A 72,089-nucleotide genomic window follows, 5' to 3' on the forward strand; every position below is an offset into this window, starting at 1 on the left:
TAGCTGGGATTACAGGCATGCACCACTACGCCTGACTAATTTTGTATTTTAAGTAGAGATGGGGTTTCTCCATGTTGTCAGGCTGGTCTCGAATTCCCGACCTCAGGTGATCTGCCTGACTTGGCCTCCCAAAGTGCTGGGATTACAGGTGTTAGCCACTGCGCCCGGCCTATTATTATTATTTTTATTATTTTCGAGACAGTGTCTTGCTCTGTCACCAGGCTGGAGTACTCTGGTGCGACCTTGGCTCACTGCAACCTCCACCTCCCAGGATCAAGCAATTCTCATGCTTCAGCCTCTCGAGTAGTAGCTGGGACTACAGGTGTGCACCACCAAGCCAGGCTAATTTTTGTATTTTTAAAAGAGATGGGGTTTCGCCATGTTGGCCAGGCTAGTCTTGAACTCCTGACCTCAGGTGATCCACCCACCTCAGCCTCCCAAAATGCTGGAATTATAGGCATGAACCACTGCGCCTGGCCATAATATTTTATTATTATTTGGTTCTCATGGATTTCCTAGGTGTATAATCACTTACAAATAAAAGTAATTTTGGCATTTCTTTAAATATTATAACTTATTTTTCTTACGTAATTGGATTGGCCACCTGTTCTAAAACACTGTAAAATAAGATAGATAGTAATCAGGTCTTTTCATGTTTAGTAGGAATGCTTCTGTTTCTTCATCATTAGGTATATATTAGTTTTTGTTTACATGTATATAAAATTATGGCCAAATAACATCTGTCTATCCTATTTTAGTAATTAATTTAATAATTAAGAATGGATGTTGTACATTTTTGTTCTAGCCCAGTTGCCTAAGAGTTCCAGGAATATACCTGTAGTCTAATAAAATTAGGTTTATTGATCCATTGCAATGAGACAGACTGCATTCCAGGGGAACCATGGGGTATCTCATCAAACAAAGGGAAAGGCAGAGTTATAGGATTTGGGGTAAGTTTACGTTAATATTAAATAAGGCAGAGTGTTGATAGGCTCAGAGGAAAGCAGGGCTATGTGTAACAAGGTCCATATCAGGTCTGGACTGCAAAGTAGACCCAGAGCCCTATTTTCTTGAATACTAGACAGTTGAGAGAGGTGTGGAATGTTGTGTCCAGATACGTCTTACCTGCAGTTCTGCATTTGAGTATGAGTTGAGGCTGTGTTAGAAGTCAGGAAAAGAAAGGAGCCAACTGAAGTTATTTATAAAGCAAAATCAACAGAACTTGGAGACACTGGATATAGTATGAGGGAAAATGGCAAACTGAAATTTCACCCCTCTATTATGGCTTATGTGACTGGGTAGATGACCATGTCTTCAGCTGATATGGAATAGACTATAACAACAGTTGGTTTAGGGAAGCAAGAGAGAGAACAGGATGATCACCTCAATTTTTGATTTGTTGGGTTTCTGACTGCTGCAAGACTCGAGTATAGACCCACAGGTAGGTAGTAGGACATGTAAGTGCAGGGATACTGCTGCAGGCTGGGGTCACAGCTATAGATATAGATACCCAGGAGTCATGAGCATCGCTGAAGGAGGGCCTGCAAGGTGAGAGGAACACTGACTGGATCAAGAGAAAACCTCAGAAAGATTTCCCCAAAGTTTCCAGGCTAGTAGGATGAGCCCACAGTGAAGACTACAAATGAACAGAGAGAGGTGGGAATCAAAGTGGAGACCCGCCATGTCAAAGAAACTGAGGAAAAGAGTTCCAAGGAAGAGGGAGTGGTCAACTCTATCAACTGCAGGAAACGGGCTCAGGAATGGAAGACCTGAATTGGTTTAACAGTTGCCAGGTAGATGGTGACTTTTGCCAGGGTACATTCAGGTAAGTTGGTGAAGCAGAAGACAAAATTCTATGTGTTCAGCCAATAATAAGAAGTGAGACAGAAGAGTGAGCCTCCACCTTACAGGAAGCTGGGCTAAGAAGGGCAGGAGACAGGGCAGTAATTGCTGTGGCATCAGGCTCAGGGAATGCTTTTCAGCAAAAAAGGTGTCAGTGTTTCACTTTTTTCAACTACTTAGAATCAGGACCTCAGCTCTGCCTGATGGAATTCATTTAAAATACCAAAATAAAGGTAAGTCTTCTGTAGTCTTTCTGTACTCACTCGAGCACTTGATCTCTGTAACTTACTCTGCATCCTCCTTCCTGCCCCTTCCCTGGCAAGACACACATGCATATGCACGCCGCGTGCACACATACACCAATATACATTTGATTATATTTTAATGATCATGCAGACCCTATTAGAAAAGATTTCCCCTTGAACTGTACCCAGGAGGTGTGGCCATGGCACACACAAAGCCATAGGGAAAGACCAGACAAATCTTGAGCTGAGAAGGAAGGGCTCAGTTGCATAGATATATAGGCAGAACGCATAAAGAAATCCTTCTGTTGAAAATATTCAGGAAAGAATGGAGTTTTTGAAACATAAAATCAATAATAATTTTTATTTTTTGTTCAGCACACATGGCAACACAGAGCTGTGAAGACAGACGTGGTTAGCACAAACCACTCGGGCCACTGAAACCAGGGCAAACTCATGGATCATCTGCGCTCCCATCTTCACCTTGGTGGCAGCCCCACCTCTCAGATTTTAAGCTCTATGGAAAGTGCAGGCTTCCAGGAGTGCTGTGGAGCAGAGCAGAAAGGTAGGATTTTCAAAATCTTCCTATATTTATTTCTGAACTGTCAAGTGAAGGAACAATTTCAGCATAGTACAAAGGGCGCAGACTTGCTGCCTCCTCTTCTGTGAATTGGGCCGTTCTCCCAGTGCTCTTTTCTACTTGCCTGCACAGCTCCTGTGCCTATCCTGAGGAGTGCCCCACGCCAAAGCTGTAACATGATTTTCCTGCCCTACAGGGTTCCCCACCTTGTTTCCTATGGGTGAGGCTCACACATCTGAGTTTGTGAGGCCGGGAGTCGCCCAGGAAGACTGTCCCCCCTGACCTCTTTAAGCAGGTGAGGAACTGACATAACAAAAAGCACCTGCAATGTGCCAGTTTCTGTGCTGTGGGCTAAGGATGGAGGAAAGAACAGCAGAGCCAGACTGTCTCCTTTTGTGGAGGATATAGGTTAGGTAAATATCAACTTGATTCTCACAATAGCAAACGTAGACAAGCACATTGCTGCTTCCATCAAAATTACATGGGGGCAGCTTTTAAAATGTGGATGCCTGACCTAGCACAGACTTTCTAAATCAGTATCTCAAGGCTCTGAGAATCAGCATTTTAATAAGGATCAAGACTCCCTTATCTGCATACTCCTGTGGAAAGACTAACTGCGCTATACCACCATGTGTTATTTCCCAACTTCCAAACTCTTTCAGGTGACTCAGTTACACCCAACATAGTTATACGGCAAAGGTGTGTTTTATTCTATTTCAGTTCTCAGAAACTGGTGTTGCAAGTGAGTAGTACGCATGGCAACTTTATGGTTACCAGAACCTATCATCGTTGAGGCTCTCTAGAGCAGCACTGTCTGAAAGAGCTTTCTGTGATGATGCAAACATTCTCTTTGCTGACCAGGATGGAGCCACATGTGGCTGTTGAGCACTTGCAATGTGGCTGGGTGGGATTGAAGAAATACATCTTTTATTTAGTTTAATTTTAATTAACTTAAATTTAAATAGTCACATCTTGCTGGTGGCTACCATACTGGACAAGGCAACTCTAATCAAAAGTTTACCGCAGAGCAATGACATGTACACATAAACCTGGTCCTTTTCATAGAAATAAGATGGAATTCTCTATGCCCAGTAAGTTCGCTACCTTAGAGCTCTGAGCCTGTGTCCCCTTACTATCTGCCCATACAGCCTAGCCTGTCATACATGTTAGGCTTAGATTGCTCACTCACCATTTCATTTTGTCCATGTTGTCCTGTCCCGAGGGCCACAGTCTGCCCCTCCTGTACCCACCACCCCGGCACTCACCACCGTGTTTGGTTGCCACTTCCCCATGCTGTTCCTCTTACTTACGTGAGGTGGAGCATTTTCTCAGGTTAGTGACAGCCTTGACATATTCTTCTCCTAAGTATTTTTCATATGTGTTTCTGTCATGAAGTTTGGCCAAACATACTGTGTCATCTCTGAACAGAAGGTCCTTGGTTTTGGACTCGAACAAACAAAAGTTGCTCGAGCAGTTGTTTGGAGTAGTTACACTACTTCCAAACATGCGCTGTCAAGTGAACAGAAAGTCCGTGAGGACCTGTGGTCTTTAGCAGCTGGGAACACATGGATGAGAAGAGTCTGAAAGCTCTGAACCAGCCCTGGGGAAAAATGGAAGCTACAGGGTACGCCTTGGGAATTTTCCACCTCCCTTATCTGCCATTTACCCACTTAGGGACCCCTGCTCCATGCTTTCATGATGCCCCCAAAATCATCTATAGGGTCCCTGGTCCCACCTTCCTCTGAGAAGTCCCTCCCACCCACCACCCATGCTTGCCTAATCTGACCTCTCTTCCCCACTTCATTGCCCTGCATTGGGGGCTGCTTGTAGAAAATGAGAGGACAATAACATGTCCCTTCAGACGTTATTGTCAAAGAAGATGTTAAATGTGAACCCTCCCAGAGGACTGGCAGAGGTAGTTGTTAAAAGTTCACGTTTGACTGCATTTTGAATCCTTTCTTGGGCAAGCCACTCAACTTCTCCAGATCTCCAAAGGTTGTAAGTGAAATGATGACTGCAAAATGTTTAACCTTCCATATAGCATCTAGGAAATGTATGTTAAATGCTCATTATTGTCATGTACCTTAAAAGGACTTCTAAATATACACTATCTTATTTAAAAAACAAAACAAAACAAAACAAAAAACGTAATGGTGAATCAACAGCAGGCAGCTATGCCCAAAAGGAAGGTGATGTGTGTGTGTGGAGGGGCCTTTAGGATTAGAATACTCAGGCAGCCCCTCTCTTCAACAAGGCTGGCCCTGAGTGGTTGTTCCCCCAGAGGACAAGCTCTCTGAGGGCAGGGGTCCTGTGTTTTTTTTCAGACTATTGAGAACAGTGCTGAGTCTGCCTAGGCAAAAGGAACAGAAATCTACTCTTCATGACTCGTATCAACAAACGCTGGGAAATAGGAGCTGTCTTCTTCGTTTTCGGGAAGGATGGGAGTAGGGAAATGAGAGTACCACTGAACAAGGTTGGGGGAGCAGAAAGGCAGATTCCTGGTCCCAAGGGCACATGGATCAGATAGGGACTAATCACCAGTGACCAGGAGCTAGAAGCAGAGCTGGGCCTGAGAGGTCTCGTTCCATAATCACACAGTAACATGTTTTGAGCATGTCCTATAGGAAATGGCATTTTCCTATGCCGTTTGGGTGCATGTCTTCACTTAATACTCATGTTAACCAAGAAGTAGGTAAAAGTATTATTATTACAATTTTATATATGAGGAAGCCGAGCCATAGAGAGGTTATGTAATATACCCAAGATGGCACAGCTAGGAAGCTGTGGAGCTGAGATTTGAACCCTGATACTCTTGTCCACAATGCATGGCATGAAATGCACAATGCATGAAATTCTAGTTTTCAAAAAGAAAGTGCTGGAGTCATGGCTGCACTTTGTTGTAAACTCCCCCCAAATAGCCTATAGCCATCTAGGAAGAAAAGGTGGGAGGCCCTGGCTGGTCCATACCTGCTGGTTAAGTAACAGCGTTTGGACACAATCTGCCTTATCTTTCCGTGCAACAACAGCATGATTCGGGGCTCTGGCCAGGTGGCAGTTGGCAAACTCCTGCACAGATTTCCTGGAACCATCAAGGCACAGCAACTCATAGTCTTTTTCCTTCAGATTCTTAGCCCATGCATCAGGGTTTTTTCCTAGGGAGAGAAAGAAGATGGTTCAGCTGACGATTTTGGTCAAGGTGCCCCACTGGGGAGATGGGACTGACTCAGTGGTGTGTACAGAACCTGGGCCTTCTGGCCAGAAGTGCCCACACTGGGGTTACAGTTATGTGGACAGGAAGAGACACCCATGTGGTCTACAAGGGGATACCAGACTCACAGTCACCAGGAATGATTATTGACCATCCCCTTCCAACCTTCCCTACCCAGCCAGGTGAGAATGAACTACATTCTGCAGATGCTGTTCAAAAAGATCTTCAGTTCCACTAAATTCCAATTCCATCTGTACCTCTTGCTCCAGCAGAGGAAGCATGTGACGCCCTAAGCCAGGTTGATCAATTTATGTGCTGTAACACATGGCATCTCCAAACAAAAGAACTTTTCCGCAGAGGACACCTTTGGAATCTGCACCAGAATTTAAAATCTGACTCCCTTGTTCTAGTTCTAAATGAGAATGTGCACACGCCTGTGTGATACAGGTCTGTATCCCATCTCGGCCCCTTTGCCTCTTCTTTACTGTGTTGTCTCTGAAAAAAAAATCTCACCCATTCTTAGGGTTTCAGCTCCTTCCTCCTGAGGCACTTCGCAAATATGTTTTGCTAATTTTTATTTCTCTCCCATAATTCAGGATTGCAACCTTTTTAAAAGTGAATTTTTCATTTAATTTTCTTTCTTTAACCGAATAACTAATACATGAGATCACACTCATAAATTTTTGAATATCACTCTATATTAACTAAAAGTCTCCTTTCCTATACTCTCCAAGTCTCACTCAGTTTTATAGTGCTAGTCCTTAATATCACATTTGTGAGTTTCCATCCACAACTCATTATATGTGTTGTTTTACATGTGTATATGGATGTCACATATTTCTAATTTTGTTTAGTGTTAGATCTTGACAAATGTAAAACTCTGTAGCTTTTTTCCAACTGTTTACATACCTTATAGATTCTTCTTGTCAGTACATATAAATCAAGCTCATTCTTCTTAACTACTGTATTATATTTCATAGTGTGGCTATAATAGTATCTTTAAACCATTCCTCTTTTAATAGGCATTTGAGGTGTTTACAAATTTTTGCCACTACAGTAGTGTTAAAATGAGTGTTACTGGCATATAATTGTGCTTACGTAGAAGTGGAATAGTTAGTTCAAAGGGTATATGCATTTTTATTTTATTTTATGTTATTTTATTTATCTATGATAGTATGTTCTCAGCCCTCTCCAAGGCACAATCTTTTCGGAGGGAAAAATAACACACATACCGAAACCAAAAATTCAGGGCAGGGATAATAATATTTTATATTTTGTGAAACACTCTAGATGCTGTGTGAGCTCAAACCAGGGCTTTGAGAACAAATGAATTAAGAAGCTGGCTGGAGGAGGCAAGATTTCAGTTGTCTCTTATAGCGTGTGTGGATGAGAGGAGGAGAAAGGAATGCCTCTCTGTGGGAGGAAAGGAGAGTGCAGGCTAGACGGGGGGCAGGTGTGTACCTGGTGTTTCTAATGGAGAGAGGAGATCTGCCTCTGGAACCATCTCAGACAGTAGGGTCTGTGAGGCACTCAGGCAAGAGAAAAGTGGGTTTGTGAAGACTTATGAATGGAAATTGATGTTAATGAATGAGCCAGAACCTGAAGGTAGAAAATTAAGAAAAATCAGATGGGAGGTGATTCAATCTGGCTAGGAGGGCATCTAGAAGGGCATGTTAAACATGTGCTTTTTCCATAAAAATAATACACGTTTATTGATGGGAATTTGTAAAATGCCATGTAAGTATTGGGAAGAAATTTTGAAACATTTGTAATTTCATAGTCTACGCCTTCAAAATTGGTACATTTCTAACATTCTTTTTCCTACACGCACCTATAATATGCGCGCACACACACACACGCACACACAAATTGAGATAAAAGAGCCCATGTGGGCTGGGCGCAGTGGCTCACGCCTGTAATCCCACCACTTTGAGAGGCCGATGCGGGCAGATCATGAGGTCAAGAGATTGAGACCATCCTGGCCAACAAGGTGAAACCCCATCTCTACTAAAAGTACAAAAATTAGCTGGTCGTGGTGGTGCACGCCTGTAGTCCCAGCTACTTGGGAGGTTGAGGCAGGAGAGTCACATGAATCTGGGAGGCAGAGGTTGCAGTGAGCTGAGATCGCACCACTGTACTCCAGCCTGGTGACAAAGTGAGACTCCATCAAAAAAAAAAAAAAAAGCCCACGTGTTTTTGTGTCTTCCTTCTTGTATATACCATAGCACTTAAGACAGACTTTGGAGGAGGGAGAGAGGGGGCAAGAGTTGAAAAACTACCTATTGGGTGCTATGCTCACTACCTGGGTGACAGGTTCAGTCATACTGCAAACCTCAGCATCATGCAGTACACCATGTAACAAACCTGCATATGTACCCTCAATCTAAAATATAAGTTGTAAAAGCAATAAATTAATAACAGAAGAAGGTAAGAAGGTGCAAAATATAAGTATGATGAATCAGACATGATGTGACCTATGTTTACTAATATTTATCAGGAATGTGATATTAAATCAGGGGTATTAGACCAGTAGTTCCCAAATTTACAATACATCAAAATTACTTTGACTCTTAAAAATCATGTTGTCTACCTTAAATGCACACAATAAAATTTAGCTTAAAAAAAGACACACTGAAGAAATAAGATATTGACTGACAGACTTAATCTAGGCCTGATGGGCAGGGAGTATAGCAGGATTCTCTACAGGGATAGAGGCTGGGAGAAGAAGAGGGAACGTTGACAGAAAGATGAGGACAGTTGAGTTGTATATGAACTGTATATATACAACTACAATATATGAGGACATCCATATACATGCGTAAAAAAGTACAATTGCAATGCCAATGTACTCTCTACATAAAAGTGACACCTTAGGAAATAGACTGGAATGGAATTGAGATGGGAGATCAGGCCTCCTATCTTAATTCTATTCAGGAGATAAGAATGTTTGAGTCATTGCAAAGAGTAGAGAGTCAAAGCTTAGAGAAGGGAGCTCTACTCAGAAGTGTACCAAAAGAAATCAAGGGTGGCAAAGAGCCAAGCTTAGGGTAACAGTCCCTTAAAGGAAAAAGCAACAATATGAGGGAAGAAAGGAAATAGTCAACCCAATATTTCTTCAAACAAATTCTTAGCAACTACTGGGTACTATGTGCTACACTAGGTGCTGGGAATATAAGAGGAAGAAAAAGAGCTCGAAGAGTTTCTGTAGCCAAAGTGTATTGCAGAGTGTGGTGAATTCAATAATAATGGCAACATGAACAGAGGTGTCTTCTTGGAGGATGGGGTATGCTACCTGGGAAGGCTTCCTGGAGGGACTGGTGCCAAGCTGGTTCATTCTGAATGAGTTGCCCAGGAAAGGTGAGGAGTTGGGGGAATAAACATGAAAGAAAGCAGGGAAGTATTCACAACCTGAATTCCAGTGGGCTCTGCTAGCACTTAGTGATACTGAGGGGTCAGGTGTGGAGCGCTTATTCTGGTCAATGTTTGTTTTGCTTTGTTTTGTTTGTTTTTAATGTCATGGCTGTCCAACTTTCACCCACAAGTTGACACGCATTGATGATTCTTGCTTGAATCAGTTATCAATATATTGATTGCCAAGTGATAGTTTTCTAACTCTGTCATTCCTTCCACATTCATTAGTTTTCCCTTCTTCATTTGTTTAATCAGTATTGCCTCATGCATTCTTATTTCTTTCAATGAACTATTATCCCTTACTGCTATCATTATTTATTTTAATGCTCAAAATTCTCGGACTTAGCAACAGGAGATCCTGCCAATTGGCTCTTGTATGCTTTGAGTGTCCCATCACTGTTTGAGCACTTCAGTGTGTTGTTCTAGGCTCAGCATGTATTTTTCCTGCCCCAGCCCTGAAGTCAGCTATTTTTCCAAGGAGTTCTGGTTCCTCTTAGCAAAGAAGCGTACTTACAAGCCAGTATCTTGGTACTTACTCTTGCTGGTGTGCCATTGCCTCTAGGCCTTCTCAATGGACACAACCCGGAAATACAGAAAATAGCTATAAAAGGCATTACTGGGATAACTGACAACATTTAAATGGGGACTATAGATGTGACGAGTATTATATCCACATAAAGTAAAATATCCTGATCTTGGTAATCGTACTGTGGGTATGCAAGAGATTGTCTTATTCTTAGGAAATGGGCACTGAAGTATTTAGGGGAAAGGAGCACAAGGCTTGCAGCTGTGGGAGTGAGTGTTGGGGAGGATTTAGGGCCATTGGGGGCCCCATGATCCTGATCATTCTGTGCACCCAGGTGAACATGTCTCTCTTCACCAAGCAGACAGATTGAGAATCAGAGCTTTGAAGTCTGGCAGTGTACATAATACTTCCACAGAGGCATCCCTGAATACAAGTGAATACCAGTGACTAGGATCTAGTGATCCAGGGAGACAGAGGAGCAGGTGCACGTACCCCCAGTGTTCTGTAGGACAGTCTGGTGTTTCACAAAGGCCACATCTCCCTTCTCAACCAGACACCTGCAGAGGTCCAGAGAGTGGGAGAGAAAAAGGAGGCGGTCAGAGTGACTTATCTGTCATTCAAGGGGCTACCTTATAGATTCAGGACAGCATCTGAAAACAGCAATCATAACTTCCATTCTAACAGTAAGCAATGTAAGGAATAAAGAGAACAAAAACAAAACACTTTGAATTGATTATACTTATACAATCTCAGTTCCACATACTAAATCTTAATTTTTTTGTACAGTTTCTCTGAGAGATGACATCATTTCCCTGACATCAACAAGGATAGTAGGGAACTGATTTTCAGTGGGGTGATGCCTCCCCCAGCATATGAATGAAAAACTCAGTTCCTTCAGGTTCTTGTACAAGGCAAATGTCTAGGCAACATTTGTGAGAGACTGAAACTCCATCACAAATTGCAATTTGTGCTGTCCTTCATTCCTTTGAAAAAGAATTTTAACATTTATGGAGCATTTGCTATGTTGTGGGGTTTTTTGTTTTTGTTTTTGAAAGATGCAGAGAATATGGCAAAACCTGGCATAAAGGCACCCGACTCTACTAACTCCCAGATCACATATCTCTGGGTGTGGTATTGGGGGCTGTAACACAGCTCTGAGCTACAAATCCCCAAGAAGTTTCCGAAAAGAAAGAATAACAAAATAAACTCTGGTTAGTAGGGTTCTAATTTTAATTTTGACTGTCTTCCAGTCCTTTGAAAAGGCATACCACACAGATGATCAACTAGTGTGTACTTCAAAGTCTACACAAGGCCCTCCTCGATGAGCCAGGTGGGTTGGACCTTTGGACAATGGACCCAACCCTGCTCTCCATGTACTTTAATCCCCTTGCTTTGAGGAAAAGAACCTGCCTCTTCCTGCATCGGTTCAAGAGTTTTGGGGGTAGCTAGCTGAGAAGACAGGGTACCTATTGTGCCACATATCGATTTAATTTTATTTTCTATGGAGTTTGGAGTCTTTTTATCAGTCTGGTATGTTTTACTTCATAGCTAAGTTTTATAAGACATGTTTAGAAAAAGAAGCTTTTATACGCGTTTATTTTAAGCATGTTTATACATACATGTTATTTGAGCCTTTCTCATGACCTATAATTCTCAAACATATGTTACCACCAGAAAAAGACAAGGTATAAAAATGCAAAGGGGAACTCTATTTTAAGTCTCCCAAACTCTTCAATCTTTGTGAAAACAACACGCTCTACTTTGTGAAATTAGAAACTTGGGGAATGTGAATTGTACTTAATGTAACTTACAAAGTTGCTCTAACTGGAAAATAGGAATGACCTTTGTTTTTTACATCACTACTGGGAAGCTCAGTTATAATACCATCATCATTGTGCAGTTTATGGATTCATGAACCGCCAGATAACAGAAGGCCTAAAGCAGAATGGGTAGTTAGAAAGTAATAAGGTAGGGCCAGACATGGCCCACGCCTGTGAGTGCCAGCACTTTGGGAGGCCAAGACGGGAGGATTGCTTGAGCTCATGAGTTTAAGACCAGCCTAGGCCACATGGCAAAACCCTGTCTCTACAAAAAAAAAAAAAAAAAAAAGAAAAAAAAATAGCAAGGTACACAGGTGTCTCTATGAAAATGAATGATAGGCACTCCATAAAGTACAACTGTAGTTAGAAATTTAGGAATCATGTACTATTCTGTATTTCCAGATGAGTATTGTTCTAGATTATCCAGAGGAGCATGGAAAAACTCTCCTCAGTGTTTATTCAACTACAGTAGGGTATCATTGCCAAGGCACTAGTGACACTTGGGGCTGGATAATTCTTTGTTGTACCGTGCTATCCTGTGCATTGTTGGATGTTTAGCAGCTTCTATGTGTTAGATGCTAGTAGCACTTCCTCCCCCACCCCAACATTGTCACAATAAAAAAAATCTGCAAACATTGCCAAATGTCCCTTGGGGGTCAAATCATTACCAGTTGAAAGCTGCTAAACTGTACCAAACACAAGTCTCTGCTGTCTTTGACAGCCATGTCAGCATCCTGGGGGAATCTGGCTGCCCTGCCCCATGTGGCTCTATACCTGATTGTGAAATCTACTCTCTTAATACATACAGCACTAACGGAATAGGAACCTAAGAATCTTACCTTCGTTCCTAAAAGAAATCTGGCCAAGGCTTGTATATTATTCTGTTTGTGTCAGGGTTAAAAGACTCACCTGAAAGCCCCTGTGTAGCCGTAGTATCCCTCTTTGTTGTTGGGTTCACACAGGTTTGGGCTTGGGCCCATACACAGCTTACAGAGACTGGAGTTCTTCTCAGACCCAGGGGCACAACCTTCACTGAAAAATTCATCTGCACAGAAGGACAAGAGAAAGTCAGCCTGAGTCAATGCAAGCAGCTTTTATCTAAGACATAACAGGGCTGCATGGCCCAGAATAAGTAGAACATATTCATTAATTCTGTGACCAGCCACCAGCAACCCAGGACTTGCCAGGCTATATGCTTTAAAGGGGAACCTATTGAGATTGGGAAAAGGAGTTAATGACCATTACAATTTAGGGCAGAGGGGATTTATTCGAGCACAATAATGATGTCATCACTACGCTAAAGAAAGAAGAAATGAAAAATGTCATGAAAGGGAACAGAAAAAGGATGAAGACGGAAGGTCTTGCTTCCTGAGCATGTGCCACCTGTTTTCAGATGTTCCCATTCCCTGCCATTCATTAGAAGAGTGTTTGCTACATCTCCAACCTCAGGAAAGGGATGGGGAACTTTCTTTGCAGCTCAGCTGCTCCCCTGTGGCCATAAAAGTGCTAGGAGGTTCAGGAGAGCAGAGGTAGTGCCTTTGTCAGTGGGGATCCTGAGTTTTCTGAATGTCACCCCGGCTGCGCTTTGCTTCATGTCTAAGTGGCGTCACAAAGCACCCTGGTACAGAGACATACTCTCATCACCACTTCCCCGACCCCACAGGGTTTTCTGGGTTAATAACCGATTTAGAGGCCTTTGTGTTTTTAAAGAGTTGCCCAAATTTGGAGGTGGCAGGGACAAAGTACTTAGGAAGCTAATGTAAATCAGAACCACTGGAAAACATCTGTCTGTGGGAGAACTTACACTTAAAAGTTTAAGCGGGGTAGAAATGAGCTCATACTTGGTGATATTCAGAGGACATAGAAAATAAGGTGATTTCTACTGCTTAGAAGGGTCCTAGGAGCTGGGCAGGGACTTGGTGAGATTGCCAACACCATAAAGAGACCCAGGATCACCCACACTCACACATCCTACAAAACCTTGTGGCAGGGATTGCTACCTGTCTACCCAATATCTGTTTCTCCTTGTACTTTGTAACAAAAATCTGGTTTTATCTGGGGTAGGGACATTCCCAAATGAAATATTACATTTCTTTTTTACAGCGAGGTATGGTTATGTACCTAAGTTCTGGGCAATGAGAAGTTTGCTGAAATAACTGGTTAGACTTCCTAGAGAGCGCCTTTAAAAAGGTGGCATAAACTTCCATTTGCTGTAACCCCTTGGTGATTGGGGCTGCCTGGATCATGGATGCGATGGCAACCATGGGGTGACCTTGAAGATGGAAGTCTCATGCTCAGAATGGAGGAGCAGAAAGTGTGAAGGAGCCTGGGTTTCTCATGACCATACCAGCCATGCACTGCTCACCTCTGGTCTTTCCCATGGGAGATAAATGTATATTCACTCATGCCATTATGTGCAACTGAAATGAACCGTCCCAACTCAGCAACCCAGTTCCAGCCCTCCCAGCCCTGGTTGCAATGTCCTTGAGGACAGCAAATTCTACTGTTCTTTGACCAAATTCTACTTCTCTAGAACCAGAGCCCACGGCGTCTTATGCCACACTCCTCTTCCCTAAGGCAGGACCCTGCTTTCTGGCACAGCCCTCACCAGCCCTCCTTCCCAATATTCACTCACCAAATCTGCAATGGTTGATCTTACTGTAGAGCAGGCCCATGGGGATGTTCCAGCCAGCAGTTCTGCCAACTGCCGTATGGCAGGACTTCTTGCCTTTCAGATTGTCCCAGGTGAGGTCAGAAGATGATTTCACCACTGCTACAGCAAAATATCCTGCAAGAAAGACACCAGAAAAGGATGTATTAACACCTCTGGGGCTTCCAGAGCGTCTGCTTCCAATCAGTTTCCCTAGGGAAGCAAAGATATCCTCAATCAGTCATTGTGTCTTGAGGGGATCTTCCTGGTAACTGACTGAGGGGAAGTACAAGGAACTTTGTCAGGAGGAGATCAATTTGAACTTTAAAAACAAAATATTGTGAAAACATCATCATCAGAGCAATGGCTGGGTGTTTAACCCTTCCCTAAATGCATAAAGTCACTGAAGTTATAAACCAGCCATTCACTCTCCAATGTGTCCTATCAGAGGAATGGATACTGAAACAGCTAATGTAACCACAAACTTTCATAAATTAACGTGTGTTGAGATATAGCAGTAAAAGATCAATAAGCAAATGAGAAAAATTGGGCCAAACATTTTCTGATAAGGAGAACATAGTTTTATACCAAAATAAATATGCAAAATAGAAAATGTCAGTATCAAGTCAGCTGCCATTTTCAGCAGCAAATATATACTGGTCCTTAAAATGGGAAATAGAACATTAACCTACGATTTCGGTTTGCCAGTTTAATTAATTCAGATTACAAAACAGAATCTTTATTTTCCATAGAATAAGAATGGCTTTTTCTATATCTGCCGAAGGGCTTAGCTCCCCAAGTGATGGGGAGAGGCTGCGAGGTTGTAATGAGTGGAAGTGGCAAGGACAGACTTGTACAGTAATGGCTGCCTGGAATGTGACCTGTAGGGGCCTGAGCAGAGGGGGGCAGTGCCCGCCTTGGTGTACGACTTCCTGACTTGCTCCTACTCTGTTTCTTCGTATGTACCCTTAGCCAGAGCCCTGGGTGACAGCCAGGTGTGCCTGGGTTCCTGGACCCAGCCCTGGCTGGAAGGTCAGATAATTTTATGTTCCTTGATATCTGCCTGTGTGAAGCTCTCTACTGAGCCCTATAAGGAACAAATAAGCAAAGTTCCTTAGTTGGTGCTCACTCTTATCTGAAAATGTGCAGGCCTCATGTCATGTAAGTTGAGGATCAGTGGGAAAGACCTGGATTTCCCTTCCTAGATATATAATCCTAGATGATCTGTCTGTAAACTCCCTGAGCTTAGGGTCCACTTGTGTATCCTTAGACGATGCCAAAACCTACCTTATAACATTAAATGAAAAATCCTATATGCAAGCCATGGCAAGTGTAAAGGGATAATCATCATGATCAATTACTATCCTTCCATGATTTGCTCACATTGTAAAAATTGGTCTCTTACAGTGCCTTATATACTTGAATTTTAAATCAAGCCAATTCCCCAAAACAATGGGAATTTATCTTTTACCTCCAGAGGTTATCAATTCCAACTCACCTTCCTCTGCTGTATTCTCACAATTAGGGCTGGGTGCTGGAGAAAAGAAAATGAAGAAGGCATTAAACCCTTATGTATAGATTGGGAAACCATGCCTTTTTTTATACTGCAGCTAAGAATAAAGAAAGTCAGAGAAAACTATGCATGTTACCAATTCCCAACAAGTCCAGACTCTCTGGCTCATGCAAGTCCATTTCACCTCCTGGCCTCTGGAATTTATCCACAAACTGTGAATGTCAAGTTTCCTGCCCTGTCTGCATTGAGCCCACAGAGGAGTGCTGGCCAACTATATTTAGATCCTAGCAACAGGGCATTGAGAGAAGTGTGAGTTTTGGAACCTGGAAGACTGCCAGGAATCCCAGCTGTCCTTTGCAATGGGGTCGTCTTTAGTGAGGACTTCCCAGTGCAGAACTTTCATTTCCTATTTCTGGAATGTACTATAACTCCCAACCTTCAAGATAAATGTGGGGATTTGAGATGATGGAGCCCAGAGCTTGCAAAGTAGGAGGTGCTCAGAGAGGGAAAGCTTTGTGGCAGCTGTGGTATGAATCAGGCTGTGATTTTTCCATCTCCTCTCTCCATGGCCCAGAGGGAAGAAAACACAGAGAGGTGCTCCCCAACACTTACTGTTGTAGTTTTCTGCCAAGACAGGCACCAGACCACACATGCCCGCTACGTAGACAAACCCTCCATCCAAGCTCATAGCATCGGCTTCTCCATTCTGCAAAAACACAGTAAATCACAGCAGATGAAAAGAGGCTGTTTCCTGTGCCACCCACCTTTCCAGCTGTTTCCCTGAAGCAGCCTTACCAGCACATGAGTGCCAGGGAGACAGTAGGTGCTGATACTGAATCCCCAAAGGATCAACCAGGCACACTCAGCAGAGAAAATCAAATGTACTCTCATTTTTCACCCAACCATCATGAACTGATCATCAACTCCAGGTGCCTAGTTCTAGAGCAAAGACCCACATTCAGTCTTCTTGCCCTCTCATAGGACACACTGTCCCAGAGACACTCCTACAACACATTTCTGACACCAAGAATTCTCATGTGCAGATGGATGAGTGGAGTCAGGGACTCGTGGCTGTGGCTGTGGAACACAGCACCTTCTGAAGGGGGCTCTAGCCTCTAATGTAAGCCTCCTTGGCTGAGTGCTATTTCCGTGTTTGGTGCATACAACGTGTTTAATGAATGAGTCAAATATTTTCAAATGATCTAAATCTCAGCTCTAATAAGTCCTAAATTTCAGAAATGCTTAGATTCAATGAGGTTTGTAAGATTTCCCTTTGACCTGGCAATATACTTTCTAGTAATAAACCATAAAAGAACAATCAGACTGGTGGGCAACTATTTAGACAAAGTGTGTAAGTGGGCAAAAATAACAGGTGTGATTTATAATAGCAAAAAGAAAATTAAACTAAATCCTCAATGACAGAGAATAGCTAAATAAATGGAAGCATATCCATACTATGGAACAGATATCAACATTAAAATATCATCTGTTTTTCCTTTAAAACATAAGTTGGCTATATTTATTTCTCTCAATTTATGCAAGATAATTATTACACATCAGCAAATATTATCTTCAATAATGATTTGATTCATAAGTATTTGAAATGTATGTAATTTCACATCAACAGCCTTGCATTTTTTTAATACTGTAAGTTAAAAAGCACCCCCCAACGGCCACTTTATATACTTTCAATATCTCCCTCTACACATCCAAACTTTAAAAAGTCATAAATCGAACATATAGGTCATGTTTAGAAACTTGAGGTTTTAGAAATCTGCTTCCTCAATATGATTCAGAAAACTCCTTATACTGACAATACAGTCACAGGTGGTAAAGGTAGTTGTAGGAGGGAAAAGGAAAAAAGAGACAGACACAAGTTTGCTCTCCTACTATTTTACTAATCCTGTCCATTGAAGATGGTGATGTCTTAAGAAGTAAAAGTCTAGGTTGAATATGAGGAATGGAGTTTGCCTCACGGTTTGAAACATGCATTTCAAATAATTTCCTATTTGATTTGAGCTCACTGTAGCAAACTGATGCCAAAAGAGAAAAATCATTTCTTCCACACATTCGCTCAGAGTCTGCCTGGTAATGTGTATTAAACTCTTTGTGTTTTAGCTTGAAGGCACCTGTCGCCAGACCAGTTTCAGGATCCATAGGTCAGGGCTCAAACCAATTTTTAATGGATTTTCAAACTTTTTCAGACATGCTCAAATAGCAGCTTCAGAAAGTACTTTAAGTATGGTAGTCCCCTCTTATCCTCAAGAGATATGTTCCAAGACCCTCAGTCTTGGAACCTGAAATCCTATACAATGTTTATTTCCTATACATACAAGCCTATGATAAAGTTTATAAATTAGGCACAGTAAGAGATTAACAACAATAATAAAACAGAACAATTATTACATACTATAATAAAAGTTATATTAATGTGCTCGCTCTCTCTCTCAAAGTATCTTAACATTTTTGGACCACAGTTGACTGTAGGTATAACCCAGGAAAGCAAAACCTCACATAAAGGGGGACTACTGCACCTCATCTTCTGTTTCACAGCTGTTAAACAGCTCCTTCCAAGTTCCTGGAAGTCCTTTCTTTCAAATTAGTTCTGTTCCTTTTGATTTGGCATAACAAATCCAATGATATAAGAAGGATTAACTGTTTGCAAATGCACAAACGTCATCTATTACTGGGAGATTCTTCAGAGTTGGCTGTACTTTCCCAAGGGAAACACAGTCTCCTGCCTGTAGTTTTACAAGGTCGTTTTTATGATCAATCATCTGTAAACAACCATCAAACTCTCCAGTATCTCCAGAACATAACCACTTCTGCCCATTTCCATCTTCAAAGAAATCAGCTTTTGTTTCTGCTTCATTTCTGTAGCATCCCATTGTCACATTTTAGCCACTGATAAGAATTCCACCTCTGGGATGTGGTTTTTCAGTATTAAAGTATCCACCTTCCTCCCAGTTCTTTAATCTCACAGCAAACTAATGGGACTCCCACTTCTGCCAGCATTGTAATCCACACATCTGTAATTGTTCCAGGCCCTGCAGGTTCAGTGAGTCTGTATCCCTGACCACAACAAAAACATACTCATGAACTTGCTGCGTGTTGCAGAAAGTGGAGCACTTTCGTACAATAAAAACTGAGTATTTCCACCTAGCAAAGCTGAATATTTTCACAATTTCCAGAAAACAAAGCTGCCACACAATCCAGTACTATGCTCTTTTGAAATGTGTTCCATTTTATAATTATAGGCCAGAATAAACAGATTGTGTTGAAGACTACTCATTTCATACACTTTATTCATGACATTTTGGTAGATCTGATCCATGATTTCCAGAACAGCTGCCATCAGTGTTGGTTTCAACCTGGAAGGAAGTAGACCCTTTGCTTCCGTTTTTTTGTTTTTTTGTTTTTGTTTTTTTTGAAATGGTGTCTCACTATGTTTCCCAGGCTGGACTCAAACTCCTGGGCTCAAGCAATCCTCCTACCTCAGCCTCCTGAGTAGCTGGTACTACAACTGCATGCCACAGTGTCCAGCCCATTTTTTACTTTAAAAGACTGATCCACTAAAGTCTGGGGTGAAGAGTAGCCAAGCAGGCATCCATGAGAAAAACAAAGAAGCTCAACACTTAATTCTAGAACGTGGACCAGAGGCAAATATCCAATGTAGTCATCTTCCTCTTCCAGTCTGGGAATCCTTTCCGCCATCCCAGTAATACCAGTAATGATGTTTCTATGCCAGATCATGACTCCCTTTGGAAGTCCTGTGTGTCTACTCATGAACATGATTACTGCAGTAACTGAGGGCACTGGTCGCTCTGGGATCTGTTTTCCACATTCACCTTCGCTTTGTACTGCAGCCATGGTGTCACGATAACAACCTTGGGAAACTGGGACAGGTCAGTGGCTTCCCATTGACAGTGATGATGTGTCACAGGTGTGGGACCAAATAAACTATGTCTTTCAACTTTGTTTCCAATAATTCTTTACTAGCAATGATATTGGTTACTTCTGTTTCATTAATCCACAGACCCTGGACCTCCTAAAGTAGCATATAATTTTATGAACTAAATGTTATGCATGAAACATACCTGTCCAGCAATCATCCATTTGGACGTGGTCTCACAGAACATGGCAATGTTGGTCTTTGGTTTCTGCCCCAACATCTGTAAGCTATTTCCAATGTTAAAGGTTCAAACGATATCTTCATAGGAGAGCAAATTATGATGTCCAAGAAGAACCTTTTAAAATATGTTTCCACTGGGTTGTACTTCATCATCTTCATTTAAGATTTCACATGTTCCCAAGAGTCTTTTGTTGTTCCTTTTTTCACAGATGTAAAAACTTTATCTATTGTCTCACATCCAGAGTATAATATTGAAGCCCAACCACTCAAACTGCTAACAGATTTGTATAGACTCAGGTTTTGAATTTGTAGGCTTTGCTTTAACTTAGTTTGGTTTTTCTTGTCTTGACTCAGACAAAAACTAAAATGGAATGTATGTTAAAATAGTATAAAGTGATACTTATAAATTGTATGAAATATAGAAGAATGGGGCTGATGGTCCGTTTTTGCTTCATGGTAGATAGTTCTGAAGATACATGGTTATTCGTAAGTGCTCAAAAAGTAGAATTAACATATTTCAGCAAAAATCAGTTGACAATGGCAAGAAGTACTAGTGACTTTATAATATGCATCTTTGTTTCAATATATTTGCTGATTTATTATGAAGGATCCAACTCAAGAATAGCCAAATGGAAGAGACACAGAGGTCAAGAAATGTGGGGAGGAGGGGGAGTGGAGCTTGGCACTTCATGTTCTCTCTGGGCAAACCACTCTCCCCCATCTCGATGTATGCACTAACACAGAAGCTCCAGATTAGGTTTTACAAGAATGATTTATGACATGGGAAAAGCTTACTAGATATTGTGAGGTGAGTAAAAGGTAGCAAGCAACCTACAAGAAATGATCCCAATAAGAGAATTTTCTCTGAATTACATGATTATAAGTACTTTTTATTTCTTCTTAATATCATTCAGGATTTTAAAAATTCTCTGTAAGCCAATATGGAATACACTTTCTTAAAAACAACAACAACAACAACAACAACAACAAAACCAAAAAAAAAAAAAGTTTTTAGAAACAAGGTTCTGCTAAATTGCTAGCCTTGAACTCCTGGGCTCAAGCAATCCTCCTGCCTCAGCCTCCCAAGTAGCTGGGACTACAGGTGCATGTCACTATGCCTGGCTAGGATACTCTTTTGATCAACAAAGCAAATTTGTACCTGCTTGGATCCTACCAGTTACTCAGGATCTTACCACAGTGACCATGGCACACCACTGGTCTCAGGACACCCACACCATGGTCCAGCCTCCCTAAGCAGGCACCGCTCAGCCTGCCCTTTCACTATACACTCATACAAGGAGGAAACTGAGCCCCGTGGGCATCCTTCAGATCCACAAACTCAAAGATTCTGAACCTCCAGTGGGACTGTGCTCACATAGTCAGGGCAAGGTTCCTGGGAGCCAGGTTTTTGCATCATTCCCAGGAACACTCACTAGCTCAGTCTTGGGGGTCAGCAGGCAGCAGTGACAGGGACACTGCCCTAGGAAGGCTGGAGTGACATACCATGATCTTGGCGATGCAGTCTTCGGTGGTCTCTGCTGATTCACACTCTATTTTCCCTTCACTGTTAACGCTCCACTCATCACACTTGAGCCTCTCGTGGTGGCTCAGCGCACACCACTTCACAGGCTTGCATTCATCTGTTGGGGCTTCTGGACCTATGGCATAAAAAAAAGAACCAGAGATCAGAAGCGGCCCTAGCTGTTGCCTGGTGTTTATCAGCACTACTCACGGTCTTCATGCAAATGCTGGGATTCACCAGTAATAAACAGTCCCATTCAAGGAATTAATCATCTTAGAAAGCAAAGTCAATGCATAATCTCTTGGGTGACTTCTCATTTAGATTTAGTTTTTTATGTCTTCTGAGAAGCCAACCTTCCTCTCCAACCTCTGGGCACCATATGACCTCTGGCTGTTTTTTTCCTTCTTGTTTTTCAGATAGCATTTAACTACCGGAGGTGTTCTTATTTATATGTTCATTGTTTATTGTCAGGTTTTCTGCAGGTGAACATAAGCTCCAACAGAGAAAGGGTCCTGCCTGTCTTGTTCACCAGGGCATCCTCAGGGTTAGGGCAATGCTAACACATGGTCAGCATAATAAATGTCTGATGAATAAACGTGCATCTGCTCATCTTTCAGACTGAGCTCAAGAGTCACTTCCTCAAGGAAGCCTTGCCTTAACCCCAAGTCCAGGGTCTGTTTTTCTTTGTTTTGCACTCTCACAGGGCCATGGTATTTTGTTGTCAAAGTTTTCCCCTTTTAAGCATATCTCTTATTTTGTGATTCATCATTCAATAGCATGACTATTTATTAAACATTTATCTTCTCCCCAGTTTGAAATTTCCAGAACAACAGAATCAAATATATATTTGTCATGCCATCCTATATCCAGCACCTAGCAGAGCATATGGCTAGATGTTCAATAAATGTCTGCTGAAGAAATTAATGGTCAAGCAAAACCACAGTGACTCAATGAAATTCAGGACTGGGATCAACCTCTCTCAAAACGCCTCTTCATTATGGCACATGTTGACTGGCTGGAGATGTGCAATACATAATAATTTTGTTCTATTTCATTTACTCTGTGATAAGCTAATTGGCTTCACAAAGTAGGCAAGGCAGTCCTGATTGATGCAAAGGAAATACTGGAACCAATTCAAGTCATTTTAAAAGTGGATTTCCTTTAAAGCCCATGGTGACATCAAGGCCATCTCATAATGACTAATGCCATTCAGCATCAGTCTAACACTGGGCTCACAGACAGGTCAGAAAAAGGAGCATCAGGAGAGGCATGCAGGTCCCTTAAAAGACTCAATCTCTGGCCCCTGTGCTCACCAGGTTTCCCAAGTGCTTGTGGTCACCTGCTTCCTCCCAGGTACTCACATGTGCCTTCCCGTAGATTCCGGATGGCAGTGATATACTCATAGCCCAGGTACATCTTGGCATCCATCCTTGGGGGGACTTTTAAAAATCCGTGGGCAGAGTCCTTAAACAGCAGGTCCTTCCCATGAGGAGAGCTGAATAGTTGGAATTCTTTTGATTTGTCTTTACCAAAATGTTCCTGTTCATAGAAAAACAGAATAGTGGATGGCAACAGAGAAGAAAGGAGGCTGAGAAATGGGACTCAAGTTAAAACAAGTCTCTGCAGGAAACAACATGAAAAAGTTCAAGATGCCAGGAGAGAGGGCAATCGGACCTGCTCCTGCTCACCCAGCACTTCCTCTGCCCGTAGCCCTTGTGGGTCCGCGATTTCCCTGAACCTGCTTCTGTGCCTGTCTCCCGGAACGGAACGGGTTGAAACATCAGTGAGAACAAGAAATGTGGCTAATCCAGAGGCTGCCCTGTGTGGGTGCCAATCAAACTCTCAGTGGACAGATGGGAGGGCTGGGCAAGAGGAAGCTGGCTGAACCCAAATCACAAGCTTTCGGGAAGTAAAGCCACTGTGCGAGCAGCCCCCTCCCAGCCAGGCCGAGGGGAATGGGGAGAGAGACCATTTCCTTCTGGGAGGGCCATGGAAAGCCTCCTTGGGGAGGGGTTTAGCTTTGGACCTTGAAGGTCTGGTTTAGGTAAAAAGGAATGGAACAGAGCAATTCAGAGCCTCTTCAGATATCACCAGCCACAAAGGCAAGGGCAGCAGATGGTAGCACCACAGCAGACTCCCTGCTGCTCTGTAAGGAGTCCCAGCTTTTAGAGAATTTAATGGCATGTGGCATGGCTCCCACTGTATCCATGCAGACTTCCAGAGTGACAAGATGGCCAGGAGGAAAACCCCCAAATCCAAGCAGAGAGCACTAAGCTGGAGGGGAGGATGGCAGGTGGGGATACCTGGGCCTGGTTGAGAAGCTCCCAGATCAAGTCCTCCTTGCCACCCACACTTCGGGCCACGACGGTGTGAGAAGGGACCCGGGCCAAGTGGCAGTCCTTGTATTCATCTACCGACTTCCGGGTGTTGTCCAGGCAAAGCAGCTCATACTGGTCCCTGTCAGCCTTGTTTGCCAAGTTCTCTGGGGAGGGAAAGCCCAGGTGAGCCTAATGCAGGAGAGCCATGGGCTGTGGTGCCCATCCTTGAAATTCCATTGATCATAGAAAGTATGAGCTGAGAGGCCTGGAGTGACCCCTGAAGGCCAGAGGACATGCAGAAGAATGACTTGCTCAAGACCCCACAGCCAGGTAAAGGCTTCTGATGCCCATGCAGCAGTGATTGCTCCTCATTCCACCATGAGCCTGACCTTAGCAGGACCAACCCCCAGTCTTTGGTTATGGCAACACTACCCCAGAGGCAGAAGCACTGTGTGAAGAGGTGGAATGATGGAATGAGGCCCAGGAATCCAGATGGGGACCCCGTAGGTACCCAACTCTGCACAGGTGGAAACCCAGGCAATGATAAAGGAGAAATACAGTATGCTCATGTCCAACGACTGAGCATGAAAAAGGGAACATGGAAAAAGAACACCCACTATTTGGAGGGGCCCTGGTGGATTCTTGTCCCATACTTACCAAATACAGTCGAGTGCTTCACAAAGGCCACATCCCCAGCACCATCCTTCAGACACCTGGGTCAAAGAAACACATCAGCAGGGCTCCTGCAGGGCAGGCCCTTCTCCACCTGCACCTGGAGAGTCTGATCACACTGTCCAGCACTCACACAAGGTTAGAGCCTGGGGAAGGCCTCTGTGCAGCCCCGTAGCTGAAGCAACGCCATGTGGTGTGCAGACCTCCAGGGCAGTGCTGAGATGGGGGAATGAGCTCGCACAAGATAAAAAGCCCTAGTAACCCAAAGAAGCAAAATGCAACTGAAGATATTTTCATGTGAAAAGAGTTTTTAAACTTCTGGAATAGAAGATAATGGTATAGTGTCTCCTGAGGGTGAAAATGTGTCCTTGGCTGGTTGTAAAACTTTAGGATATAATCAAGGTAAAAAGAGAGAGCAAGAAATCAGCTTCCCAAATAGAGACAGTGATGGGGGCAGGAGATAGGCAGTGTACTGAGCAGGTGACACTGCTGGGATTGAGGGAAGAGGGCCAGTCCCTGGACAGTGGGCCCAGACACCAGAGGCATGATTGTCCTTTCAGGCTCTGCCTGATCCACTGAGAGGAGACCCTGACCAGGCTCGAGGTCTCTGGGGAGAGAGGAAGGGCCCCCAGGAAAAGGGCCTGCTTGTCAGGGTCAGATGAAAGGGAACATGGGCTGGCTTGGCCTAGGAGTCCCAGGTTGTGCTTCTGACTCACTGGGAGGGGATTAGGCCACCTTGATGCCCCTGTAGGCAGGCAGGGCTCGGCTTTGGACCAGCAAAGAATTCTCACCCTGAGGACATTTGGCACTTTGGCCACCATGGAGCAGCAGACATCTCACTCACTTGAAGGCTCCTGAGTAGCTGAAGTATTGATTAAGGGTGGAGCAGCCACACCCTGGACACAGTTGACACAGCTGGGGGAAGTCCGTCCCATCCGCACACGGGACACAGCTGCCCGAGAAGAAATTGGCCACTGCTGCTCAGCACAGAGAAATGGACCACAGAGCATGAGTGAGGTTGGCCACAGCCAAAGGCATCACCCCGCCCAGGCCCATCAGGGAACAGAGGGGACTAAAACCAAACCAGCACATGCAGTCCCAGCTTGCCCTTATGCTAACTCATCAAGATCAAGGATTTCTAATAGGAACAGTTGACCTCTGTCTTGCCACCATCCATCTGAGGAAGGCCTATGCTTCCCATTAACCAAGGCCTATCTTGGGTCTTTCTCAGTGCACGCTCTCCCTGCTTTGTCAGAGGCTGGAACAGCTCAGAGAGAGGTCCCCTCTGGGATCCATGCCCCAGACATAGAACTGCCTAGAGAGGTGCAGGGTTCCAGAGAAATCTCCAGGAAAGAAATCCAGAGAAGTGGACAAGAGAGCCACCATCGTCTAGACTGAAACTCTCTGCCGAGCCTTGCACCCTTTCCTCACTCATCAGAACAGCCTCTGCTGGGGTGTCAGGAGCTCAGAGCAGAAAAAAATCTCAGCTCCACCTCCCAAGTGCAGCTGGTGCAGCAGACCCGCCAGTTTAAAGTTGGTTAACCTCCTTCCCCCACCTGAGTTCATCCCACATGTCTGCTGAGGGTGATTGCCTAGTGTGGCCTGTGTGGGCATCTGGAGCAGAGGCAGCTGCTCGAGGGCACCCAGCCTCCTGCCAGCTTACCTTTCTCAAGAGGTTTACGTGGCTCAGGTAAGTCACAGTAAAGTAAGCCTATGGGGATGTTCCACCCAGCAGACCTGCCCAGGCCCGTGTGGCAGGACTTCCTGCCTCGAAGTTGGTTCATCTGGAAGTCACTATCCTTCTTCACCACAGCAACAGCATAATAGAAAGTCTGTGGATCTGCAAAGGCACAGTGTGAATGGAAGGCCTTCAGCCTGGTGCAGGGAAACATGGCTCATCACCATGGGACTCTTGAGGAGGGAGGGGAGTGGAGAGGCCTTGTTTTTACTGGACTGGGCGATAAGGAGGAGGGAATCAGGAAAACCTGCCTAGGCTTGCAGGGGAGAGAGAAGACCATGGAAGGTATATTTGTAATGTTACCCCTCCAGGCAAACAGGGGCAAGAAGGCCACATGCACATGTGTCCTGAATGCTTTGCCTCCCCTGGCCCTGCAGCGTGTCTGCCTACACCTACCAACCCCAGCCACCAGGAGACTGGAGCTGTGGCAACAGAGGCCCATCAAAGTATTTCCTGTCCGCTGGCACAGGCCCAGGGACAGTCAGGTTGATCTCAGAAGACTTGCAGTGCTGCTGGCATCTGAGTGTGTGCTCCAGAGTAACCTCTTCCATGTGAGTGGTACCTGTGGCTCCAGAGGCCTCCAGGGACCCCAGGCATATCACTAGACCGCAGCAGGTCAAGCTGCACACAGCCTGCCGTGTTTGTCTGGTAAGCATATCCCCCTGGCGCAGGGGTCAGTTTTAGGAGCACTAGTCCTCGGCCAGCCCCAAGCCCCCGGAGGCCTTGCGGTGTGGCTGTGGTGGCTGATGGGGCCCCTCATTCCCTACTCACTCTCCAAAGATGAAAACCTGCCTGTAAAACACAAGACTCAGCACAGAGAATAAGGGTGACAACTCCTTCCTGGGGTCCCAGGGAGAACTTACCCTCTTTTGACCCGTAGAACTCTGCCACCACAGGCTTCAGGTTATTGGGAGCCAGGTAAGCGTCATACACCAAACCCCCATCCAGCGTCACAGCGTCCGCTTCGTTTGCCTGAAAGAGAACAGGCCAGTCCTGGATGAAGCCCTGACTTCCAAGGAAGGCCCATCTCAACCCGCACAAGTGGAGAGTGGCTACCAGGACTCCACGGACCCAGGGCCAGAACTTGACTAGACCATGTACAGCCCTGCTAGCTTCAGTTGACTCTGTCTCCCTTGCAAGGGCACTTAGCCACCAAATTCCTATTCCTTATGCATAGAGGGAGGGATGGATTGTGTTTCTCTTTTCCCTGGTGAGGTGCTCAGCTCCTGGTCAAAAATCCTACGTGATTTTACCGTAGGCAATTACGAAGGCTTAACCTGGCAGGCTCCGTGGGAGAAAGCCGCCCGTGCCACCGCAGACTCAGAGCACAGCCAGTGCAATGCAGTCTCTGGAGGGGACTCTGCTGGCAAGGATGCAGCTCGCTTGGGGTGGCCACGCTCTTTTTACACCTGTTTTCATTCCTAACCCGTGACCTTTGCTCAGAGACCTCTTTATTTTGAGACTTCCTTTGAGGTCTTCCTCAGGTGCTTCTGTGGAGATTTTTTTTTCTAGGGGAAGATGGAAACCTTGAAAACGTTCATCTTCACTCTGACTCGGTACTCAATGCTCTTCCTTCCTGTCCTGGGTCCATAAAACTGCAGGACCCTTTTGCTGAGGGATTGGGCCCTTTCTCTGGGTTTAGCTTCTTGGTGATAACTATGTACTGAATGATCAAAAGCTTGATTATTGCTTCCATTTTTGCTCATCTCTGGTATAATTGTCTGCTCCAACACATGGGCAGCTCATCTCTCTTTCTATCTCAGCTCCATTTTACAAGTGAGAAATCTGAGGCACAGAAAGGTTAAGTCACTTCCCCTGGCCACGTAGCCAGTAAGTCATGGAGCTGGGATTTGAGTCCAGACAGTCCGGGTTTATTTCTTATCATTGCGCTGTCACTTCAGGTTATATTTCTTTTTGACTTTGTGCTTCTATAAGCCCTCATCTTTAAATCAACAGCTCCCTTGAAATACTATAGCTGCCTTCTTACTTGATCTATAATTTTATTTTCTTTTTATGTAAATCCTTAAAGTGAGCCAAACTCTCTTTTATTTAGACACTTAAACACATAGTTTTACTCCTTTTGTGCTTTAACTGTCTTTAATCAAAATGATTTTTCCAGAAGTCCTTGCCGGTTCTCTATGAAGATTTCCTATTGATCAAATTACAAAGCAGGCCAGGTACAGTGGCTCATACCTGTAATTCCAGCACTTTGGGAAGCCGAGGCAAGCGGATCACCTGAGGTTAGGAGTTCGAGACCAGCCTAGCCAACATGGTGAAACCTTGTCTCTACCAAAACGAACAAAAATTAGCTGGGCTTGGTGGTGCATGCCTGTAATCCCAGCTACCTGGGAGGCTGAGACAGGAGAATTGCTTGAACCTAGGATGCAGAGGTTGCAGTGAGCTGAGATTGCACCATTATACTCTAGCCTGGGTGACAGAGCAAGACTCTCAAAAAACTAAACAGAATGAAACAAAACAAATTACAAAGCAAAAACTATAGTTCCATGAGCTTTGTTGTGTTACAATCAAGTAATAAGACAATAGTATTTCTAAATGAAATAAAATATGTTGTAAGCCAAACTATATCAGACGTCTCACTCTTGTTCCCCAGGTTTGAGTGCAATGGCTCCATCTTGGCTCATTGCAACCTCTGTCTCCCGGGTTCAAATGATTCTCCTGCCTTTGCCTCCCAAGGAGCTGGGATTAAGGCGCCTGCCACCATGCCCGGCTAACTTTTGTATTTTTTTAGTAGAGACGGGGTTTCACCATGTTGGCCAGGCTGGTCTCGAACTCCTGACCTCAGGTGATCCGCCTGCCTCGGCCTCCCAAAGTGCTGGGATTACAGGCATAAGCCACTGCGCCCGGCCAATTTTAACCATTTTGAAGTGTACATTTTAGTGGCATTAAGTACATGCATTCACATTGTTTTATAACCCTCACCGCCATCTCCAGAAACTGAAACTCTTTACCCATTAAACAATTACCTCCTATTTCTCCCCAACCCCAACCCCTGGTAGTCACTATGCTACTTTCTGTTTCAATAAATCTGACTATTCTAGATACTTCATAAAAGTGGAATCTTACAATATTTGTCCTTTTGTATCTAGCTTGCTTCACTTATGTTTTCAAGGTTCATCTCAGTGCAGCATGTATCAGAGTTTCATTTATTTTTAAGGCTAAAAATATTTCATCATTTGTGTATACCACATTTTATCTATTCACTCATCAATGGATTTTTTTTGTAAAACATACTTTTAATATACCACAATACAAAACAAAATTAAGAGACACAATGGGCCTTTCTGTTCCACAACAACTAGACCTTACGTATGAAACACACTTTGTGGTTTTGTTTAATCTGCAAACACCTTCCCTTCCCCAGTCCTCACATTGCTGAATAAAAGTGAAGCAAACAAACGAGAGCTTTGCCCAGTGCAGTGGGGTTGGGAGAGTGGTCAGGAACCTGGTCTTTCTTTTCCAAGACACCAAGAAATCACTGGTGCCTCAGGGGCTCAGGGAACTGAAGAGCTAAGGCCTAAAACACAGGGTCCAGCACTTGAGCTGCAGGGTTCCCAGGGGAACCTGTGCCAGCTGGGAGGGACAGGATTATAATCAAGCAAGCTCTCACAAGTCAAGATAAGCAAACCCAGAAGAAGGAAAGCCACAGAGAGAAGGCTGGAGGGAAGCCAAGGGGAAGCCAGCAGAACGACACTGGTAGAGGAGGAAAACCCCAGCGCAGATTCCTGGAGGGAAGCCAGGCTTCATCTGGATGTGTCTACCTCTTCCACCTTTTCCCTTCGGCTAACCTCCTGCTTGCTTTGTGCCGAGAACTGTAGAATTTCCCACACTTGACAAGTCTGTCCAAACCCCTGCACTAAGAGACCTGACCAGACTCTGGCACGGCTCCTAACAGAACAAATCTCTGTCCCTGGGATGGCCCTGGTTCCCCTTAAAGTGCTTGCCTGAGAAAACTCAGTGCTGTCAGGAAAATGTATCTGTTTCTTCTAGCCCACACAACTGATGATAGGCCCCTGACCTCCCTTTCCAAGAGCATTTACTAAAAAGGGCTGAAAACTGTGAATATGTATCTCTTGAAACTCACAAGCATCTGTCTCAAGGACTGAGAGCCATTCCTTTGCAACACAATCATCAGGATGGATAGAGTGTCTGTCTCCCAGTCTCTGTGGAAGAATAGAGTCCTAATCAAGAGAACTGCCAGCTATCAGACACAGCTGACCTCCTCACATTTACACTGACCAGCCCTTTCTACCTTTTTACTTCTCTGACTCTACAGAGCCCTGCGTTCTCCCCTCCCTCATTCTCCCTTTAAAATGCCCACGTCACCGCTGCACAAATCAGAATGGAGCCCAGCTCTTTCCCCACTGTCACTAGTTACTGAATGAAACCCACTGTCACTGCCTAAACTAATATCTGGCTGTGCTTATCTTTGACAGCTCCCATCACCCTGGCTTCCCCCTAGCAACTTAAATAAGCCCGCTCTGCTCTGCCTCAGGCCCTTTGCATCTGCTCTTGCTTGCTGCCTGGTGTATTTTACACTGGGACCAACCCAGGCTCAGTCCTTGGGTCTCAGCTTCATTACATCTCTCTTAGAGAGATGGTCTCTGACCACCCAGGACAAAGTGAGTCCCTGTCAGAACACTCTCCTTTTTCCCTCTATTGTACATCCCCACATTTTGGAGTTAGTTGTTTACTTATTCGTGTGTTTTTCTGCTCTCCTGACTAGGCCACGAGCTCCCTGAGGGTAAGGACCAGTGTGTTTAATTCACCACTGCAGCCCCATTGCCCAGCATGGGATCTGACACGTACAGATAGGCAGGGGCAACGTTGAAAGGATGAAGAGCATTTTTGTAGACCTAAGAACAAAGGGATCAGCTGTCACCTGCAATCAAGACACTGTACTCTTCCCCCTGCATGCATCACTCGTCTTCTCAGTTGTGTATCAAAAGCTGCCAAAGAAGGTTATATAATAATTTTGATAGTGGACATTCTTACTTATTTATTTTTTTTGAGATGGAGCCTCATTCTGTCACCTAGGCTGGAGTGCAGTGGCAGGATCTTGGCTCACTGCAACCTCTGCCTCCCCGGTTCAAGCGATTCTCCTGCCTCAGTCTCCCAAGTAGCTAGCTGGGATTACAGGCATGCATCACCATGCCCAGCTAATTTTTGTATTTTTTAGCAGAGATGGGGTTTCGCCATGTTGGCCAGGCTGGTCTCAAACTCCTGACCTCAGGTGATCCACCTGCTTCAGCCTCCCAAAGTGCTAGGATTTCAGGCATGAGCTACTGTGCCCAGCCTGATAGCAGGCATTCTTATATTTTTGCTGAGTTCAGAGAACCTAGTGTCTCAAAACAGTCACCCTTGCATCTACTGTGTCTGGAAAGCAAAAGTTAACGTGCTTTTTGACTTTTGCTTTCCAGACACATTAAAGAAAACCTCCCCATTTCCATTTTTGAAGTGATTTTAGTAACAGTCAGGGTTGACTGCCCCATACATCAGCCTCCTACCTGTGAGTAAAGAATTGCTCCAAAGTGACTGGAGATAGAGAAAGTATGGCTTTCTTCCACTCTCTTTTAGGCAGCAGCGACTTACCGCAATGGCCCTGATGCAATCGAGGTGGGAGGCTTTCTTCACACATGCAACACTGGGACCATCAGATGGAAGGACGCTTTTCATATGGTCGCGGAAACTCTGGCACTTGGTGGCCTCATGCTCTGACACTGCACACCATCTCACACTTTTCTCGGGGACAGCCAGACACAGCCCTGGGGGAGAGAGGCCAGAGATGGAAGAGACCCACTCCCTGTGCTGAGGGAGAGAGAGCATCACCCCTAGAAAGGCCTTGACAGCCACATGCCCTCCGTCCCGTCCTCCTCTCACTCTTGTCCATGAACGCTACAGGGCACAAGTTCTACTGCATTCTGAGACTGGGCCAATAGAACGTTGCCCTAATGGCCTCCCAGTTTCCTGCCGACCACCCTCTGCTGGCCAGAGGGATGCAGACATGACCATCAGCTCCCAGCTGGAGATGACAGTCTGCTCTGTCTCTGCCTTGTCTCCTCCTGTCACTGTCCTGGCCCCTGCCCTGCCATGGAGCATAAGCCTCAGTGTGCACAGGGCGTTTTCAGCTACCCCAACACATTGGCTCGATACCTCAAACTTTGGAAAGCCAGCAGGGGAGGAACTGCCATCTTTTTGAGAAGAGGGAGTGAGACTCAAAGAATGATGCCTTGTTGTTTTTTTTTTAACCCAAGGTCACCCTGCTTATTGTTGGCCAAGCCAGGCCTAGAATCTGGGTCTCCAGACTCTGGGTCTGCTACTCAGAGCACACAAGAAGAAACCATTCTGAGTTACACCCCTTCTTGGCCAGTAGTTGTGGGTAAATTAATGAAAAGGGAATTAATTTGTCTGTGACTCTTGTCTGTTGCTCTCTGTTTAGGAATAACTAAAAACTCCACGAATTCGACAGTCTCCCCTCTGTCTCCACTGAACTCTCCCTCCATTTTCACCGCACTTTTTGGCTGCCATTCAGAAAAAAAAGCTGAAGCCAGCCATGGGTAACTATTAAAATCCATGTGGTTGCAGAGATAGCATCCATATCACATGAGCTTTTGCCCTGTGCCCAAGGCCCCCTGTCATCTCCACTGAAACAACAAATGCTCTTATGTTGTGGGCCACAACAGCAAGGCTGATTCACTGGCTCTGAAGAAGATCCACGAAGCCTGTGGCCAGGAGGCCCACAGCTCTCCAGGATACCTGAGGAGGGGCCACCAGGGATGGCCACCCCAGCGACCCCCATCATCCCCCTTGGCCCATGGGAAATCCTAGGAGGCAACATAAGTCTGTGGCAGCCTCTCCTCAAAGCCACACCTCCAGGGTTCCTATAGGTGAGAATGTGTCCTCAATGGAGCATTACCTTGCACAGCCTGTGAATTGCTCTGTGTGGGGATAAAGGCAAGTAACGTGGGGTCCTCTCTCAAGGAATTGCTAGCTTATGGGAAGAGACAACTAAACACGGAAGCCCCAACAGTGTGACAAATGCCCCACGAATGGCAGGCAGAAGTTAGAGTATGAAGGGGGCCCCACCTCAGGAGGTCGGGGAGTGAGGTGTCAGTCACTGCCCCATAGCAGGATGTGTGCAACATCCACCACTGGTACCCGGCATCCGCCACCTCGCTGACCCTCACCTGACCCTCCCAGGCAAGTGCTGTGATGACCCCTTCCCTGGTGAGGAGCCAGTCAGGATTTGGATCCAAGAAGTCTGGCTTCAAATCCCATGCTCTGACCGCTCGATGGGCGCTCTGACAGCTCCCAGGGCACCCAGGGGACATCAGACTCTGAAAAGGGGAATGGTCAGACCCGGGAGGCCTTGAATGCCGTACTAAGGAGTTTGGACTTGACAAGAGGCAGCAGCAAAGGGTTTTGATAACCTGATTAGACGTGCTCTGATTTATTGTATTTCACTGCTGCAAGATTTGCTGGACAAAGAGGAGAACGGGAAGGAGACAGTGAGTGCAGTGAAAGGTGTCTAGAGGCCCAAGCAGAGGCCAGGGGTGGGACGTAGAGAGGCAAGGGAAAGGCACCCAGGCACCCAGGCTTCCAGCCTGAGCGAGGAGTGCATGCAGGCTGCGCGGTGGCCGCCCGGGTTGCAGGGAACGCGCCAGCCAGCAACTCTGCGCTGCTTCCCCGAGCCCGCACTCACCCAGGACGGCGCAGGCCAGCAGGGCTCCCACGGCGAGCCTCATCCTCCGGGTGCGGCGCTGAGCAGCGAGCACAGTCCGACTCGCTTCTGTGCAGCCTCCCGCGCCCCACGTCCTTTTATTCCCGGCCCGGGCCCGCTGGGCGCAATCTTTGACCTCCCGTGTTTGTGCAGCCCGGTTGCCCAATCGCCCCTCTCCCAACCCCCCTTCCTTACTCGCCCCACTGATCACCTCATTTCCTGAGCTCTGGAGACGACCCGCGAGTGGAAGGAGTCCAGCACAGAAATGCTGATGAAAAGGGACATGAAGCACAATCCAGCCATTGTCATCGCGGCGCTCTCGGTGCCAGGAGCGGCTAAGGCGGGCTGGGAACCGGGTGGCTCTGCTCCTGACTCCAGGGCGGCCGAGCTGGTCCGTGCCACCAGTCCTATCTGCGCAGTCCACAGAGGGAGACTCCGAGGCTGGAGAGGGAAAACAACTGCGCCCAGACCCCACACTAGAACTGGAGAATGACAGGCAAAGCCCCTTTTGGGAGAGCATGCAGGAGAAACAAGCTGGCCTCAAGGTCAAAGACAGACTCAGCACCTTTTGCTCCCTACCAGGTGTCCCTCGAAATCCTGCTCCTGGGCTCTCAAAGGTCCCCCACGGAGGAGCTGCTCCTTCTTCCTGCCCCGCTGAGCTCAGGCTCCTGGGCTGGAAAACTTCCTGCCCTCAAGCTTCCTGTGGGACACCTTAGACTGGGGACAGAGTCATAGGGGAAGATGAACTCCCTCCCACAAGAAGGTTCCAGGAACGTGGTCAAGACACTGTGAGGCTCAGAACCAAGTACCATCTTAGCACAAAGCAAGCGGCCCAGTGGAGGGTGTGGCCTGTTCTTACAGCCTGGGACCACCATGTTCCCCTCTAGTTGATGAGTCTCCTAACCGCTTTAATTGCACACACTTATCATGAAAAATACTGAATTTGTGCCTTCTAGATGGCTATATTTTAACTAAAAAATGTGTACACTTTAATCATGCACAAGGAATAGAACTTTGTAAAAGAATGAGCTAAAGATGAAACTCATTTTCGAATGTCGTTTTGCTTATGCGGCCTTATATAGGATTATTATCTCAAGGCATAACATACCTGGGGGAAGGTCAAGATTCCTTCCACGAAGTGTAAATCCAGACTTTGGAGATTTTGCCAAAAGTTACTTCTTCTCCAACCTGACCAGATGGTCCTTCATTCTGTCTCATGTTTTAGTTGACCAAGCCCATACCAAGCCTAGTGGATATGTCAGGTCAGGCATTTGCTTTTTGTTCACTTGTTTTTGTGTTGTCAGAATTATCTCCTAATTCTAGTTTCTTTGTAGAAATCTGTTTAAGGCATGTGTGCATCTCGTGAAGATTGGAGTTAAAGCCAGATTATCTAATCTGTGCATCCGTTTAACTGGGCACATACAAACCCCAAAATATGGAAATAAAAATACCAAAACAAAGGGCAGGGTCGGCACTCCTCTCTTAACCTATAGCATTGTGAGGTGATCCCCATCTTCCCTTAGGACACCTCAAAGGCTCCATCTGTCATGACTGCAGACTCAGGTGGGAGACAGGGCCAATTCACACATTCAATATGAATGAATGATAATGTGTTAATCTTTTGCAATAACAATAAATATAACTGGAAGTTAGGTTATGTTCTCCCACGCTCCAAAAGATGATCTCATATGCAAAGGGGTTACACACCTCCCACTTTAAAGTCCACTGCAGAGGCTTTCTGTTTACAGTGAGGACAGAAGGCAAGTCTGGCTTTTCCAACACATCAGCCTCACCAGCGAGGGAGAGTGACCACTGCTGCCCTGTCCTACTCCCCCCTGGCCCGTCCATGGGTCCCTTGCACTTGAGCCATAGGGAAAGAAGACTCTTGGCATGAGGGCCATATTCCTACTGCAGCAGGCTCTAGGCAGTGGTCTGGATTCATTTGGAGACCTTGAGGTAGGGATGTGAGATGAGCAGGAAAAGTCAGGGGCAAGGCTAACTGGGAGGCACCCGACAGAGCAGCATGCACACGTACAGCTGATGCGTGGACAGGCCCTGTAGTAAGCTTGCAAGGTCTGCCAGAGAGCAGGAAGTGCAGTTACCAAAGGTTGAGCTCATGCCACAAACTCAGGGAAGCTCAACACAGGGCATGGAAAGAAGATGGTCAGTGATTCTCCTTCCCTGGAGCCCATCTACATTCATAGACTAAGCCCTGCCGAGGCCACTCCTCCAGCCACAGGCCCATAGCCTACCCAGAGCCCCTGAGCAGGGAGCAACTACCTACTGGCCAGGCTGAGTTCTCTCCAGACCAGTCAACTCTATGCCCTGTCCTCAGAGGGATCCTCTGAGACCAAGCCCAAGACAGGTGCTGGGAAGGAAGTACACAGCCTCATGGGATATGAAGGAAGCTCAGACAAGACATAGAGAACTGGTGCTCCCACGTCATCTACACGCACCTAGATGGAGAGGCCCAGGGTCTTGGCTCTTGCTCAGGAGGACAACAGCAGAGCCTCGTGTTTGCCATTCCTTGGATGGGGTAGACAGGGGTGAGGCCAGCTTTGGGGTGTACATGTGTGCATGGCCCTAGCTGTATGGGGTGCCTATGCCTGTATATGTCTGTAGGAGCATGTGAAGGTAAGAGTAACATTACAGCGCTCCATGTCCATGACACTTGTACCTGTGCTCTCACTTACATTCTTTAATTCTACACCAGAGATGCTCTGAAGTTGAAATTCACTGTCCCTTTTTATAGCTTAATGATGGCTGAGACTTACTGGGAGCATCGGTGAGCGCGTACCGTACCCCTCTGACTTTGGTGCTTTAGCATCTGCGTCTTACAGATGAGACAAGGAAACTGAGGACCAGAGAGGATGATACCTTGTTCAAGGTCAGCTGCAAAGTCAGAATACAAAAGAAGGCAGTCTGATTCCAGAGTGTACGCATCCACCAGGGACACTGCCTCTCCCAGGAAACCAGGACATGCAGGGGCCAAGGAGCTCACCTGGGGTCACACCGAGAGAGGGACAGAAATGAGACACCCAGCCTTGCCATTTCTCCAAAGACACACAGCCCCCAGGGCTTTGCCAGCACAGGGGCTGGTCAGTCTGGGAGAGGTCTGAGTACCAACTGCAGATCCTTAGACATGGACTGGCTTGATTATGCTCAGCTGGAAGAAAATACCATGTTTTTATCCCCTTGTATGTGTCAGGCACTGTCCTGGGGCAAGACCATTGGGGCAGCCCTGCAAGATAAGGTCAGTACCTCCTTTTATCAGATGTGGACATTACAGTCAAATGATGGGTCCTCATTCATGGAGCTCTGAGACCTGAACTCACACTTCCTAAATCTTGGCCTTCTCCAGACCACAGCTGCCTTCTTGATATTGACCTTCTCTTTATTTGTTTAGTGGGGGAGGAAAGAGAGCGAGGGAGGTGAGAGAGAAAGAGAAAGAGAAAGAGAATGAGAGAGGACATAAAGGAAGCTTACAGTTCTAAACCAACCCAAGCATGAGCCAAATCTTTCACCGCAAACAGGGCAAAACTCTTAAATTTCAACCACGAGTTGGCCCTTAAGGAAACAGCTGCGCTCGTGTGTACGTGCAGGAAAATTGGAAAAGCTGACCAGCAGGAGGTGGGTAAGAAAGCAGTGGGCCTCTGAACCAATATTTGTTGTTTCCAAATGTTGCCCAGTTGACACAGAAGCAAAGCAAACAAAGAGCCTCTGTTTTGAGCAGTTCCTCCTGTCCCCCACTCAGTGTCCTCCGCCTGACACCAGAGACTTCTCTGAGTCTGGGTCATCCTTGAGAAGCAGCAACCTGGCAGCCTGAGAACTGACATTCACGAAGCCAGTCACCCTGCAAGCCCGATGGGTCAGGCCGTATGACCAGGGGGTTGGGGACTGGGCAGGGTTCTTTTTAGGAAAATACCAGGCATTTTGAAATGTCACATGACACTACTGCTCGCTCGCTCTCGCTCTCTCTCTGTCTCTTTCTCTCTCTTCCGCTCTCTCTTTATCGCTGTTCTACCTCTCAGAAGCCCTTGGACAATGAAGATTCTCAAGGTTTCCATTCTTTTCACAGGGGAGTCTACAAAAATACCTGTCTCATGAAGAATAGTCCAGGACCAGGTGGAATGAATTCCATCAAACATTTAAGAAGAATTACAGGGTGGGGGTGGCGGCTCATGCCTGTAATCCTAGGGCTTTGGAAGCTTGAGGCAGGAGGATCACTTGAGCTCAGAAGTTCAAGACCAGCCTGGGCAATATAGTGAGAACTCGTCTCTACAAAAAATTTAAATCAGCTGGACACGGTGACATGCACCTGTATTGCCGGCTACCTGAGAGGCTAAGGTAAGAGGATTGCTTGAGCCCAGGAATTCAAGGCTGCAGTGAGTCAAGATCACGACACTGCATTCAGCCTGGGCAACAAAGTGAGACCCTGTCTCTAAATAAAGTAAAAGGATTGCACCAATATATTCCTCCAGGAACAGAAAAGTAGGAACACTCCTTAACTAATGTTTTGAGGACAGTATATATACTTGGAAAGGAAAAACTAACAAAGACATCATGACAAAGATAAAAAACATAACTTTTATGAACACAGATGCAAAATTTCTACACAAAAGATTAGCAAATTGAATCTTGCAAAAGGTAAAAAAGATTAATAAGTAATTATCAAATTGGGTTTATTGCAGGAATGTAAGCTATCCTTTCAAGCATCAATCACTGTAATGTATCATATTAGTGGAATAATAAAGGAAAATGGTATGACCCTATCACTCAGTACGGGAACATCATTTAATAAAATTCAATATCCCTTCATAACAAAACCTCTTAGCAAACGTATTCTACAAAACTTTCTCAGTCTGATATCAAGTATCTGTGTACCATGAAAATCTACAGAAATCATACTTAGTGTGGAATGTTGAGTAAAGCTTTCTTGTTGTTGAGATCAGTAAGACCAGATGTTTACTATTATCATTTCTAGTCAACCTTTTTACTGGAAACAGTAAGTAAAAGGATTGGAAAGGAAAAAAATAGACTCTCATCTTTATGCATAATAAATTGTATGTGTATAAAATTCTGAAGAAACTAGAGTATACTTTAGAATAAATGAGTTAAAGCTGGGCGTGGTGGCTCATGTCTATAATCACAGAATTTTGGGAGGCTGAAACAGGCAGATCACCTGAGGTCAGGAGTTTGAGACCAGCATGGCCAACATAGCGAAACCCCTTCTCTACTAAAAATACAGAAATTAGCTAGGTGTGGTGGTGCACACCTGAGTCCCAGCTACTCAGGAGGCTGAGGTGGGAGAATCACTTGAATCCGGGAGGCAGAAGTTGCCGTGATCTGAGATTGTGCCAATACACTCCAGCCTGGGTGATAGAGTGAGGCCCCGTCTCAAAAAAAAAAAAAAAAAAAAAAAAAAAAAAGAAAAAGAGCTGGATCAAGGTAGGTAAATACACCAAAGTCAATTGTATTTCTATACTCAAATTGGAAAAAGAAAAGAAAAAACACGAAAAATACTACCTAAAGTAACATAAGAAAAACAAATGCCTAGGATTAAATCTATCAAAAGACATCTAAAACCTTTATGCACCAGACCTTAAATTAAGAAACTCAAAGTAAATGGAAAACTATATCTTGAACAGGGAGTGGAAGACTTGATACTGTAGAAATTACAATTCTCCTCAAATTGATGTAGAAATTCAGTGTACTCCCAATCAAATTCCAAATGTTTTTTCATGTAAATTAACAACATAATTCTAAAGTTTGTAAATGAAAATGCAAAAGAGGCTGGGCACGGTGGCTCATGCCTGTAATCCCAGCATTTTGGGAGGCCAAGGCAGGAGGATCACTTAAGGTCAGGAGTTCGAGACCAGTTTGGCCAACGTGGTGAAACTCCGTCTCTACTAAAAATACAAAAATTAGCTGGGCTTGGTGGCATGTAGCTGTAGTCCTACCTACGTGGGAGGCTGAGGCACGAGAATTGAGAATCACTTGAACCCAGGAGGCAGAGGTTGCAGTGAGCTGAGATCATGCCACATTAGGTATTTCTCCTAATGCTATCCCTCCCCTAGTCCCCATATCCCCTGAGAGGCCCCAGTGTGTGATGTTCCCCTCCCTGTGTCCATGTGCTCTCATTGTTCAACTCCCACTTATGAGTGAGAACATATGGTATTTGGTTTTCTGTTCCTGTGTTAGTTTGCTGAGAATGATGGTTTCCACCTTCATCCATGTCCCTGCAAAGGACATGAACTCATCCTTTTATATGGCTCCATAGTATTCCATGGTATATATGTGCTACATGTTCTTTATCCAGTCTATCATTGATGGGTTGATTCCAAGTCTTTGCTATTGTGAATAGGGCTGCAATAAACATATGTGTGCTTGTGTCTTTATAGTAGAATGATTTATAATCCTTTGGGTATATACCCAGTAATGAGATTGCTGGGTCAAATGGTATTTCCGGTTCTAGATCCTTGAGGAATCGCCACACTGTCTTCCACAATGGTTGAACTAATTTACACTCCCACCAACAGTGTAAAAGCATTCCTATTTCTCCATATCCTCTCCAACATCTGTTGTTTCCTGACTTTCTCTTTTTTTTTTTGAGACGGAGTCTCACTCTGTCGCCCAGGCTGGAGTGCAGTGGTGCGATCTCGGCTCAGTGCAAGCTCCGCCTCCTGGGTTCATGCCATTCTCCTGCCTCAGCCTCCTGAGTAGCTGGGACTACAGGCACCTGCCAACACACCTGGCTAATTTTTTGTATTTTTAGTGGAGACGGGGTTTTACTGTGTTAGCCAGGATGGCTTCGATCTCCTGACCTCGTGATCCACCCATCTCGGCCTCCCAAAGTGCTGGGATTACAGGCATGAGCCACTGTGCCTCGTCATTTCCTGACTTTTTAATGATAGCCATTCTAACTGGCATGAAATGGTATCTCATTGTGCTTTTGATTTGCATTTCTCTAATGACCAGTGATGATGAGCTTTTTTCCCTGATGTTTGTTGGCTGCCTAAATGTCTTCTTTTGTGACATATCCTTTGCCCACTTTTTGATGGTTGTTCAGATCCTTTGCCCACTTTTTCATGGGTTTTTTTCTTGTAAATTTGTTTATGTTCCCTGTAGATTCTGAATATTAGCCCTTTGTCAGTTGGATGTATTGTAAAAATTTTTTCCCATTCTGTAGGTTGCCTGTTCACTCTGACGATAGCTTCTTTTGCTGTGCAGAAGCTCTTCAATTAGATCCTATTTGTCAATTTTGGCTTTTGTTGCCATTGCTTTTGGTGTTTTAGTCATGAAGTCTTTGTCCATGCCTATGTCCTGAATGGTATTGCCTAGGTTTTCTTCTAGGGTTTTTATGGTTTTAGGTCTTACGTTTAAGTCTTTAATCCATCTTGAGTTAATTTTTGTATACGGTGTAAGGAAGGGTCCAGTTTCATTTTCTTGCATGTGGCTAGCCAGTTTTCCCAGCACCATTTATTAAATAGGGAATCATTTTCCCATTGCTTGTTTTTCTCATGTTTGTCAAAGATCAGATGGTTGTAGATGTGTGGCGTTACTTTTTGAGGCCTCTGTTCTGTTCCATTCGTCTATATATCTGTTTTGATACCAGTACCATGCTGTTTTGGTTATTGTAGCCTTGTAGTATAGTTTGAAGTCAGGTAGCGTGATGCCTCCAGCTTTGTTCTTTTGGCTTAAGATTGTCTTGGCTATGTGGGCTCTTTTTGGGTTCCATATGAAATTTAAAGTTGTTTTTTCTAATTCTGTGAAGAAAGTCAATAGTAGCTTGATGGGGATAGCATTGAATTTATAAATTACTTTGGGCAGTATGGCCATTTTAATAATATTGATTCTTCCTATCCATGAGCATGGAATGTTTTTCCATTTGTTTGTGTCCTCTCTTATTTTGTTGAGCAGTGGTTTGTAGTTCTCCTTGAAGAGGTCTTCCCATCCCTTGTAAGTTGGATTCCTAGGTATTTTATTCTCTTGGTAGCAATTGTAAATGGGAGTCCACTCATGATTTGGCTCTCTGTTTGTCTATTATTGTTGTATAGGAATGCTTGTGATTTTTGCACATTCTTTTTGTATCCTGAGACTTTACTGAAGTTGCTTATCAGCTTAAGGAGATTTTGGACTGAGATGATGGGGTTTTCCGAATATACAATCATGTCATCTGCAAACAGAGAGAATTTGACTTTCTCCCTTCCTTTTTGAATATCCTTTATTTCTTTCTCTTGCCTGATTGACCTGGCCAGAACTTCCAATACTATGTTGAATAGGAGTGGTGAGAGAGGGCATCCTTGTCTTGTGCCAATTTTCAAAGGGGATGCTTCCAGCTTTTGCCTATTCAGTATGATATTGGCCGTAGGTTTGTCATAAATGGCTTTTATTATTTTGAGATACGTTCCATCAATACCTAGTTTATTGAGAGTTTTTAGCTTGAAGGGCTGTTGAATTTTGTTGAAGGCCTTTTTCTGCATCTATTGAGATAATCATGTGATTTTTGTCATTGGTTCTGTTTATGTGTGATGGATTATGTTTATTGATTTGTGTATGTTGAACCAGCCTTGCATCCCAGGAATGAAGCCAACTTGATCGTGGTAGATAAGCTTTTTGATGTGCTGCTGGATTCAGTTTGCCAGTATTTTATTAAGAATTTTCGCATTGATGTTCATTAGGGATATTGGCCTGAAATTTTATTTTTTTGTTGTGTCTCTGCCAGGTTTTGGTATCAGGATGATGCTGGCCTCATAAAATGAGTTAGAGGGGAGTCCCTCTTTTTCTATTGTTTGGAATAGTTTCAGAAGGAATGGTACCAGCTCCTCTTTGTACCTCTGGTAGAATTCAGGTGTGAATTCTTCTGGTCCTGGGCTTTTTTTTTATTGGTAGGCTATTAATTACTGCTTCAATTTCAGAGCTTGTTATTGGTCTATTCAAGGATTCAACTTCTTCCTGGCTTAGTCTTGGGAGGGTGTATGTGTCCAGGAATGTATCCATTTCTTCTAAATTTTCTAGTTTATTTGCATAGAGGTGTTTATAGTATTCTCTGACGGTCATTTGTATTTCTGTGGGACCAGTGGTGATATCCCATTTATCATTTTTTATTGCGTCTATTTGATTCTTCTCTATTTTCTTCTTTATTAGTCTGGCTAGCAGTCTATTTCGTTAATCTTTTCAAAAAACCAGCTCCTGGATTCATCGATTTTTTAAGGTTTTTTTTGTGTCTCTATCTTCCACAGCTCTGCTCTGATCTTAGTTATTTCTTGTCTTCTGCTAGCTTTTGAATTTGTTTGCTCTTGCTTCTCTAGTTCTTTTAATTGTGATGTTAGAGTGTCAATTTTAGATCTTTCCTGCTTTCTCCTGTGGGCATTTAGTGCTATAAATTTCCCTCTAAACCCTCATTTAGCTGTGTCCCAGAGATTCTGGTACCTTGCATCTTTGTTCTCATTGGTTTCAAAGAACTTATTTATTTCTGCCTTAATTTTGTTATTTACCCAGTAGTCATTCAGGAACAGGTTGTTCAGTTTCCATGTAGTTGTGCAGTTTTGAGTGAGTTTTTAAATCCTGAGTTGTAATTTGATTGCACTGTGATCTGAGAGACTGTTATTTCTGTTCTTTTGCATTTGCCGAGGAGTGTTTTACTTTCAATTATGTGTTCAATTTTAGAATAAGGGCGATGTGGTACTGAGAAGAATGTATATTCTATTGATTTGGGGTGGAGAGTTCTGTAGATGTCTATTAGGTCTGCTTGGTCCAGAACTGAGTTCAAGTCCTGAATATCCTTATTAATTTTCTGTCTCATTAATCGGCCTTATATTGACAGTGAGGTGTTAAAGTCTCCCACTATTATTGTGTGGGAATTTAAGTCTCTTTGTCGGTCTCTAAGAACTTGCTTTATGAATCTGGGTGCTCCTGCACTGGATGCATATATATTTAGGATAATTAGCTCTTTTTGTTGCATTGATCTTTTTACCATTATGTAATACCCTTCTTTTTTTTTTTTGTCTTTGTTGGTTTAAAGTCTGTTTTATCAGAGACTAGGATTTCAACCCCTAATTTTTTATTTTTTATTTTTTGCTTTCCATTTGCTTGGTAAATCTTCTTCCACCCCTTTATTTTGAGCCTATTTGTGTCTTTGCATGTGAGATGAGTCTCCTGAATACAGCACACTGATGGTCTTGACTCTATCCAATTTGCCAGTCTGTGTCTTTTAACTGGGGCACTTAGCCTGTTTACATTAAGGTTAATATTGTTATGTGTGAATTTGATCCTGTCATTATGATGCTAGCTGGTTATTTTGCCTGTTAGTTGATGCAGTTTCTTCATAGTGTTGATGGTCTTTACAATTTGTTATGTTTTTGCAGTGGCTGGTACCAGTTTTTCCTTTCCATATTTAGTGCTTCCTCCACGACATTTAGTGCTGTCACCTGGTGGTGACAAAATCTCTCAGCATCTGCTTGTCTGTAAAGGATTTTATTTCTCCTTCACTTACGAAGCTTAGTTTGGCTGGATATGAAATTCTGGGTTGAAAATTCCTTTCTTTAAGAATGTTGAATACTGGCCCCCATTCTCTTCTGGCTTGCAGGATTTCTGCCAAGAGGTCCACTGTTAGTCTGATGGGCTTCCCTTTGTGGGTAACCCAACCTTTCTCTCTGACTGCGTTTAACACTTTTTCTTCATTTCAATCTTGGTGAATCTGATGATTATGTGTCTTGGGATTTGTCTTCTTGAGGAGTATCTTTGTGGTGTTCTCTGTATTTCCTGAATTTGAATGTTGGCCTGTCTTGCTATGTTGGGGAAGTTCTCCTGGATAATATCCTGGAGAGTGTTTTCCAGCTTGGTTCCATTCTCCCCGTCACTTTCAGGTACACCAATCAAATGTAGGTTTGGTATTTTCACATAGTCCCATATTTCTTGGAGGCTTTGTTTGTTCCTTTTTATTCTTTTTTCTGTAATCTTGTCTTCGTGCTTTATTTCATTAAGTTGATCTTCAGTCTCTGGTATCCTTTCTACTGCCTGATCAATTCGGCTAGTGATACTTGTGTATGCTTCACAAAGTTCTCGTGCTGTGTTTTTCAACTCCATCAGCTTATTTATGTTCTTCTCCAAACTGGTTATTCTAGTTAGCAGAACAAAAAGCTAATCTTTTCTCAAGGTTTTTTAGCTTCCTTGCATTGGGTTAGAACATGCTCCTTTAGCTCGGAGGGGTTTGTTATTACCCACCTTCTGAAGCCTACTTCTGTCAATTTGTCAAACTCATTCTCTGTCCAGTTTTGTTCCCTGTCTGGTGAGGAGTTGTGCACCTTTGGAGGAGAAGAGGTGTTCTGGTTTTTGGAGTTTTCCACAATTCCTTCCTTCCTTTCTTTTTTTTCTTTCTTTTTTTTTTTTTTTTTTTTTTTTGATGGAGCCTTGCTTAGTTGCCTAGGTTGGAGTGCAGTGGTGTGATCTTGGCTCACTGCAACCTCTGCCTGCCAGATTCAAGCAATTCTCTGTCTCAGCCTCTCGAGTCACTAGGATTACAGGTACCTGCCACCACACCTGGCTAATTTTTGTATTTTTAGTAGAGATGGGGTTTCACCATCTTGACTAGGCTGGTCTTGAACTCCTGACCTTGTGATCCACCTGCCTCAGCCTCCCAAAGTGCTGGGACTACAGCACAATTATTTCTTATTATCATCTAATACTCAGTCAATATAGCAATTACCCTTGTTGTCCAAAAAAGTGTTAGGTTGTTCAAACTGGATCCTAAACAAGATCCACATGTTACATTTAACTCTTAAATCTCTTTCACTCCAAACAATCTGCAGCATTTTATGTTGCATACTTGTCAAATAAACTGGATCATTTTATTGATCCTTGGGAATTTCCAACATTCTGGATTTGGTTGGTCTGTGTTCTCATGCTGGGATTTTGTATTTAACAGGTAATTTTTTAAGAGACTTTCTCCATTTGGGTTTTTGTGGCATCACCACATGATTTGACTCAGGTTCTGCGTTTTGGGCAGCAATATCACAGAGGCAATGCTGTTTTCTTAATGATTCATACAATGGATTAGTGCTATATTGATTGCAAAATGACGATTTTCAGATATCACTTCTTCTATGCTTATTAATTAGCATTCTAAGGTAAGGAAGAACTTCCCTTTCTTCATCTGTTTAATTTTTTCTATGACTTGTTTTTATCTGCATGGACTCGTGAGTTCCTGTTTTGTTTGGTGGGTTATGGCAAGTTACTGTCACTATCTAGTTTAGTGCTCAAACTGTTGCACATGTGGCCAATTGGAGGCGCTTCCAGCTGGCTCCTGTGGACCTGTTACAAGCCTCGACATTTTTTAAGCACTTCACTTTCTGCTAGAACAAGACATTCAGGCCTACCTTGTACCTTCTCTGTACCAGCTCTGGAATCTCTATTTCTGGAATCTCCTTCTCTAAGGTGACCTATCCGTTTAGTGGAGAACGGTATTTAGAAAGCAAATTCTGGGTGCCAGGTGTGGTAACTCGTGTTGCAGAATCATTGATACTAGGCTCTCCAGACAGAGCTGGGGTCACACACACACACACACACACACCTATACCTGTCCCACACTCTTACACAACCATGAGTTCACACTGATCCCTCAATTCTGACTGAACAGCACTGCAGATATTCTAGCTGTCTTCCACCCCATATGTGCAGCTCCCTTCTCTGGCCATGAGAAACCGCAGTCCCAGAGTGCTCACTATTTTCAGTTCTTTGCTCATTTCTCTTGTACGTAAACAACCTCCTGATCCTCCCACTGCTCGCTCCACCCCAGTCTCTCAGGAGCCACTGCCCATAGCCACCTCAAGCAAAGGAACGAGAATAGAATAAATCCGTGGTTTTTTGGTTTGTTTGTTTTCTTTTTAAGGAAAGAAAGAAAATGGAAACAAGAGAAAGGTAGGGAAATGAAAGAAGAAAGGGAGCAGACAGCCTTTTAATCATTTCCTCTACAGGACTATGAAGGGCAGCTAGGATTGTGGGCAGAATGGAGGAATAATGGAGCAGAGATATTCAGTACTGTTCAATGTTACAAAGTCAGGGGCTCCTTTTCCTCAACTCAGTCCTTCTACAACTGGAGAGAACGGGAGCTGTCTGTCCTCATTTTAAGACAGAGATATACCCTGCTAAGAAACCCCTTTTCTCATCACCGTATTTTCAACTTCACCCAGCTCCACTTGACCCCCAGGCTGACGGCTAAAGGGCCACTGACCCTGGAGCCCAGCACACTCTGGGAACTCTCATGTGTAACAGAACAAAGGTCCCTGATCAAAGGCAGCTGTGCAGGATCGCTGCTAGTCTTCCCTGACACACTGTTTACAGGACACCTGGGCAGGCCCGGCAAAGATGGGAAGGTGGTTAGCAGTCAGGGATGGGGACACATGAGTTTTGTGCCCCACAAAGAGATGATGTCAGCCCAATCTGTGAAATAGGCAGCATGTGTCACAGCAGCTGCTTCAGTGCCTTCCTCCAGAGGCCCCTCTCCCAGGTGAGATAGTAGATGCTCGGGAGTGAAGAGGAAGGCTGTGAAATTTTGAGAGCATGGCATAAAGTGGGCTGGGACAACAGCTGTCAACGAATTTGGATTTAAAAACAAAAGAAGAAATTCTGATAGATGAACGTGCTCCCAGAAGTGGGGTTCATTCCCAGATCTGAATTTGGAAATAATCTTCACACTGCAAGGCAGGAACATAGCGTTGGTAGAAGTGGCATACAGGAGAGGATCATAACTGCGAATTACGACAAGAGAAGATCCTGGCCCTGGTTCTCCCTGACTGAAGACACGACTAAAGCTACAGTGGCTTGGTCATTCACTTCTATACGCTAAGACTTTCAGGTTGGACACTGAATTAGGCAAGTCACCTAAGCTCTCAGTGCCCCAGTTCCCCACCTAGAAAATGAGGATCATAATGTGTCCGGAATTGATGGGTTCTTGGTTTACGCTGACTTCAAGAATGAAGCCGCAAACCCTCGCGGCAAGTGTTGCAATTCTTAAACATGGTGTGTCCAGAGTTTGTTCCTTCTGATGTTCAGATGTGTCTGGAGTTTCTTTCTTCTGGTGGGTTTGTGGTCTTGCTGACATCAACAGAAAAGCTGCAGACCTTTGCCATGAGTGTTTCAGCTCATAAAAGTAGTGCAGACCCAGAGTGTGAGCAGCAGCAAGATTTATGGAGAAGAGAGAAAGAACAAAGCCTCCACAACGTGGAAGAGGACCCAAACACGTTGCGGCTGCTAGCTCAGTTGGTCAGCTTTTATTCCCTTATTTGGCCCCACCCACATCCTGCTGATTGGTCCATTTTACAGAGAGTTGATTTGTCCATTTTACAGAGAGTTGATTTGTCCATTTTACAGAGTGTTGATTGGTCCATTTTACAGAGTGCTGATTGGTTCATTTTGACAGAGTGCTGATTGGTGTGTTTACAAACCTTTAGCTAGACACAGAGCACTGATTGGTGCATTTACAATCCTTTAGTTAGACAGAAAAGTTCTCCAAGTTCCCACCTGACCCAGAAGCCCAGCCAGCTTCACCTCTCAATAATGCCTACTTCATAGAGTTATTCTGAGATCTAAATTAGTAATTATGGTAAATCACCTAGTACAGTATCCAGCACCTTAGCATTTTTCCTCTAATTTTTATTTATATCCTGACCAATATCTTCCCCTTCTAAGTCCCATGTGCACAGCTCCTGAGCCCAGCCCCTCAGGTCCCACTACATCAAGGACCCTGCAAGGATGCTGACCACTAAGTCCTAGGCAATCCATCACAGAGAACAGAGCAGACAGATCCTAGCAGGTCTTTTTCTCTGTATACTAGTTCCCTGTGCCCACTTTCTATTAATAGTCACCTGTCCATTCATCCACTGAGTATTGTCACATGCAATCTGTGCAGTAATAAAATGGGCATGGAATTGGAGTTAAAGACTCTTGGATTTGGATGTTAGACCACTGAGTAGTTGCATCATACCGGACAAGTTACTTAACTACTCTGAGGCTCTGTTTTCTCATTAGTAATAGGAGTACAAATGTCTACCTTGTCATTCTGAAGATTGCTCACATTGCTACTAGATTGCTTGCTCTGTCTGACCAATAGATGGTAATGACACCAATAGATGGTGATGACAACTATCGTTATTACAGAACACTCAGCATAGACTACATACCAAATACACACTCAGTGAACTAATGAAGTTATTCTGTGTGACTGCTTTATGTCTCCCTCCATTGCTACTGGGCCCTTTGGCAAAACACACCCTGAGAGACCATTTAGTATAGAGATCTGATTTTACAGAGACAAAAACAACTCAGCTGGAGGACATAACTGGTAGGCTGTCCAGCAAGATGGAAAGCTAGAACCTAGGGCTATGAACTCAATAGCCTGAGCTGTCCCCACTGCCCTGTGACACACTTTCTTGAAAAGTGTTATTCATAATTTCTTCCAACATTATTTAAGGATGGCACTTCCCATTGCTCCTTCACCAAGACAGGTCAAGTCCCAAGACCTTCAGATAGGCCCGTGAGAGGTGGCTGTTTAAGCTGAACAGAGTCCAGTGCTCCTAGGGCCAAAGTAAACTGATCACTGATCCTTCTACTGCCCCCAGAGTAAACTCCCTTGTTTAATGTCCTCAGGGTCCATGGAAAAAGAAGATCAAAGTTCACCAGGTTTCTCAGCTGTCCAAAGTAAATCTCTGACCTATACAGATTTGTAAATAATTGGTGTCAACTGTTGGTTTCTACAATGGAATGATTTTACCCTTTTAGTTGTTTCAAATATTCCTCACAAATAGGCCTTTTAAATACATATATGTAACGTGTCTACATGTACAATTTAATAAGACTTACCAACCCCCTACGGTAGCATCTACTTAAAATCAGATCAATAAATCTCCATCCCTACACTTCTACCACTCAGGGAAAGGCAGTGTGAGGTCACAGAAGAATCACTGAACTGAAGCTATGAATGCACAAAAATTGTATGCAAAGGTGTGTGTGTGCATGCTTGTGTGTGTGTTACTAGAATGAGAGTTCCTGGCTTTTATTAATCTTCAAAGGGATTCATTAGTATCCCAAATATATTGAAATGTTAAACATTAATTAATTATCTACTCTGGCTTTCTTTCCAAGTTCTTAGTATTGGGACAAAGCAGAGGTGGGATTCTTGACAGCTCTCCTTCTGTGCCATTGAAAGACCCCTATTGGACCAGGGTCTTCAGGCTCCTGCCTCAGGTCTGTGCCACTTAGGACTGCAAGGTTGACTCTCCTGGTATAGAAAATTGGTGGTAGAACCACAAGCCCGTCATAGCCAGAAGTCTCTGGGCTTTGGATAACAGAGTCTGAAGATTTGTAGCAGGTGAAACTCCAGGGGAGAGTTTTCCAGAAGCCCAGCATAAAGGATAGGCATGCCCATGGCTTCCTGAGGGAAAACTGCATGGAGAGAACATAGGGCTTGATGTGAAAATGCCATTTCCAGAAGGAGTGAGGCCCTGTCCCCAGAAACTCCTGGGTAGGAAGCTTATGAGCCAGGGGTCCTTCCTGTCCTCTGTAGGACTGAGTTCTAGGCTAGAGAGAAGATCTGCCTTCTGCTGGATTCTTCAGCTCTGGCAACTAAATCAGCTGGAAGAGTCAATCTGGTAGCTCACCGGGTAGATGAGGAGCTTGAGATAGGAGCTCATTTCGCTAGATGTGCTGATATCAATGTAGGGACACAAGAAACATGAAAAAGCAAGAGAATATGACTCCACAATAAATGTCCAGTAAGAGGCCACAAAGAAAGGGGCATTTACAAAATACCTGAAAAGAAATTTAAAAATATTGATCTTAAGGAAGCTCAGTGGGATACAAGAGAACACAGACAAACAATTCAATGAAATCAGGAAAACAATTCATGATCTGAATGAAAAAAATCAACAAAGAGATATCATATAAAAGAACCAAACAGATATTGTGAAGCAAAAAAATTCGATGAATAAAGTAAAATAATACAATTAAGTGCTTCATCAACAGACTAAATCAAGCAGAATAAAGAAGTTCTAAACTTGAAGATAGCTATTTTAAAGTAACCCAGTCAGATAGGAAAAAAAGCAAGAATAAAAAGGAATGAAGAAACCCTATGATACTTATGGGACACCATTCAGTAAACAGATATTCACATGATAGAAATATCAGATGAGAAGAGATGAAGAAAGTCACAGAAAACCAATTTAATGAAATAATAGCTAAAAACTTCTCAAATATGGTAAGAGATATGAACATCCAGATTCAGGAGACCCAAAGGTCTCCAACTAGATTCAACCCGAAAAGATTCTCTCTGAGGAACATTATAATCAAACTGTCAGAAGTCAAAGACGGAGAAAATTCTAAAAGCAACAAGAGAAGAGTGTCAAGTCATATATAAGGGAATTTCTATCAGACTATCAATATATTTCTCAGCAGAAACTTTGCAGACTGGGATAGAATGGTACGACATATTCAAAGTGCTGAAAGGGAAAAAAAAACTGTCAACCAAGAATATTATGTCCCACAAAGTTATCCCTCAGAAGTGAAGAAGAAATAAAGTCCTTCACAGACAAGCAAGAGAATTCATCACCGCTAAGACCAGCCTTACAAAAAATGTTTAAAGGAGTGCTACAGCAAGAAACAAAAGGATGATAATTACTGTCATTAAAAACACATTAAAATATAAAACCAGTAGAAGTAATTTCATAAATCAAACTAAGAATACTCAGTGATATAATGGTGCTATGTAAAACTGTCAGTCTTCTAGTATGAAGATTTAAAGTCAAATGGTTAAAAAACAACTACAATTAGTGGCTGAGGAACACATCATAGATAAAGAAGTAAATTAGGGCAACAAAAATATTAACTGTGGGAGGGGAAATGAGTACTTTCATGCAGCCAAAGTTAAGTTGCTATTAGCTTAGAATTATCTGTTATACTTACAAGACTCACATTAGCCCCATGATAACCACAAATAAATAAATTACAGCAATTACCAAATAAGAAAGAGAAACCACAGAAAACCACCAAACCACAGAAGTAAACAAAAAAAGAGGAATAAAGAAACAAAGAATCTACAAAACTACCAGAAAACAACTAACAAAAATGTCAGGAGTAAGTTGTTATCTATCAATAACAGCCTTTGAATGTAAATGGGTTACATTCTCAAATTAAAAGATATAGTGTGGCTAAGTAAATAAGACTCAACTATGTGCTCTCTACAAGAGACTCACCTCGCCATTAAAGACAAACATAGGCTGAAAATGAAAATATGAAAAAAGATATTCCATGCAAATAGAAACCAGAAGCAAGCAGAAGTAGCCATATTACATCAGATAAAATAGACATTAAGTCAAAAATTGTAAAAAGAGGCCAGGCATGGTGGCTCATGCCTGTAATCCCATTACTTTGGGAGGCCAAGGCAGGGAGATTGCTTGAGCTCAGGAGTTTGAGATCAGCCTGTGCAACATGGTGAAACCCAGTCTCCACAAAAAATACAAAAAAATTAGCTGAGCTTGGTGGCAAGCATCTGTAGTCTCAGCTACTCAGGAAGCTGAGGTGGAAGGATGGCTTGATCCCAGGAGGCAGAGGTTGCAGTGAGCCAAGATCATATCACTGCACTCCAGCATAGGTGACACAGCCAGACCCTGTCTCAAACAACAGCAACAACAACAAAAACAACCTATAAAAAGAGACAAAGAAGGTCATTAAATAATAATGATAATGATGAAGGGATCAGTTCAACAAGAAGATATAACAATTGTAAGTAGATATGCATTCAACAGTGGAACACTCAAATATATAAAGCAAATATTATTACACCTAAATGGAGAGATAGACTGTAATACAGTGATAATAGAGGACTTCAACATTCAACTTCCAGCAATGAACAGATTATTTAGACAAAAAAAAGCAAAAAAAAAAAAAAGACTTTAATTGTATCATAGATCAAATGGGCCTAAAAGATATTTACAGAACATTCCATCCAACAGTGCAGAGTATGCATTCTTCTCAACTGCACATGGGACATTCTCCAGGATATATCACATTAGGCTACAAAACAAGTCTTAACAAATTTAAGAAGATAGACATCATACAAAGTATTTTTTCTAACCATAATGGTATACGACTAAAAATCAACAGTAAGAAAAACTTCAGAATCTTTACATATACATTAAACAACATGCTTCTAAACAACTGGTGAGTCAATGAAGAAATTAAAAAGGAAAATTTTTAAATTCCTTAAGACAAATGAGAATGGAAGCACATCATACTAAAACCTATGAGACACAGCAAAAGCAGTTCTAAGAGGGAAATTTTTAGCAATAAATTTCTACATCAAGAAAGAAGAAAGATTTCTAATAAACAACCTAACTGTGCACCTCAAGGAACCAGAAAAACAAGAACAAACTAAATCTGAAATTGGTAGAAGGAAGAAAATAATAAAACTCTGAGCAGAAATAAATGAAATAGAGATTAAAGAAACAATTCAAAAAAATTAACAAAACAAAGATTTGGTTTTTTGAAAAGGTAAACAAAATTGAGAAACCTTTAGCTAAACACACATTTCGTCACATTTATATGTCTTTTTGTTTTACAAAAACAATAAATCCTGCATTTATCCCACCCTATTCTCCAGCAATGGGCTTCTCTTCCCCACTCATACAAATGCCTAAAAGAAATCATCCTCACTCACCATCAGCACCCCTTCCCACCACTCTCCCTTCCCACCACTCTCCCTTCCCACCACTCTCCTGGACCCTTGCCTGTCCAGCGCCCAGGACTCACTCATGATTAAATGTGCTCCCATCAGGGAGCACAGGGGCCAGTTCTTGGTACATATTTTATTGGACCTCTCAAGTTCATTCTTTCCCCAGTGATTCAAAATGTCACCTTTGTTACAGACCAAATGGCAATATATCCATGAATCTCTCTTGGACCTCAATTCTTTTCCACTTATTTGTCATTCTTGCACTTAAACCATCCTTAAACCATTATTACATCATTATAATGTGATTTTTGTATCTAGGAAAAAAATTTCCCTTTGTGTACTCAGTTCTTGTTTGGTCCCTCAAGCACTGTTACTTTTTTGAGAACCAACTCCCCCCACCCCGGCCACTTCAATCCATGTGATCACAGTGGAGACAGCTATCACCTTACAATGTGACTTCACTGCATGAGTTGTGTGAACAGGAAGCTTTCGCCCAGACTGGGGTGACAATCCCCCTTCCTGAGCACTGGGACGAATACGCTGTGGTCTTTGTTTGACTGCTCCTTTATAACTGATGAGCTGTAACAACATTGGGACTGCTGGTTGCAAACATTTCCCTCCAGGTAGCCTGAGAAATCAAAACCCACCCTGCAGGGAAGAAGAAAAATGAGGCAGATGTGCAGAGAAAGACAAACAGATGGGAGAAGTAGGGTGTATCCCCTTATACTAAAAAGTCATGTGTTGCCTATTTGGAATTCTAATTTAACTGGACATCCTGAATTGTAGGTGGCAACCCTACCCTTAAAGCATTTTCATTGGCCTCCTAGGCTCAGGTATCAGCTCTTTCAAGGAGGAAGCACCCAGAGCACCTGTCAAGACAGTGTCCTTGGTGTAAGCTGCTTCACATGAGGTTTTCTCACTTACAGCCAACGGGGTCCTTGTTCACTTTACAGAATAAAAGAGACATAAAGTGAGGTAAGTAGATAAAATATGTAGTAAGCTAGAGACTAATAAGTGCTAAAGAAAAAATAAAGCAAGAAAGGGGGATATGAAGTATTGGCAATGGTATGTGCAAGCATGTGTTTTTATAGGTTTACAATTACAGAGTGGCCAGGAAAGGCTGCCCTGAGAAATCCTAAATAAAATGAGGAAACTAGCCATGATGATCTGAGGAAGACAAGCACTCCAGATGGGGGTAGAAGCAAGTGCAAAGACCCCGGGGCAGGAGTGTGCCTGAGGTCTTCGAGGAACAGCTGGGATGCCAAGCTGACTGGAACCGAGAGTTCATGGGGAAAGAAGTAGGAGATGAGGCTGCAAAGGCTTCTAGAAGAACCTTATAGATCAAAGAGGCACCTTGACTTTCACTCTGAGTGATACGGGAAGTCACTGGTGGGCTTTGAGCAAAGAAGTATTAATATAATGCTTTAAGTGTAACAGAATCACTTTGGCTCATGTGTTGTGGAGGAGAATGGGACAAGACAGATGCATGGAGACCTGTTTAAGAGCTATGGTAAAAATCTGGGGAGAGAGGATGGTGGTTTAGATTAGAATGGTATCAGTGGAGATGGGCAGAGAGATTGATTCTAGATAGCTTGAGAAGGTACAGCTAATATAATTTGGTGATGGACGAGATATGGGGTGTGAGAGAACAAGGGCAGGCATAGAAAGTAGCAAGGTATTGACATTTTTTCCAAAATAAAAAATAGATTGCCCCTAACTGAGATGAGGTGGACTACAGGATGTAGCATTTGGGTGGGAATGTATGGAGTTTCAGGAGCTCAGTTTTGGACATTTAAGTTTGAGTTGGTGATTAGAAATTCAAGTGGAGATAGCCAGTAGGCAGCTGGATCTACAAGTCTGGGGTTTCAGGAAAAAGTCAGAACCAGAATGTAAATTTGGGGATCGTCAGCATACAGAGATAAAACCACCAAGAGGATGGGCAGACAGAAGAATTCCAAGTGCGGAGCCCTGAGTCATGTCAGCATGTAGAGGCTGGGGAAGTGGGCAGAACCAGCAAAACAGACTGAGGTGCAGTGTCAGGAGGGGGAGGGGAGAATCCAAGAGAGTGTAGCATTCCGGAAGCCAAGGAAGAAATCCAAGAGGAGGAAGTGATGGGTGCTGCCAGTGACACTGGTAGATCAAGTAATGCTGGAACAGGAATTAAAAGAAATTAAGGAGTGTGTAAGCTGATTCCTTAAAAATCCTGCAACAACACAAGGACGAAGAACTGGCCTTTTGATTTAGCAACAAAGGTCACTGGTGTAGTTTCATCTCCACGCGGTCAGTGGTGTACCAAGGGGGTTGGAGTGGTGGGAGTAGTCTGCCCATACTCTGACAATAAAGAGGTGTATTTTCTGTAGATCACTGAAAAACAGTAATAAAACCAACTCCATGTTGGGGGTTTGGGGCCTGAACAGATTCTTAAACTGGGTCCTGGGGAGATATAAGGGAGAGAAATTTGAGTTAGCAAAGAAATTTGACACTTTCAAGGAATTTTGTTGTAAAAAGAAGGGGAGAAATGGGAGAGGAAAGTGAGGTGGAGAGGTTTTACTTAGTGATTTGTGTGTAAGATGGAAAAAAAAAAAAACATAGCAGCATGTTTTGTATGCTGATGAAAATGATCTAGTAGAGAAGAAGATTTGTTGCTGCTGCAGAAAAAGGGGGAACTGCTAGGGCAACAATCCTGAACAGGTGCAGGACAGGACTTAGCAAAGAGAAAGCCAGGTCACCCCAGTAAGAGGAGGGAAGGCAGTATCTAGGGCCACAGATGCTGGCATGTGGGTGGATATGGCAGCGGGGTGTTGTAGAATTTATCTTTCGATTTCTTTTCTTAGGAGAAATAGGAAACAAAGGTATGAAAGGTGGGGGAAGAAGTGTTGGAGACCTAAGGAGAGGAGAAAGTATGGAATTGTCTTCTAGGAGAAATGGGGTAGTGGGGGGACTAGAGATACATGGCTCATTTAACAGGGTACTCATCACTTAAATGGAAGCCAGCCAGCCTGGAAGTGCAGGCACGGTTGATTGTGAAATGTATGCTGGGAAAGGATGGAATAAAAGGCCATGGGGAAAGGTGCAGGATCGATCGATCACAGGTCAGCAGGAGTGAATGGCTAGAGGAGTCAAGAAACTTAAAGGGCCAGGTGTGGTGGCTCACACCTGTAATCCCAGCACTTTGGGAAGCCAAGGTGGGTGGATCACCTGAGGTCAGGAGTTTGAGACCAGCCTGGCCAACATGGTGAAAACTCGTCTCTACTAAAAATACAAAAAGTAGCTGGGCGTGGTGGTGGGCACCTGTAATCCCAGCTACTCAGGAGGCTGAGGCAGGAAAACTGCTTCAACCTGGGAGGTGGAGGTTTCAGTGAGTCAAGATCGCACCACCACACTCCTCCAGCCTAGGTGACAGAGCAAGACTCCATCTCAAAAAAAAAAAAAAACTCAACGAAGTGAAAAGACAGGTAGGAGATGGGGAGAATGAGAGGTTTGAAGCTAAGACTGCTTTTTATGTGTATAAATAAATATATACATACATATTTCATCCAGGTTTAATGTAATAATAGTATATGTTGTTGTGGATCTGTGAAAACATGTAATTTATGCATGGCTTATGAAAAGAAAGAGGGAAAACTTCAGAAAGGGCAGGACAAAGTAGTCTGGTAGTGGAATACCCTGGTGTCTATGAATAAAAGAGAACTTTCTAGAGTCTCATACATTGTTCACATAACTCATTCATATAGCACTGCCCTGCTTCCGCAAAGGTCCAGCACTTCCCACAATACCTAGAGTTAAATCTACGTCCTTAGCCAGGCCAACAGGGCTCTGAGACAGCCAGTGCCTCTCTCTCTGCACCCTCATCCACAGACCTTCTTCTCTGGCCTCCACACAGCATGACTTGCCCTGCCCCCATACCTTTGTGCTTGCTGTTCCTTCATCCTAGGTTGCTCTTCCTCCAGGTTTTCTCAGGCCTGATTCCCACATTATTCTCAGCTCACACGGCCCCTCTGCCTGCTGAGGCCTGCCCTGACCACCTTTTCTAAAATTTCTAAAACTGGTTGCTGCTGCATCACCTCCCTTGGTTCCTCAGTAGCACTTACAGTTGGAAGGTATATCCTGCCCTTTATTTGTATGCTGTTGTCCTACTTTCCCCAGAAGACTGGGAGCAGGGGAGGGACAGGTATTATGTGTGGCTTTGAGGCAGAGGAGGGACAGGACTTGGTGCCCCCCATGCCCCACCAAGGACCTCACCGCAAGCTGGTAGAGGCGAGGCCCCATGGGTGGCAGGGACCCCAAACAGACCCTCCAGACCTTGCAACATAAACCTTGCTCAAGGAGCCCGTACCTGCTGACTGTCGGACCCTGAGGAAGCTAAAAGCAGCAGCTCCCACCATAAATCTTACTATCTCCCGCATGCACGCAAGGCCAGGAGAACGACTAATTCTTAACCTTAGCTTCATTATAATGCTAAAAATCACACCCGGGGGTGGAGATGTAACATGCTTATAAGACATGCGAGCATGAAGAAGCATGTCATCACACTGTGGAGGTGCTAAAAGTTCCCTGCCTCTACATTCCTAGACATCACTCCTTTCTCACCGTGGCCCCTTTACAACGCCCTCTGGGGAGTCAGCCAGAAAATTCTCTCCTGGTTGCCTCCCATATTCCTGGGCATAAGCTCCAACAAAGCCTTGTCTGGGAAAACTCTCTTGGCCTTATGACAATTTCTATTGCATTGAGAGAGAACCCACGGTTGGTAACAGCTTGACTGCTGTAACAGTGAGAACAATATCTATTAGGTGCTCAGTAAATATTTCTTGAATGGATGGAGGAGACCAGGAGCATCTATTTTTAAAATATACTCACCAACCAAATGTAAGAAGTGAGGTGTCTGGTGTCCCTCCTGTGATTTTGAACTAAGGCTCTGGTGGATTCTTGACTTGTCCACAATCACACTGAAAAAAGTGGCAAAAGTAGAACTAGGGTTGTGACTCTGCTGCCATCATTCTTGCTTCTCCCCAGGTGCCCCAAGGCCCTAAATCATCTGGATCTGCAGGAGAGTGCCCTAGAGAAGAGCTGGACTTGAGTCATTGGAGCCATTCAAAATTTGCAGTAGTTCTATTTCCTAGATTCTGGCTCCTTCCAAATGCAGCAGCCAGATGCTGGGATGATGGAAAAAGTGAGAGGACAAGAAATGTACTGGGTTGGTGCAAAGGGAAAGGTGGTGCACAGACACTACTTGCCTGAAAGCCCCATTGGAGCCGTAGTATCTCTCCTGGCTGTCGTGAGCCCACATGTGGGCAGGACTGCACCTGCCACCACGCAGAGCACAGAGAGGGGAATCTGGGTTAGACCTAGGGGCACAACTGCGACTGAAGAACTCATCTGCGAGAAAGGACAACCAGAGGTCAGAATCAGCCTTCCCTGCCTGTGTTAGCAAGAAAGCCTCAGATTCTGTCCCAAAAATTGCCTAATAAAGACACATTCAGTTATTTGTAACATGTTATTAAAAGCAAGACTTTATGGAATTAAAAAAAAAAAGGTTCCAGCCAGAGCTAAGTAAAGGGGAACTGACTCAAGTTGGACCGAGGGTCTGTGAGCTCACAGAGGTCTACCCCATTGCAGCACAGGGCAGTGGCGTCGAAAGATGGACACAGAGTTTAACAGTGAGGGGCAAAAGAGAAGTCCTGGCAGGCGGAACCCGGAGCACATGTTTTCTGGGCTCTGCTGCCCTTGCCCTTTTTTACAAGGTGTGCCATTACAGCTTCAGATCCAGAAAGAGTCTAGAGAGGCACAGCTGCCCAGCCCTGTGCTGGTCTCCAGGGCACCACCATAAAGAAATCAGACATAGGCCCTGCCCTCTTGAGAGCTTGCGGCCTGTGTGGCGACAGAACCTAAGTCACCACACGAGTAAATTCATGTTTCCCTCTTTGCTCTGGGAAAAAATTATAGGGTTCCATGAAGCTACAATAAAAGAGCCCCTTGCAGCCCTAGGGGTCAGGGAGAAGCTTTAAGCCAAGATACGAAGAGTGAGTAGGAGTCACCTAAGTGAAGGGAAGAGGGGAAGAGCCCTCCAGACAGGAGAACCAGCATCTGCACTGGCCTGTGTTGGGGTAGGGTGGAGGCATGGCCCAGAGAGCCTCATGGAGGCCATCAGGACTAAACCATCAAGAGAATAGTGGTGAGTGCGGTGGGGGGCAGGTCCAGACTCCATGGGACCTTTTACTGTGATAGGTTTTGTTCTTTGTCCTTAGAGAGATGAGAAGTCTCTGAAGGGTTTTAGACAATGCTGGGCCAGGGGCGGTAAGCAGGATATGGTCATAGCTGCACTTTGCAAAGATTGGCCTGGCAACAGGATGGATGGAAACCAGAGCGATGTGGAGTTTGGGTGGCAGGTTCCTGGAGAAGTTCAGGGGAAATGAGGGCAGCTGGGGCTAGAGGAGCACAAAGGGGAGGGAGATGAGTGGAAGGAGGAGAAATCGGCACCCCTGGAGATGGATGGCTGTGTGGAAGATGACAGTCAGGCTTCCCGTGGGCACAAGGGGATGGACTGTAGAGTCCTCCACCACTCCAGGTAGTTCTGGAAAAGGAGCAGGCTCGGCAGGGATGGTGCATTCGGTTTTGAACAGGATGAGCTTAGTGTGCTCTTGAGATATCCATCTGGAGATGTCAAATAGGCAGTTCAATACACACATGTCTGGAGGCTAAGGAGAGATTTGTGCTGGGGATAAGAACTTCACAATTATCAACACAAAGATAGATAAAAAGCATTTACCTAGTGCTTATCATGTGCCTAGCTTTGTACGTGTAACACCCTTTGGATGGCCATTGAGGCTGTGGGCATGGATGTGAGTGCTTGGGGATTCCATTGAGATTGGGAAAAACAGTTTCATTTAGCAACTCAAACGTTTCTTAACTACATTGGGAAATGGGGTCCTTGCGAAAGCAGGAGAAAAACCAAGCCAGTGTGTTTCCATAAAAGCCAGGAGATATTATTCTAGGGCAATATGAGGAAACGCTGCTGAGAGGTCATGGGGAAAGGAGCGGAAGCACATCCTTCCAATGAGCAGTATGGAGGCCACTGGTGGCTTGACCAGAATCCTTCCTGTGGAGTGATGCACTGGAGCCAGGCAGCAGGGAGTTGAGGAGTGAGTGGAAGGGGAGTGGTTCCAACAACACTTTGATCACTCTGGCCTTAAAGAGGAGGAGGGAAGGCAGGCAGGAGCTGCAGGAGAATGTTGGGTGGGTTGAGGGTCAGGGGACTTTTAAAGATGGAAAACACTGGGTGTGTTTACCTGTTGAGAGAAATTGTTGGACACACCAGAAGGAGAAGTAATAACTGAGGGTTGAGACCGTTAAAGAGAACATGGGAGTGACCCGCACCCAAGCACAGGTAGAGGGATTGGCTGGGGAGGGAGGAGGTGGGGAGGTGCAGCCCCCAGGAGGCCCACAGTCTTGGCAGGCAGATGTTAAGGGAAACCTCTCTGATGGTTTCATTGTCTCCTGCAGGTGCAGGTGAAATGGTCTGCTGAGAAAGGTGGTAGATGGTGTTTGTTTGAGGTGTGTGGACAAGTAGGACGTTAGGAGAATCACCGGGAATGTGGCATGTGGAGCAGAGAAGTGGTGGGGGCGCTTGTAAATGTTGGGGGCACACCAACGACAGTGCCTGAAGCATTCCAGTGACACGAACTGCTCTGCTGCCCTGTGACGCTCTCCAGCCGTGTTTAGCTGCTCAGGTACAAAAGAGAGCAGGTAATAGGGTTCAGTTAGGACTGGGATTTTCAGAGAGTTGGGGAAAGCAGAGGAGCGGAAGCCTCTTAGGTAGCGGCGTGAGTGTAGCTGAAATGACGAATTCATCTAAGAGAGATGAGGATGAACATGACAAACAGCACTCCAGGACTTACTGGTGGAAGGTTTCCAATTAAGAAGGCAGCCATTTCGGTTTATATGTGAAAACAACACACTCATGCGCACCAACGCATCCAGCCCAGTCTTGCTTTGCAAACTCAGGCTTGTTCCCTGAGCCATTTGTGAGACATCAAGAATAGAGCTATTTCCCTGAGATCTGCCCTCTAGGCCAAGGTATTCTTCTCAGAAGCAAAAGGATGAGGAGGAGGAGGACCTGCTCAAGAAGATGTGAGGCTCACCCACAATTTCTGTCAAGCTCTTAAGCCCACCACCCATTATGGCATTTTCTGCCATTCATCAAACTGAATTTCTCCTTTACCCAGGCACAGGCACAGGGAATGAACTGCCACAACACCTCCCAGAACATACTCACCACATTTACAGGACCTGGTGTGATTGTATATTAAGCCCATGGGGATGTTCCAGCTTGCAGAAGTGCCAACTACAGTGTGGCAGGACTTCCTGCCTCAAAGAGAGTTCCAGGTGACATCAGCATCTGATTTCTTAACCACAGCCGTGACATAATAGCCTAGAAATTGAAATACCAAGATGCAATTTCTTCTCTTTCAGGGAGAGAAGGGGAAGGAGGAGGAAGAATGGACAATCCAGTGAGATCTGGCCAGCCCTCCTGCACCAGGCCATTAAATGCCATCTCTACATGGTGGCTATGGGGGAGCTGGTATTCTCCATTTCCATCCCATCCCACTTCTGGCTGGAAATGTGGAAACTACACTTCCAATGTTTCCTTGCAGCTGTGTTCTTAGTGTAAATTAGGATGTGTGAAATTTGGAAGGTGGGAGTCACATAGAGGTCTTTGCCTTCCCCCTCACCTCTTTTCTGCTAGGAAATAAAGTCCCGGAGATGTTAGGCTTTTCTATCCAGATCCCTAGTATCCCTTCTCCATCCTAGAGGATTAGAAGCTATTATAGCAAATGCAACAGCAACAGCCACTGTCAATTCTGGCTTCCTATCCCTTGGTCACAGCTACAGGATGTGTCTTGAAATCACTGTACTAGTAGAGGTCTTGTGGGTAGTAGGTCTCCTAGGGAGTGAGCTGTTTCACTATGGGTGGCAGTCATTCCAGGAACCTAGTGTCCACTTTTTGTTAACATTTAATTCCCTGTATTAAATCCCTTCCTGCTTAAAACAGTGCTTCATTTCTTTACTGACCCCTTAGTGGTGTACTCTGTCTGTCCTTTCAAGCAGACAGCAAGACCATCTCAGAGAAGACTTTGCTGGCAGCAAGTTGCTCTTTCAGAAAAAAAAAAAAACAACAACTATACATTTAAATATATACATATAGTGTTTACTTATATACTATGTATTTATACAAATGTACATATAAGTATACATATTGATAAATATACACATTATAGATTATATATATATGTTTGCACACATATTTACATATATATATTAGTGGAAGGGGTGCCAAGATACTATTCTCATACCTCCAGGGCACTCTGAAAATACATTTTAGGGCTACTGCTGCTAGCCCCTGCCTGTCACTCTCCCTGGGGAGAGGGAATATCTTGAACCCCTCATGTTACTCTAGTAGAGGATCCTCCCAATAGCTATCATTATTAGGTACGAAGCCAAACAGACTAACACTACTGCTCCCTAGCTATGTCTACATAAATGCACCCACATATATTTACATACACTGTACTTTTTTAATAGAATCTTGCTATGTATTATTTTCTCCTTTTTTGAGACAGAGTCTTGCTGCATTATTTTCTGTGAGTTGCTTTATTCCTCCTCAATAATATATTGTGGACACTTGTTTGATTCAGTAGTGATAGATATGGCTACATCATTCTGTAATTTGGCTGAATCTAACTTATATCTTATTACATATGGATGTATCGTATCTATACTAGGAGGTATTTTTATTGTGGCCCATTTTCCCCTATTAAAAACCATTTATTTCTATAAATTTTTGGAATTATGAGTATGCACTTAGTCAAGTTTTTCTGTTGAATATAAGTTCAAAAGAAAGCCTTAATGAGTTATTTTTTAATGTTAAGTCTCTGATTTTCTAGGTTTACAATAATCTTTTCTAAGAATGACAATTTAATCTCTCTTCTCTTTCCCAGTATTTAAAAAACCCAACTCTTTTCCTTGTCTTACTGCATTTGCTTCCAATATAACGCTGAATATCTTTGGTGGGAGTGGCCATTCTTGCCTTGCTCCTGATTCTAATGAGAATACCACGAATATTTTATTTATTCCAGTCCCAATATTATATAACTGAATTGTGCTTGATTTGAATCATAAATTCTTAGAATTAGAAGATAATGTGGCTCACCACTCCCCGCTTCCCGCACGTGCACACCCTTTCTCCGTGTTGTAAATCAGTTCTCTACAAATTCAAACTTGGAGAAGTTGGGTGTCAACATGGCAGGTGGAAGGTCTGTCTTGTCCTTCCTAAGTGACCTCAGACATGTCCTTGTCATCTAGGAGCCTAAATTTTTCTTCAGTGAAATGGTGGCAGTGGAACCCCTCCTGGAGTGACTGACGGGCGTCAGAGGCGCAGATATGAGCATAGGCACATCAGGAACGGGAAGGGCAGGTTAGGGACGTGGCTTTCCAGTAGTGCTGCTAGTGCAGAAGCAGGACTGGAGGCCCCTCCCAGCGAAGCAGGTTCTCCTGAGGCCATGGCAAGCCCTTGCCTACCACACTGCGGTCCATGACACCAGTCTGGTAGCCAAATTCTGTCATAGTGCCTTCCTTCAATGCCACTATTTCTGTAACTATGGGATTCGTTATTGTCATCCATCTTTCCATGCGTGTGTGTGTGACTCTGAGGTTAACTCTCCCCCTCTCTACTCAGATGGCACCTCCTCCATCACAGTCAGCCCCTCTGCCAGTGTCTAAACCATCCTTTAAGCATGCTTGTTGATCTACATTTGTGCATCATTGCAGTTTCTGAAAATGTCAACTACTTTTGAAGCAGTTAGGGTTGTTTCTGATGATAAACGATCAGAATAGAATACATAGCAGATAGAAGGTTGTTTGCTGGACTTTAGGATTAGGGATGAAGACACAATTTAGAGAAGACTTCTTAGCCATGACAGCAGAGAGGGATGAGGTACAGCATATGCCCGGGCTGGGGTCCTGCCACACAGGAAGGGGAGCTGCTGCAGGTGAGCAGGGAAGTGATGCCTCAACTTTGCACTCCAATGGCCTTTGTGCAGGGTGGGCCGTGCAGGGTCCTATTACCCAGTGCTCAGCAGGGGACAGAGACCACAGCTCCTTGTGCTGTGATGCTCCAAACTCCTCACCTTCCCCAGCTCTCCTGCCTCAGACGAAACACTAAATTCAAGTATGCACTTGGCTTTCACCTCAGGATTCTCTATCACAGCAGTTTTCAAACCATATAACGTGCATTAAATTTGTTAAAACATAGGTTGCTAGCCCTGGCCTCAGAGCTTCTGACTCAGGTCTAGAATGGAGCCCCAGAATTTTCCTTCCCAACAAACTCCCAGTTGATGCTGATGCTACTTACTGGTCCAGAGACCATACCAGAGAACCACTGCTCTATCCATTTTCCAGGAGTAGGTACTAGAGACAGACCTTCTCTGCTTATCTGGAGACACAAAACAGAGGAACTTGCCCCCTAGTGGTGGTCTTCTACTCTAAAGACTGATCAACTCCCCTGCGATCAAGCTCCAGCTGGCTAAAAGCTGAAAGGTGGATTTTATTTTCCTCCTCATCTTCATCAGCAGCATCTGTGAATCTCCTTCTCTCATGAGGTCTCTACTTAGCCCAGAAATGCCAGGAATGGGCCCCGGTACAGACCTTCACACAGAGAGGGGCAGGCAGCATGTGCTCAGGCACAGTGTGGTGTCAGGGCAAAGGGCCAGGGGTTTCAAGTCATTCTGCCTCTTCTCAAACCCAGGTGCAGCCGCCTCCTGGCTGTGTGGCCCTGGGCAAGTCGCACTGTCCCTGAGCCCCAGACTCCAGCTCCATAACATGGGACAACAATGCCCACATACTCCAGGGTTGCTGAGAAGAGGGAACGGGAATAGTGCAAACAGGAGTCCTTTGCCAACTATAAAGTACCCTGCAAATAGTATTATTACAGCCCCAGGATAGGTTTGCATCTTAACGATTAACTGTGAATTTTTTTCCACCTCCAGTCATTTTTATTTGTCTTCAAGCTTTCCTCTCCCCAACAATGGGCCTTTACCTATGAGCCAGTGTTACTGATGCTAACTCACCTTCCATGGGGAAATTCACACACTTAGACCTAAACTGCTCTGAAAAGAAAAAGAAAAACAATCAAGGTACATGACATTAAACCCTCACGTACTCCATCCAAAGTCAGGAGCTTCTCAATCTCAATAGTCAATAATAAAATGAGCAAGGTATCATTGGTATCAGTGGGTTAAGTTTCTGCAAGCCCATTTTACCCTCTTCTGCTCTTTCCTATTGAAACATAGGTTACATCCCAAAATCTCCCCAGTACTCTGGCAGATGCGGGGAAAGAAAGTGGAGGTGCTCATTGAAGGGGAAGACAGGGAGAGGCCATACCCTTTGCATTAGCTGTGTAATAAGTCATCCTGATGTCTTTCTTCCCTCCCTTGCTATATGGGAGGGAAATAACCCAGTCCATGGAGTCAGAAAGATCTGGATTCAGTCTTTATTCTACAATGGAAACATCACTCATCCTTTTTTTTTTTGAGATGGAGTTTTGCTGTTGTTGCCCAGGCTGGAGTGCTATGGCGCAATCTTGGCTCACTGCAACCTCCCAGTTTCAAGCGATTCTCCTGCCTCAGCCTCCTGAGTAGCTGGGATTACAGGCGCCCGGCTAATTTTTGTATTTTTAGTAGAGACAGGGCTTCGCCATGTTGGCCAGGCTGGTCTTGAACTCCTGACCTCACGTGATCCACCCACCTCAGCCTCCTAAAGTGCTGGGATTACAGGTGTGAGCCACCACGCTTCTGACCCATCACTTATCTTTTCTAAGCCTCAGTGTTTACAGCTATAAAATGGAGATACCACTATTTACCTCACAGAGTTGTTTTGTTTTGAAAGATAATGTAGCAGATGAGGTGTAATCAATGATATTAGGGAAACCCTCTTTTACGCCGGCTTCATTTTTCCATGTGAATGGATCCCCACTAAAGAACATGACCTTGCAGCCCCACCTTCTCAACCACCCAGTGCATCTGGGTGAAGGATCATGAGCACGTGTGGCTCAGCCCCTTCTTTCTTTCTTGAAGACAATGGGGAGAGGGTTGCTTAGGTCTTCTTACCTATGACAAAACGTGTTTCCCTTTGCCTTTCGTCATGGCATAAGCCATCAGACCCGTTTTCCTGAACTAGTGGACAAGTGTAAGGTAAGGGTAACTTGCAGCCCCGTGCCAGCTCTACATCACACACTCCAGTATCGCTGTCTCAGAAATAAAGGTGTTATTTTGATCTCTTTCTGCCTAATTCCTTTGTCTATATCTTAATTGGTTCTGGCTCCAGGAGAGGGGGATTTTTTTTTTCTACTAGCCCCCTACACTCCAACAATAGTTATTATCTCAACACTCAACTAAGTGATTTCCTCATCTTTCTATGCCCACAGTCCAGGGGATCTGTGGACAGAAAAAAATGCAGAAGGACACTTCCCTCCACTTACTGTAGTTCTCTGCCAGGACAAGCACCAGCCCATATTTGCCTGCTATGTGGATGAATCCTGCATCCAAGCTCATGGCATCACCTTCTCCTTTCTGAAGTTAAGAAACAAATCATAGTACCAATAGCACAATAGCTGTCTCCTGAGCCTCTGACCCTCAGAGGTTCCCATTTCATTGGCTTCATGTAAACGTCCTTGTGATTAACCAATTGTGGATCACTCAAATCTTCTGCCATGTAAATACAAGGTTTAAAAAACTGGACATGCTCTTGGCCTGTTGACCTGGGAACAAGTTCCAACCCAGGTCATGCCCCCTGGACATCTCTGTCCTCTGATGAAACCCACGCTGAGTCCTGGATATAACCTCACCACTCCTTCTTTGTGACCATAGTCACTCAACTCAATGATTAACATGGCCAGACTCAGGGAATGCATTTAATCTGTGTCTATGGAACACGTTTCTTCCAGATAATAGCGTTCAAATCTGTTCCCATAATCCCACTAGCACCGTACTCAGTGCCCTGACACAACAAAGATGTTCAATAAATAATTCATTTCTCTAGATAATACACTAATAATTCACTTATTATTTTAATCAATTAATTTTTCTAATAGAGCAAAAAATGTATACTTATAGATAAGGTCACCAAGATAAAAACATACACATACATGCTCTTTGCTTTTGACCTTTTCACTACCCTTCTAGAAATCTAAACACAGTGACTACAGCAGCAAAAACTTACCAAGCCTTATTACGTGCCAGGCTCCTTTCTAAACACTTCACAGTGATTACCTCATGTATTCCTCACAAACTTCAATAAGCTAGGTACTAGAATTTCCCCTCTTTTATAAATGAAAACAGAGAGGTTAAGTTTGTCCAATCAACAGCCACTAAAACTTAAACCTAGGCAATTTAATTCCTTGTAGCCACTATTGCAGATGGCCTCCAAGTTCTGTCTACCCCAAAGCACGTATTCCTCAATACTATGCTATAAACATTTTTTCATCCATAAGTTGGGTAAAAATTATACCCCATAGGTTTATCATGAAGACTAAATGAGTAATACAGGTTAAGACCTTATAAACATGCTTGGCACACAGTACCTCCGGAAAAATTAGTTATCATTAATATTAAAGATACACTCAGAAATATAGGCATTTATAGATACAAAGATTTTTCAATCCCACATTGTCTATAATAGCAAAGGATTTGGAAATAACTCAAATATAAACTCTGAGAAATTGGTTAAATGGAGGCCAACATACTTGGTGGAATATTACACAGCCATTATTTAAATGGTGTATTTAATTGGTGTATTTAAGAAAATACACCAACTGTCGGCCAGGCACGGTGGCTCATGCCTGTAATTCCAGCACTTTGGGAGGCCAAGACAGGCGGATCACAAGGTCAGGAGATCGAGACCATCCTGGCTACCGTGGTGAAACCCTGTCTTTACTAAAAATACAAAAAAAAATTAGCCAGGCATGGTGGCATGGATGCCTGCAGTCTCAGCTACTTCGGGAGGCCGAGGAAAAATGGCGAACCTGGAGCTTGCAGTAGAGAGCTGGAGATCACGCCACTGCACTCCAGCCTAGGGCTTGGCTGGTGAACTTAGACTCATCTCAAAAAAAAAAACAAAGAAAATATACCAACTGTCCTAGGGATTTTGAATAATAATAACAGCTAACACTTACTTACTGCTTATTATGTGCCAGGCAGTGTTATAAGTACTCAGAGTTACTTAATCCTTACAATTGACACATTTAGGAGACTACATAACCATCAAGATCTTAATCTTATGAATTGGTCCTAGGAAAGTTTACCAAGATGAGGGTCTTCTCAAGTAAAACAAAACAAAACGAAATGGTTGCATAGCCTTCTAAGTTTGTCAAATTTTCATTCTTTTATTTATAAATTTATTTTTTCCTAATCACAAAAGTAGTTCTGCTCCTAAAGTTAGTAACAACACAATTTCATCGCTCAGAGATCATAATAGATAAAATAAATAAAATCATTCACAACTTCGTCACTCCGAGATCATGTGATGATGATCTCTGAGTGACGAAGTTGTGAAAGATTTTATTTTTACTTACTGATTTTTTGAGAGACAGGGTCTTGCTCTGTCACCCAGGCTAGAGTGCAATGGTGTGACCACGGCTCACTGCAGCCCTATTTTTATTTATTTATTGTAATATTTTATAATCAGAAAAAGTAAACTTACAATTAAAGGATTGAAAAGGTTGATCTGCTTTCACAATTCACAGTAGCCTGACCATAGCCCGGAATGTCACGCTACTTCCTGGGGATCCTAGGCAAGACACTCCCCTGAGCTTCCTGGACTCCGGAGCTGAGCCCCACAGGAGTCCAGTCTTGGGGTGGCTCTGAGCTTCTGCCCTGCCCAGAGCTAGAGGGGCCTGTGGGGTGGGTGGGAGGCAGCGCACAACAGGCATCCTTATCCTGGAGACTGAAGAAGCAGCATTTGAGAAGGAGATTTTCAATGCCAGATTTGGCAAAAGTGCTGTGTGTCTGAGTGTCTGAACCCAGCCTTAAGAGCAGGGCCCTCCAACCATGATGGCAGTGTTGCAGTCCTCTGGGGTCTCCTCCATGGTGCACGCCAAGACACCACCGCTCACAGCACTCTACTCAACACACTTGGCCCTCTCATGGTGGCCCACTGCACACCACTGCACCCTCGGGCACTCTTCCGCATCTAGGCCGGGTGGAGGAATCCAAAGGAAGCCCCAGGTGGGTCTGGGAGGTTAGTGCTGCAAAGTGGCTGTCCAATGAGGACCTCACTGGCAGCAGCAGAGCTGACATGTTTCATTCCCATGACACTGCTAATTCCTGCTGTCACCCTCCAGGAGAAATGGGGGAACTCAGTTCTCAGAAAAATCAGTGAAGACAGAGCTTCCTCCTGCTCCTAACCTCAGCTCCTCAGGCATTACCTCCCCAGGGAGGCCTCTCCGAGCACCAGCCCAGCTCAGGGCCTTCTGGGGTTTTCTCTTGCAAGACTGGGCTCCCCATCCAGGAAGCATGCCCCACATGGCAGTCACGAGTTCTGTTCCGGGTGGGCCTGATTGCGCTCCCCTCACCCGTTATCTTTGCTCACCACTATATGCCCACATCTAACACCATAGCTGCCCTTCTGTAGATACAAATACTTACTGGTTGACTAAATGGAGGGCAAAGCTAGAAGAAGGAAGGAAGGCAGAAATAAATCATAGAGATCCAGTGGATGACCAGACCAGAAACCTCTGGATGGTGGTAGTGGCCACATTCCCACTTCAGTTTAGGATGGACAATTTTTATACTCCATGTCGAATAGACTCACCCTGGGTGGGATGACCCCAGCTAATAAAAAGGAGGCAGGGTCATCATGACTTCAAGTTGTCTAGAATATGAAGACCGTTAAAGCCCTTTTCTAATCACAGAAACCCCCCTCATTAACCCAGTGCAGTTAGTAACTCCCTTGGGCTCTGCAGGCCAATAAGCTTTAGGTGAGGCTTGCAGGCACCTGGAAAGCCTCCCATGATGGCCCCACCCCACCCTGCTGCCCAAGCTGGCCAGGTCCCTCCTGGGACCTTACATACCTCTTTTTGGATCCTGAGTTGCAGAAAAATACTCATATCGCAGGTACAGCTTGGCATCCATGTTAGGTGGTGGCTGCTAGCACATTGTCACCTCTCAGGGGGACCCTTAAAAACCCATGAGCAGCATCAGTAAACAGTAGGTCTGTCTCGAGAGGAGAGCTAAAGAGCTGAAATCCCGATGACTTGTCTTTTCCAAAATGTTCCTGTTCAAAGGACAAAAGAGATGGTGAAGGAGGGAGGATGACATAGAGATAAAGGTAAAACAAACCCCAAAACAGACAAGGGAAACAGAAAGCAAGATATGAGTGCCTGAGGGTGAAGACAGTGGCCAAGGTCCCCAGCATCCCTGGCTCATGGTGAGGGAAAGCTCTCCTCAAATCCCAGCTTGTCTGCCTGAGTGTGGCCTCGGGGATACTGCTAGGGGCCACCCCCCAGATCCATCCCTCTCCACTGTGGGCTGTGGCTCTGTGTTCCCACGGGACAGTCAGCAAAGGCTGCCTTACCCTCAGGCCATCTGATCACCCTAAGCGCCCATGGTAGTCTCCATCCTGAAGAGCTGGTGATCCAGCACCGTGGGCTGCGATCAGGCTTCCTGAGCTCCTCTTCTCCCCACACCAAGCCTGCCACTGAAGGACCAGCTGTGGAACATCAAACGGTCCCTTCCCTCCTTTCTGGTCTCCAAAAACCAAAGGGCTCTTTGCCTATGACTCCGGTTGACTGGCCCAGAGCCACTCCTGACATAGCTCACAGCAGCACCTACCCACGCGCTCTTTCAAATGACTGGCTGGTGTTTGCTTTTGCAGCGACTCTACATGAAATGTCCCCTGCTGCCCTCCCTGACAACCCCCACCTCCCACCTCCTTAGGGTACACACAGTTACTCCCCAGGGCCCAGGAACTTTCCCAGATACACCCTGCAAATCAGTCCCTTTGTCCTCCACAAAGGACACCATCCATATTCCTGAGGTAGTGCAATTCCATCGGGTAAGAATCCATACTCGTGTGCCTCCCACACTCATCTGTGAATGACTCAAGACAAGTCTTTGCCTAGTTCATCTCTGAATCCCCCAGCGCTAAGGAGAGAGCATTGGCAGAGCTGTCAGGAGGGCAGGATCACATGCCATGGGATGACGAGGAGCACTTTGTGGAGGAAGAGGGGCATGTGAGCTCATCCTGAGGACCCATTTAGAAGGAAAAATAATTAAATGGGACAAAAAGAACTTCTGCAGAGAGTCTTTAGTCCACCAGGTTCGTGGTTCCAGATGAGGTTTTATGCCTCTGCTGTCTATAGTACATATAGACTGAGCGATTTGTCAGTGAAGAGGATCACGTGTGG

At 44.4% G+C, this 72,089-nt stretch overlaps 1 protein-coding gene and 1 pseudogene across 1 annotated transcript; both read right to left on the reverse strand.

Annotated features, from left to right (window-relative positions):
* Positions 1-2,418: 2,418 nt before the first annotated feature.
* On the reverse strand, positions 2,419-34,438 carry TF (transferrin). Its single transcript, XM_031663755.1, has 17 exons — positions 33,895-34,438; positions 31,785-31,957; positions 27,038-27,146; positions 26,100-26,276; positions 25,281-25,413; positions 24,422-24,477; positions 23,750-23,928; positions 22,808-22,985; positions 21,428-21,582; positions 16,405-16,498; positions 15,778-15,813; positions 14,265-14,417; positions 12,539-12,674; positions 10,302-10,366; positions 5,632-5,816; positions 3,975-4,173; positions 2,419-2,629 (listed from the first exon to the last, which is right to left on the reverse strand). The coding sequence occupies exons 1-17, from the start codon at positions 34,430-34,432 to the stop codon at positions 2,595-2,597; spliced, it is 2,601 nt and encodes an 866-aa protein (XP_031519615.1). The 5' UTR covers positions 34,433-34,438; the 3' UTR covers positions 2,419-2,594.
* LOC103882350 lies at positions 16,506-20,403 on the reverse strand (annotated as a pseudogene).
* Positions 34,439-72,089: the final 37,651 nt, after the last annotated feature.

Source organism: Papio anubis, chromosome 2 (genome assembly GCF_008728515.1).
Source record: "Papio anubis isolate 15944 chromosome 2, Panubis1.0, whole genome shotgun sequence".
Taxonomy (NCBI): Eukaryota; Metazoa; Chordata; class Mammalia; order Primates; family Cercopithecidae; genus Papio; species Papio anubis.

Bases quoted from the DNA above. Each gene is read 5' to 3' on its own strand.
- TF (XM_031663755.1), bottom strand. From the start codon at position 34,432: ATGCTCTCCCAAAAGGGGCTTTGCCTGTCATTCTCCAGTTCTAGTGTG. The intron at 14,418-15,777 runs GTGAGTTGGAAT...TCTTTCTTGCAG, and splicing joins TGAGAATACAGCAGAGGAAG to GATATTTTGCTGTAGCAGTG. The intron at 4,174-5,631 runs GTATGGACCAGC...TTCACTTGACAG, and splicing joins CGCTGTTACTTAACCAGCAG to CGCATGTTTGGAAGTAGTGT.